Source organism: Alligator sinensis, unplaced genomic scaffold (genome assembly GCF_000455745.1).
Source record: "Alligator sinensis unplaced genomic scaffold, ASM45574v1 scaffold689_1, whole genome shotgun sequence".
In the NCBI taxonomy this organism is placed as follows: Eukaryota; Metazoa; Chordata; order Crocodylia; family Alligatoridae; genus Alligator; species Alligator sinensis.
This window is the reverse complement of record NW_005842816.1, coordinates 485,586-557,674: the sequence shown is the minus strand read 5'-3', so window position 1 is coordinate 557,674 and position 72,089 is coordinate 485,586. Positions and strand designations below refer to the sequence as shown.

Sequence of the window (72,089 nt, the reverse complement as noted above, 5' to 3'; positions counted from 1 at the left end):
AGAAGGCTACCTTTAGCTGTTATTGGTAAGTTACTTGGGACAAAAGGCCAAAAGACATGAACATTCATATAGAAAGACCATCTTCTGCCTGGATTTGATAATCATAATAAGTGAGATAGCCAAGACATGTCCTCATTTATGTTTAAGACAGCCATCCTATTAGCCTCTGTGATTCCAACAGCACCATGATGAGTAATTCCTTTACTGTTAATCAAGTTACGTTTATGTGAGACTAGTGTGAGCAAGCTGGGAATCTTGCCTTGTATGTAGATAATGAAAGAGAAAATAGAAGACCCAATCAATTCAAATCTGTTAGGACAAGGAGGTTTAGAAGATACTACCCCATGGATAAGATCAGGCCTTTCTGTTCTGTCTAGAGGTACTTCTTGATTAAAACCCATAATAGCTATGCTGTTGGTAGGGCAGTCAGGTCTCCTGCCATTTCCTAGAGCTTGGGAAAAGCTGGAAACAATAGGAAATAAATGAGTGGGTGGGCACCTATGTGCCTTGCTAAGAAGGCCCCAGGCTTGTTTGGTTATATTTGATAACAAGAGGGATCCAAATGTCGAAGGTCAGCACTTTAGATCAATATTAATTGAACCTCAGGGCAACGCTTCAGCAGCAAAACGTTGCCATGTGTTAAAAAGTTTGTCCTGACCTATCATTGTCACCAGTGTGAATTTATCTTTCTGGGCCCTTATCCATTCCACCCTCCCTCTCCCTCCCCAAACCCATGACAGCTGCAACCCTCCTATATCAGCAAGCAGGCTTAGACTATGACATGATTGTCTGGCTTTACCCCTACTCTCCACACATACACAGGCACAGCAGCCTTCCCCTTGTTCTCAGAGCATTTTGGCAGCCCACACACTGTGTGGCAGGACTCTAGCTGCTGCAAGGCTATCTCTAGCTGAGTGATGAACAGATGTCAGGAGAAAACAGAACCTTGGCCAAAAACCCCTAATAGGGGAAAATCTCAAAAATGTTCCCATGTGATGGCCTCCAACTTACCAAAGGCATTGGAAAAATGCAGGAGGGACTTTCCTGAGGGTGGGGAGAATGAGTGGGACGTAAAGTGACTACTGATTTCAGTGCTTCTGGTTAGTCTGCCCTTGGAAAATAGTTTTTCTGTGCAAATATGCATGGTAAGTACTAAGTAGCTCTTTCTGCCCAAAAGTGGGCTGAGTGAACATCTGAAATATAAGGAGTGTGGTCACCCTTGGATATGTGTGTCTTTGTTTGCCCAACTATACCAACACACAGCATTGCCTCCAGCCCAAGAAAGATTTTGAAATATTGGTTAATCTTTTTGAAACACAATCATTACTATTGGAGTTTGTCCCGTTTATAAAAGTGATGCAAACAAGATAATAACTCCTTTTGATATTTTAATAAGAATTGGCATCCTAAGGGCCAGTGTCACTTCTTAAAATAGGATTTAGACTTCAAAGTCACTTGGGTGCTTTGGAGAATGTTGCCCACAATGTATTTGTCCTGGAATATGTTCCTATTCAAGCATACAAAATGAGTGATTTGTAGACATTTTGATCAGCTTCGGGTTCCTTTTGAGCTCAGCACCTCTGAAAATACAGAGTAATTATTATAGTGCCTGACTTGATACGCTTGCATTTGCACGTGTTGGCTTTTGCTCTTACTAGCATTCAAGATTGGGGAGGCTGATAAAGGGAGTAAATAAGTACAATGAAGCACATTGCAGCTGAGGATTAAAGCTTAGGGAAATGCCCTATGTCAGGTCTACTTTTTTTATTGTCAGTCTTCTTTATAAGGAATTACACTAAGAAAACTCCAGCCGGACCTTCCCACATGCCAGTGTTTTGTAATAGTTGGTAACATACCACTTGTGAAAAAGCAGGTTAAAGGTTTTTGTGGCTGAGTGTCACCTGACTTCTAAAGCCTGCATCCAGACCGGGTGGAAATGAGTCATTTAGAAAGTGAAGAGCGCCCTCTTCCACTCTATCCCCAACTGTTGGTACATGTATACACTGCAAACATCATTTCTGAGCTGGAAATTGTGTGCCTGGCAGCAGTTTCTTACCTCTAACTTCTTTAAGGTTGTAAAATAGGCTGCTTTGAACTTTCCAGGCTTGAATGGTCTGCTTGCTTGGATCTCTTACATTTACAAGGAGTCAGACCTGGTTAGTACTTGGATGGGAGACCTCCAAGGAAAACACAGATGCTAGCCTGCAGAAGGTGGTGTTGGTGATTCAGTTAGTGGCTCACTTCCTTCAGAGTCAGGGCTGAACCAGTAAGCCATAGTGGTGCCAGGGAGTGCTGTATTGGCAGAAATGCCATCTTTCAAAGGGGAGGGTAGGATGAAAAGCCTGGGCCTATTTAAAAGGACAAGGATCTAGGCATTTGAGACAGGAAAGAAAAGCTACATTTGATGATGATAAAAGACCATTAGCTTTTCTAAAACTAAAGAACAAGTCATGGAAAAAAAATCAGACCAATTGTATTCTACCTTTGCATTTCTTTTCACTTTCTGTCTGAAAGTGTTTTGCAGTGTTAGACCATTTATCATAGCTCTGATTCTGGAAAGCATCTTTATTCAGGACAGTGCCTCAGTATGCTGTATGTCCATTGTGTGGTATTTTCAAGTACTGAGCATTGACCTGGTAAGTCAATCAATGACTTAGTGGTGACTAAAATGGGAGCAAAGTCAAACCAGTGCTGAGCCCGCTTGAAAACCCACCATTAAAGTCAATGGGATTTAGATACATGCTTAAAGTTGAGCACTTGCTTAAGTGCTGTTCCCAAATAGTTCATATGCTTACATATATTCTTAAGTCCTTAATTGGAGCCTACTACATGACTTAGTGGAATTGCATTACTGATTCAGCCAACTGAGTGCAAATTCATAATTATTGATCATTCATGGGTGTTACTTTTAATTAGGATCTATTTTGGGTCAATGCAGCTAGATCAGAGCTCCTTTTGATAAGTTCTATACATATGGCTTTCCCCTTGTAACCAGATCTTGTTTCTTGATTTTTGGGGGGAAAACTATAATTTGTATAATTTTGTGGGATTTTTTTTGGCATTTCCATCAGAGTTTTCTGAGTTTACGTGTAATATGAACTTCTTGGCATTTCACCCTTTTGAAGTCATCAAAACCAATTTCAGATTTATAAATAAAAATGCCCTAATGAATCTAATATTCAGCAGGCCTCTGTCTTCTGCCTAGATTTTTAATGTTTACACCAGGTGTCTCCTGCTATCAAGGAACCAAACCATGAATAAATTTAACAGATTTTTTTCATAATTAGCCCCCAAAGAGCTAGCAATGAAAAATGCTATCAGAAACATTTTATGAGTTTATAAAATATTAGACTTTTGCACAAAGCCACTACACAGCCTTATAGAACAGCAATAAAATCATCACCTACGTGCAAAAGTAGATGGTTTACATAGGAATCCTGTACTGGCCGTGGCATTTATTAGTCTTAGCCTCTGATTCTACAAACCCTTGCACACAAACATGTGAGTGGTGCCATTGAAATTTGTAGGGCTAGTATAGTGTTTAACATGAAGCTCATGTATAAATGTTTGCAGAACTGGGGCATTAAATTGTATGTATCTGTAAGAGTTTGAAATCTTCTGGGAGAATGGAATAAAATTCATATTCAGAACAAGGGTAATGAGTGTAGTGCATGCTGCACTGGCAAACTGAGTTCTCTAAATGTTTGCAGCCTCAAAATCCTTCATGGGCTAGCTGTTTCTTATTTCTGATTTATGGTATTTTTCTGTCCCCTTTGCTTTCCTTCTGCATCCAGGGCTGCCGTAAGTGGTTTTGCTCTCCAACAGCATAACAACACGACAATAAAGATGCATTTATATAACAGAAATTTTGAAGTGCTTTGCAGACAAATTAATTTACCACTTTTTATTTATAGATCTCAAAGCAGTTTAAACATGCAAATGCATTATTGTCCACATTTTACAGAGGGAGGAATTGACTCTATGAGATGAAGTGACTTTTCTGCACAGAAGGTCTGAAATTGAAACTCTTTCTCTTGTCTCTCGGTCCCATATATTATTTGCTATTCACAGCTGCTTCCATTACAAATTTAAAACTACCCACCAAAGTCAGTCAATAATGACCCCTGCCATGTCACAAGGATATTCATGTAGTTGTCCAAATCCAAGACAATTTCGAATTTAAGACAACCACCAATAATTTGATTCTATATATGGAAAATGTATAAATTTGGTATAACTTTCCAGGTATGTAATCTAATTATTAGAGGGCCATCTTAAATTAGCCCTCCCCCCCAACTGTTATAGTGGGAAAGCAGCAGCAGGGGGCAGGCAGCTATGTGGGGCAGGCAGCCCCCTTGCCCTTTGTCCACACCCATTCCTCTGCCCTCCCACCTTCCCCTGCAGCCTCTGCCCTCTCACTGTTCCCTATAGCCTCTTCTTTGTATACCTTTATATCATATTATGCTTGCCTTTTGTTACAGCTATTACAGACGAAATAAGTCATAGCCACTTATTTCTTGTTCCTTGTATCTTGTTTTCATGTCTTGATATATATATATCTATATATATATACACACACACACACATACACATACTATTTGGTGTTGCTTGGATTTAGGAAACACAGTTTCCCTGGCCCTGAAAATGTCCAGTGTTCTTTACAAAATCCACTTTTCATCATAACCTTGCTTCAGGCCACTTATCAGTTACAGCACAAATAGCTCTGTCCAACTGGCGACTGTTGGTTGAGACATAGCTTTATGTAGGTCTGTAATATAATGGTCAATACCTCACCTAGCAGCCCTGTTTTCCCAGTGACGTTCTTGCATGGAGTTAAATGTTCTTGAAATTTCCCAGTGACTTTGTCCCGCATTGTGAGGTTCCTTTTAGATCTGAAATGTTTCCTCTTTATTGCAAATAGGACTGTCACATGAAGCAGCTTAAAAGGCTTTGCTTTTTTCTGTTTCTCTTCTAGACCTCTTGTTTCTAGAAAAGTTTGTGCGCGCCTCAGATACATACTCCAGTTTTTTTCCAGTTAGTCTTTCAGGCTGAGGAACTTGTGTCCTTTGACCTGTTTTTGCCAAAATAATTTTGACTCCACCTAATAAATGAGGGACACACAATTACCTGCTTCATAATCCTGGGCAGGAAATAGCATGTTTTTTCCATGCAAATGTTTGAATTTTTTTTTTAATGCAGAATTAGAATAATACTGGAACAGCAGGTAAAATATCAAATATTTTGACAAACAGAAAATCTGAGAATATTTCAGAGTGGCTCAATCAAAATGATTGATTTGGAAAATGTTGAACATTTCATTTCAGTTTGAAACTTTACATTTTCCATAAGTGACTTGAAATTGCAAAATCAAGAGGTGCTCTAAACACAAAAGGGATCTTTTCACTGTGAATATCTTGAAACAGGGCATTTTGATTGTTTCTGAACTATTTTTCAGGACTTATCTGGAACAGAAAAATGAAAACCTAATGGGTTCAGTTTTGACGAATCAGAATTTCCCTGTGAAAATACTTTGTTAATGTTTTGTTAAGAATAGCTGACTAGCTCTACTGGAACATACTGGTCTTTATTTCTGGATCCTACTCACCTAACACAACCCAAGGTTACAGAAGGTTAATAACCCTATTAAAGGACAGCAGTCGGTTTCCAATGGCTGCTTTTCCAAATGCCCATACCTCCTCCCCGTCCCTCCCCGCCTGAAAAAAACAAAGCAAAAACCCACCAATAATTACTGACATCTCACAAAACTCCTGGGAGATATATCATTTGTACCATGTTTCTAATAATATTTTATCTAACTGTACAACCTACTGTACAACTGGTGAAGTGACAAATGACACTGGTAGACTTGGGAAGAAAATCAAAGAATTCCGACTCTAAGTCTCTTTGCTGTAGACTTTCAACCACACTAAATATTTTGTTACAGTAACATAATATGCCTAGTATTGCCAGAAGTACCTCCAAAAATGGCAACCAAAAATTGTTAGTAAAGGCTGTTACCAACCAAAAATTAATACAGGAGCATGTGAGATGGAGATAAATATCGAAGGCTTTAAAATCTTTCTCATGCAGAAGTTTTAATAGAAAGAAGGGAAAAAGTCTAATTGCTTCTTTACACTTGGAATCTCTCTGTTGTTTTTAGCAGTGTGGGTGCTCTAATGACAAACTCCCTGCACACTCTGGGGTATGTTCTCATCCTAATCCAAGGGGAGTCATGTCTGTAATACTCATTAATGTCAATGAGAGTTAGGAGGAGCATAAATCTTTGCTCACTAGGATTGGAATCTTATACCCTGATGTACATCGAACCACATCAGCTGCTGACTGAGGAGAAAAAGGAATTCCAGCACCTAGAAAGTGTACTGGAGAGTTCCTAGACTAAACAAGCAATGCAGCCAAAAAAATCAGGGATGAAATTTCTACTCCAGACTCAGGTTCAGAAACACCAGCTGTGATACAGAGAGATGCGAACCCTTTGGGCAGCTTTCTGTTCACACAGGAAGTCCATAAAATCTCTGAGTTGACACCTCTAATTCTACCAGAAATTCTAATGAAGAGATAAACGATGCACATTTTAGTAATTTTGCACCGCAGTACTGCTATGGGAAAAGCCTCACACTTTGCATATACATAAAGAGATATTCAAAAGCCAAGGAATGGCAACAGCTCTATAACAGAGTCCTGATGTGTGATTTCTTTGGCATCGAGCCTAACAAAAAATCACTGTGATTTCCAACTACAAATATTTTTGGAACCACCAGACTTGCTCCTATGTGTACATTAAGTGATGTGAATGCTCAAAACCGGCATAAAATCCCAGAGGGAAACCTCAGATCTGAATATTAACATTAATCTTAGGAAGTCACTAGGAACCATTCAAATCACCATCATAAATTGCAGCAAGAAGGAATATAAGAGTTTTTCTATCTCTCTGGTGAGCAGGTGTTGCAGAGACTCTAATCTATACTATTCAGCGTATAGGTAAAATGGTTACCCTTAAATTTTCCAGTTGCCTTAGGTAAATAAATGACATTACCTCAGTATGGGCAGTAATCTCTCCTATACTAATTACAGCGTAGTTTAGTTCAGCGTATAGGTAAAATGGTTACCCTTAAATTTTCCAGTTGCCTTAGGTAAATAAATGACATTACCTCGTATGGGCAGTAATCTCTCCTATACTAATTTCAGAGTAGTTTAGGGAATATTGCAAATACTGAGAAAGTGCTATCCAGACAAAGCTGGAAAGGAATCAAAGGCAATCATTCTACTAATAATCTTGTATGCAGAATATTGGCAAAAGATGGGATGGCATTGGCTACATTTAAACATCTATTTAGATATCTAATTAATGTTGACTTGATTTTTAAAACTGTTGACTACCTGACAGCTCTCTTTGAAATGAACAGAAGTTATGATTGCCCAACACTTCTGAAAAATCAGGCTGTTGTTTATCCAAACATGGATTTAGATGCTTGTTTTTAAGCACCTTAAGTGAAAATGTTGGCTGTGATACAAAATATTGAAATACTATAATAAGTCCCCTGCAATGTTTTTGTCTATGATTTATAAGAAAGGGTGGGCCATCTGGCTCAGATAAATTATACGCTCATGTAGACCATTGCTTAAAACTTGAGTAGAATCAAACCTGAACGTTTAAAAAAAACCCCCACTTTTCCCATCGTTTCTTGGTTTGGATATGGAAAGTTAAAATGCCACAAAGAAAACTTGTTTTGTGATATAGCAACAGCCTATAGACAGACTTCTTGTAAGTGATAGAAAAACTGTTCAAAGGTCACCTTTCTAAGTCCATAGGATCTTTGCCATCATCATCATGGGTGCTAGATGAGGCTTAAATGGGGCATATTTCCAGAACCATTGTGACTATTGGCATTATTGACTTTCCAGGGATGACTACTGTATTTCTGACACTATTTTTGAATTGGAAAGCACTGGATCTCCCACAGGAGGGTCTGTTCTGATGGGATTTCTAGCCTAATAGCTAGAACAAGCATTTGGAAATTCATGCAGACTGAATTGAATCAATGAAACTTTTGAGATTCAGTCCCTACAGGTTAAAAGGGAGTTCCATGTCCTGAGTGACTGAAATAAAGACATTGAGATAACTTGGGGAAGTATAAAACTGTGGCAGGGAACCCTCGCCCTGTTACTGGGGTAGGGCTATGAAACCAACAGAACTGAGAAGAGCCCTTTAAGAGAAGGGGTTTGTGGTCTGGGCAAAGGCAACTGGCAGGGCTGGGACTGAGCAACACTTGTGTTCAGGCCAGCTAATAGGCTGGACTGGCTGGAAGGGGTAGGGCTCAAGGCTTAAATAGGCGTGGCCTCAGGCTGGATGGCCAGTCCAGCCCAGACTGGGGAAGGGGCAGGATCCCCTAGGAGGGCTGCAGCAAGGCCTGGAAGCAAAAAGGGGAGCCCTGGTCAGAAAGGCCTGAGAGGGGGCGGGTTTTGTGGCTTTTTCCATTTTCCTGGGATAGGTGCCAAAAGGGATAAAGGATGGCTGCTCAGGACAAGCTTCTTTGTGAGTGCCTGGAGAGGCAGTAATTTTTGGTTGAAGGCAGTTGCTTGCATTTTTGTTTCAGTTTGTCCAGGGGATAAGCAATGATTGTGAGGGGAAGTGGAGGTCACTTTGCAACTCCTTAAAGTGCCCTGTGTGTTTTCACCCTTTGTGGGCAAGGGGTCATACACTTAGAAAAAGTTGGCGGGGGGAGGAGTGGGGAATTTAACTCCTTTTAGGATGGGAAACCTGGAATGCCTAGAGCCCTGTTGTGGAGCTTAATTCCTATCTGTGACACTGCTACCAAAGAGCCAAGGCTGGATTAAGCAGGCCCAGGACTAAAGGGAGTAGCTAGAGCATATTAGGTCCTGACCAAGAGGGTCAGAGCCTGGACAAATGTGAAAGGGGGAAGCCCTTAAGGGGCCCATAAGAAGTACAGCGGACCCCCCCCCCCCCCTTAAAGGCTCAGGATTCCTCCCACATAATTGATTCCATCAAGACGTGGCAGGAGAAATAGAGGGAGGCAGCTGAGAGGAGCTAGAGAAGGGAAGGGGGCAGGCTAGTTGGCCACTGGGGCATATGACCCACTCTGCAGGGCTAGGCCTGCCAAGGAACAAGGAACCTTTCCTGTCACTTGAACAAAACATTTCTCAAAGAATGGTGCAGCCGTGTTGTGATTTCAATGTAAACCTTGGGATGAGTTCTTGGGGCACAGCCTTTAGGAAGATAGAAATTAGTATTCCAGCTACGAACTGTGCTTCCTCTTGTCAGCTGAATTGTCTAAGGCAATGGCCAGATGCTACTGATGACTTTGAAAAGAGTTCTCCAGTGACCATGGGCTCTCTTCTGATCTGAAGCAGATCCTTCACTGTAACTGGACCAACGCTATAGACGCAACAAATGAAAAAAAATGGTTATGGTGTGAGAGCAGGTTTTTTTTGGAAAACAAACATATGGATTGTCCCATCTGCTCATCTCTCTCTCAGCAGGCACACATACTCCAGTATACTAGGCTCAGTGCAGGCTACTGAGGATTTTTTTTCCAGGAGCTCTGGGCTGAGATATTAGGAATGCAGCTTCAGTCTGAACAACATACTTGGTCAGTTCTGAAGAGCTACCTTGGTAACATCTCATTGCTTAGTGGGGTGGCAACTTTGTTCAATGGAAAGCTCTCCTGAGGAGACAACAAGAGGGAGGTATTACTGCTTTTCCTTCATCCTACATATAAGAAGCTGCTTGATCCTTTCTTCACAGATCTCCTTTTATCTCAGGAGTATTCTTTTCAACACTTCTGTGCTGGTGAATGCTGACGGGGGAAGTTCTTGAGCTGTTCTGAGCACTTACACCAAGCAAAGACTCACTTCACCATTTCAGCCACTGAACGGGCCATATTATGAATTTACCTGTAGGTATTTACTTGGTGGCATGACCTGGTAGCCTTATATTTTCCCTCTTCAATCCAGCATGATAACCTTTACTTGGAAGATGCTGCATTTCTGCTTTGATCATATAGAATGTATCATATAGTCTCAGGTAACACAAAGTTGCTTAATATAGATGAAATAACTACAAGACCTCTTAGAAGTAGGGCTTAAAAAGGGACACCAATGAAATTGGAGCTCTCTAACTGGACAGCAGTCTGATAGGAGAACAAGGGCTGGTTTGGTATTTGGCAGCCAGACAGTCTCTATTGTTATTAGATGAAACAAAGCCTGTGATCTTTAGTCCTTGACCTTAACTGCAGCCACACACTCTTAATCAGACCTTAATTTAACACCTAACATGGTCACAGAAGGGATCAGACATGGGCTGCCTGTTTGATTACATAGGGCTGATATCATCCAAACTAATTTAATCCTCTTTCTGTGTGTTGGGCAGTAGGTGAGAGTTGCCTTATGGATCACAGAGCAAAACAGCCTCCAATATAACAAAATAGCAACATGCCATTTAAGGTTTGTTGCCTTCATATAAAAAAAATCAGTTCTTTTTCTGGCTACACTGGCTGCTGTAATGGTACAGCTTTTTCAGAGAGACATGGAACTTTTTGGCTTTCTAAAACCTATCCACCCACCTCTATTCTGCTCCTGTACTTTGAATGTTTTTAACTTCTCAGCAAAAGGACTCTGAATTCCCTTCTCTATACATGGAGTCTAGTGCTATACTACAGCACCCCATGGCAAAGCTATGCAAATACTTTCCTGTTTTTTATTCTCAGAGGTAGAGCTGTATAAAATGTCCTAGATTTTGTTCAAAAGGCTTTTCATGATGAAGTTTTTGCATTTTGTTTCTGGCAATTTTTGTGCTTAGTTTTTCCTAAAGTTTTCCAAATTTCCCTCCCCACCGAGATGCAGCATTCACATGCTTGCAATGTTCACTATAAAGTTTTGTCTTTTGAACTGGCCTGTGAAATTTTGAGATTTTTTTCACTCAGGAATAGCATTATTTGATGGAACAGATTTTTACTTTCAAGATAATGTGTTTTTGAGCATAACAAGTGCCACCTCCTGGCAACGGAATAACCAAGGCAAACAAAAACCTGTTATATCCTGCACTTTTAAAATGAAATTACAACTTTTTCATGAAACAAGTTTAATTCGGAACTACACACGTTTTCTTGAAGTATTTTGCACACAATTCTAATATTATAAAAGCCTAAGTCTGTCTGTCTGTCTGTCTGTCCGTAATGCTTTGTTTGCACTCTGATTGTCTGGTGGAAATGGCCAATCAGAGTGCTCCAAGTGTGGGGGAGCGCTGCCATGATTCCAAAGCTGCGCCGAGGATAGGACACAGAGCGGGGAAGCCGAAACGCTTCCCCACTCCCTGCAAGAGGCAGAACAGTGGCAGCATGGGGTGTTAGGTGATGGCACTCCATCCCAGCCTCCTCCTCCCTCTCTGCCCCCCACATCATTCTTGACAGGCAATTGGCTACTTACAAGTAGCTTTCAGGTTTCTAGCCACATCGATAGTAATGAGGTTCAAACTGTGGCCAAGTGATGAGCCAAGAAATTTAACACATGGTTTTTAAATTTTTTATTATATAATACAACTACCAGCAAAATGGGAGGCAGTGTCATTTTGGGGAGAGACTCCTTCACTGGCACTAAGTAGTGAAAGACTCAGTTCCCAGTTCTGTCACTTGTGTGTTGGGACAGCTTGGGCAAGACATCCCAACTCTGCTTCTCAGTTTCCCTTCTGCAAAAATGGGATAATCCCACTGACCTCCTGTAAAGTGCTTAGATATCACGACAACAGGGGATATGTAAGCGTATTACATACATTCCTTACCAGCTAAACTGAACTAATATACTCTCTCAAGTAGACTTATCCAGTTTACATGCCATGTTTGACTGCATGTTTGAACTCCACTTGTATAGCTGAAGTGGTAAAACTTCCCTTGTATTGGTGCAGTTCTGCTAATAAAATAAACTATACAGGCACTCAGACCTGCATAATTTGGGGGATTTGTCTTTGTTTTTTCTATACAGGAAGGAAAATAACCTATAGCAGGGCCGTCTTACTTCTGGGTGGTGGGCTCCCCATCTTGTGGGGTGCACATCTCTTAGGCCACGTGTTGCATGAACCACTAGTTGTACATCCCTGAACTATACCAATAAAATATACTGGTATAATTCCATCTCTGTTAGGGTCATACTGGTAGAATTATAGTGGTACAAAGCAGGGTTCGGATTACACAGGATTCAGCACAAATTACTGTTTGCCAGCAACTGCCCCAAATCGTGGGCGGTGTGACTGAACTCTTGGAAATGTTGGGCATCATGGCTTTTCTAAAGGGCTTCAGAAATCTTGATAGACTAGCAGACCTCCTGCCTATGTCTGAAGTGAAAGCACCGACCTTGTAGTACAGTGAGATTTTTACAAACTCCCAGGACAGCTCTGTTTTGTTTGGTTTGGGGTTTTCTTATGACTGAAAATCTTGCACAGCTCTGGTGGTGACCTCATGCTAGTGCAAACATTGTGTTGATTTGAAGGAATGTAGATAGGTCTGCAGAAATGTCAGGGGTTGCCATTAAGACGTCTCTTACACCTCAGCAGGAGCACTCAGCATTACAGGGAGCACTGTTACTGAGATGACATGCAGTAAGTAATACATCACTGGAGCACAATTGCTCTGATGTATTCCAGTAACATGGTGTTAATGTGCCGTTGCTTTTCTTTATTTCACCACCAAGGCATCATTTCTCAGTAGTGTAACGACACAGACAAATGGGCTTCTGCTTCAAGAAAACGCAACAGCCTAGCTCCCATGGGGGTATAAAACCCAGGCAGTTGGCTAAAACCACCCCATATCCATTTTGCCTTCTGTCTTAATCTAGGATTTGAATTCAGGTCTTTGGATGTGAAAACTTGGGGCCCTGGTCTTGCAAGATTTATTCACATTTCCCTTTGTGCTTCATAGGCCTAATTCAAAGTGCATTGCAGCCAGTGGGGCTCTTTCCATTGACTTCAGCCAGCTTTGAATTAGACTGAGTCAGCAATCCTGTTATTTCTTGTTAATATTCAGCCACGGTGTCTAAAGTTAAGCACATGACTCCCTTTGCAGGATCCAAACCTAGTGCTCTGACTGACCACCAACCCCATTGACTTAAAGTTGTCCATCTGTCTTTCTGGCCATTACCATCTTTTGCTTTAAAGGGCAGATTTCCAAGTGCCCAGCATTCAGAATAGGGGATAGTTTATTGACTGACTTTTTTCTACCATGGTCAGCTCTCCTCAGCCCCATTTTGACACTTAGAGGCAGATTTACATGGGAATTCAGCCTGTTGGGTGCTGACCTGTGAGCTGAGCTGTTTTCAAAACCCAGGGTTGCCAGTTCTCTAAGTTTTATGGTGGGTCTCAGAGTATTTAATGTTTTTCTTAAAGCCACAGCTCCCGGATTTAGTGGATTTTATGAGCATCTCAGGTTTCATGAAACAAAAAATAGTAATCATTTCTACCCCTACTGGTTTCCAAAGAAAAGCCTAAAAATGTTAACTCACTGTACACAAGAGGCATACATTTTAGAATAAATCCAGAATTACAGATGGTCAAAATGTTTTAAAGGGAAAATTTTAATAAAAGGAAACAAAAAAGGACTTTATTTGGCCTTCCACAGTAAATGTTGACTTTTAATAAAAACTGTTTTTTGGAGTCTGTCCAAAAACCAAAAAAGTTTGTTTTTTTCAGGTTTGATTTCCATCCCATGCTCCCCCTCCCGCCCTCCCCCTTCTAATTTTTCCAGGAAAAGAGACACTTTGGTGCAAATTTGTTTTTATTGAGAACTCAGTTTTCCATACAAAAGAGTTTTTTGATAGAGAATGTTATCCAATGTATGTGTGTACACACACACGCACCTCATGGTTTTAAAATTTAATATCAGGCCTTTTTTCAAGTCTGACTCATGATTTCTGAATCCTTGACATAGGCAATACTGAACATCTGGCCCTAAATTTGGGTGCTAAGCTTTTTTGAAATTTTGCTCTAAGTTTTAAATTTCAGACATTAAAAAGAATCAAACTCAAACAACCTAGACCAGACTAGTCACTTGCCAAATGTTAGGCTATAAATTACAGCCATTTCTTTTTATTATACTCATAATGCTAAAAAAAAAAGAAAAACACCAAAACCCACAAATCTAATTATTACAAATGTGTTCTTCGTCCGAAGCGGGGATGGTATGCTTAGTTTCAACCAGAGCCAACTGCTGTAAACCTCTTGAAAGAATGGGTCCAGAAACACTGACATAGCTATAACTCTTATATTGGTCCTCCAGGGGAACATCTAAATAATAAAGTTAATTAAATACTATTTATACTCATTGCACTGTGAATGTGTTATGTTAAAAAGACTAAGCAGGCCAAGTGCTCAACTGGTGTAAAGTGATTTAGCTCGTGTCTTCACTGAGCCTACATTGTATGACACTCTCTGCCAGTCTGGTCCATTATTTACAAATGACTATGGCACTTACACATCAGAGACAAATTTGGGAAAAAGGCACCTTTATTAACTACTGCATTTGTTCTCAGTCTTTTCCCCCCTGGGACCCTACTCCTCTATCTAGGGCCTATATCTCATACGTGAGAGTCTGATACCTACTTGCAACCAACTTGAGATTAGAAACCCTTAACTAAGAAACCACAAAATAGTATTCTAATGAGCTTTATGGCTCCTTGGTAGGGCTGTACTCATGGTATAAGTGGTACAATACTCATTCAATACTCAATACTCATTCAATACTCATTCAATACTCAATACTCATTCCCTTCAAGAATGCATAGTTAGATGTGAATAGATATCATCAGCAACGACCCAGTAATCTGGCTTCCAATATGGTGAGTGGAGGTTTGCCTGCAAATTTTGTGTGTGAGAATATGATTAGGTAGGGATTTTTTAGGGTGATATCTTTTACTGGACTAACTATGTATTTGGGATGAAGTGAGACAAGCTTTCAAATGCAAAACATTCTTCTTCATTTGTGGAAGATTGTATTTCCATATTGGGAAAGTACCCTTGGCAATTCGCTCCTACCCAAGTGTGCATTTCATTTCTATTATCTGGATAGTTCACGCCAGCTCTGGAAGGGGAAAATTGATATCTAGATAGAGGGCTGAGGCAAGGCCTGCGTATCCTGTTAGATGCTATTGGAGGTAAAGATGTATCAGCCTTATGCTGGCTTTAAAGTCACGAGGGAACATAATGCTAATTGTACATGGAAATCCAGTTCCTTTTTGTACCTGCATTTTTGCTTTTCACCCTCAAGTCTCTCTGCCTTTTGGAAAAATTCAGCCCTGGATGACATGCTTCAAGATAATACTGAAAGCGGTTTTTTTCTAGTAGTCAATTTACATCTCCCCTATGAACCTTGTAGGGAGCAATTTGGGAGATGACTAGCTTATGGCAATTTATAGGGCTTTTTAATAGCTTTAGCCAATAGCAACATCTCACATATATTGATTCTGATGGCCGGCAACTGGGAAAATGGCTAACTTTAGATAGAGAGAAGCACCTCCGCATTAATTACTGGTTCAGAGAGTGAAAATTGTAACCGATTGCATCAGAGTTCTGCTGCTAACACATCTGAAAACTTCTCCTCCCCAGATGAACCACGTGAGGGTTTAAAAAGTGAATACAATCCCTAATTCAGAGCAGCATTTTATTACTTGCTTTTAAGAGGCACAAGATGCCTGTAACCCTCAATATGAAATTTCCGTTGGCTAGAAATAAATTCAGCTCAGTGTTTTGTTTTTATTCCCCTTGTGACAACCTTATGAGAGAGATAACATGTAGCCTGCAAACTTTCACTCCCTCACTCAGGGCTGAGGACAGAAGTGGCTAGGAGCTGTGGTTTTTATAAGCACTCCACTGGCTTCCTCACATCTGGAGGTGAAAGCAAACATACCACTGGCTACATCCTCAGAGATGATGAGCAACTATAACTCTCAGTGGGCACTGCAGATGCTCTGCACCTCACTGAATTTGACCTTTACCACATTACAGGGAACCATCCTGCTATCAGCTGTTACGATTTATTTATATTCCAATAGCACCAAGGGCTTTGGTCATGAATATGGGCCCCATTTGTGCAGACCTACACAAATACAGAACAGAAAGATTATCCCTGCCCCAAATAACTACTAGGTAAATGAGAGTGGAGCATCACAGCAAGTCAACTGCTCTGGATAAATTGCCTGTACACATGCATTTAACATGTAGTTGATTCATTTTGTCCAAATAAAGTTCCTAGTGATGGATCGGGCCCTGCTGTGCTGTAAACGTATATAAAAAGAAGACAGGTTGTGCCCCTAAGTATTTACAGTCAAAGTAAAAATAGAAGAACTAATAATAAAAATAAATTTTCAAAGACTATTAAGAAACATTTTGACCAGATTAGGCTAGGATACTTCAGAGCAAGTAGCAAATAGTTATCACATGCTCTGCACCTCTCAGAATGTAGCTCAGTTTATTCTTTTCTTGCTGCAGACACCAGGAAGGTATCGATTGCAGGGCTTGGAAGGAGAACATCCACCACAAAGTCTGCTCTTTCAGTGAATGGAGACATTCATTCCACTACTCCCAGAGAGCCAGGTCAGATTAATTTATAGGATATAGTAATAGCTATGCTGACAGGGAAATGTGCCCTCACTCTCATTAGAAACCACTTCTCTCTTTATTGAGCTGTATCCTCTTACCTTCATTTGCTTTCAGTTTTGTTGTCTAACATTATTTGCCACAATTGGGTCAACTTTCTATCTAGGCTTCCTTACATGAAGATGGCTAAAAAGGAAGAAACAGGCCTGGCCATTTGGTGACCCTTTCCTAAAGCAAATCAGTAAATTAACCATGTTTTACAGGTGACAAACAATGTGTGTAGACCTCTTTTTTTTTTTTGGTCCCTTGATATTGTTGGCATTTCATTGGGCACCCCAAACCCCATTTTAAAAAAAGGGGTACCTATGTCTTGGCACCTAAATAAGTGGGTTGATTTAAAAAAAACCCTGAATATCAGCAGCATCCAGTGATGTCATTTCTGGACTGTCAATTGTCATACAAGCCAGCTACCTATAATTTCCCTATTTCTATGGAAACATTAAAGTTTAGGAGATCTATAATACAGGCTATCTGCCAATGCTTCTACCTTAACAGTTGGTTATTAATATTCTTTCCACATGTGACACAAATAGGGTTGATTCTGTGTCTTCCCTTACAAATATGTTTGTTGGCTTTTTGGGTTGCAAATGTCTAGTGGGTGTGGGAAGGCGCAGTGTGCATGTCTAGTCAAGTGATGCAGCTGGCCAGAGGCCAGTTCCACCTGAGCACTAGGGTGAAATTGCACTGCAAGAGATGTTCATTAGTGGTGAGGCCCTCCATTGCAGAACCAAAGGATTATTCTTCTGGCTATTCTCCTTTTTTATGTAGCCGAAGCAGCTCCCAAAATACAAACCCACAATGTGCTTGTATTTTTTTTTTTTTAATCTTATGTGATTTCAACAGATTCATGCATCTGTGAGAAAGCAGTAAGGAGAGCTAACTTATGAGTTTTGAATGCCAGGAACTGGCCATGCTGGAGTTTACATGAGTGTTATTAAGTGTTGCATTTGAATATCCACTTGTTTGACTGCCTGTACTCACAACTGTCAGGTTTACCATGGGATTTTGCATTGTGCTTCTGAATACATTTGGATTAGCTAAATAGGTATATAACTCATTTCTTTGTTTTCATGTTTCAGGAATGCAGAACAGGTTAGCTGAGTGACTTGATGGTACAGCGAGTTGAGGCATGTCACAGTTAAATGATTCATCCAACAGAATGAGGCTAGAATAGGGGTTCTAAATTAAAGGATCTGGGTTAGTCTCAACCTATCCCAAAGACCACCATAGTCTGGCAAAGACGGGTAATGTCCAAGTAGACATCATCCATAGCAACAAAGGGCCCGGGTCCACAAACATGTTTAGGTGCTCCACTCCCATTGGTTGATTTTAGTTGCAGTGAGGTGACTAAATAGGAGTAAGACACCAAAGCATTGCTGTGTCAGACTCTGAATGCTTTCAAGAGGTTGGGAGAAGAACGTGCTTATCACATGTCAGAGTAGCTCAACATCTTACAGAGCTGGGCTGTCTGTCATGTCTCATCCTGGAGGGAAAAGATGTCTCCTGTTTCTGAGCTTGTACAATGCAATTCCTCTACTGCACGCGCTCAATGGAAAGCTCCATTGAGAACACTGTCAGCTCTAGAAAGGGAAAATAATATATTAGGCCATATCCTCCCCTCAGCCACACTGTGATGCAGCCTGAAAAGCCCCTCTAACTCAATTGAGGTTACTCTGGATTTACACTTCAGTGACTGAAGTTAGAATTTGGCCCATTGGTTCTGAGTAACAATCCCTTTGCTTTTCCTGCATTTTAAAACCAAGGTGGGAAGTGTGGTTGCCTCTGTGGCGGGTCAGTAGGGCAACTCACTCCTGTGCTGAGTCATTCGGCATCAAATGACTGCACCCCACCAAAAACCAAGCTTTGAGTGCCTCCCCTGCGGTGCCTCACATCTGGCCAACCCCCTTTCTGGAGCATACGCGCAAGCTTGGGGTACCGCTGCCACCACCTGGATTCAGGTCTTTGTCTAGGCCCTATGCCGCCCGGGATACATGGACCCTGTAGACCGTGGGATTTTGGGGTGCTTCTATTAGCCTGAAGCATTCACCGGCAGCCTCCCTTGTAGGAAGAAAATAAAATAGCCAAGCCCATCTTAGCAGGTCCCTTCCCTCTTAAGCACACACAGCAAGGCATGCTAAAACAGATACATTTATTGAACAAAGAGGGATAGGGTGGGGAAGGAATACCAATAGTAAAATGTCGCAAGAAAACCAACCTTGAGCAAATCTGCATGTCTTATCAGCCTTTTGATACATGACTAGAGTACATTAAACTAACTTTCTAGTTAGGTTTCTGGTAACTTACTCACTACCACATCCAGAGAATGGGAGCGCTGCAGAGGTCCACACTTTTATGTGTGTGTTTTAAAATGTCTGTCTGTCTTCTTCCTGGAGGGAGCTTCTTAAATAGCCCTCCTGACCTCACCACCTGGACCCAGTCAGGGACAGGTGTCATTTGATGTCAGCTAATCAATTTGAAAAACATCACAGTTACCTAGGGGAGTGACATGGGCTTAAGCCCCTGCCCCTATGTCGTGAGGTCAGAGCTCAAAACAATAGAGAGGTTAAATCCACACCCTCTTACCTGAGGCCAGTCACATAGGCAGTGGCAGCGAGTTGGCTGCCTAAAAATCAGATTGATAGACACATGAGAGTGAGAGGGGAACAGACAGCCCCAAAGGGAGAGGAGGCTGAGAGGGAGTTCTTTCACAGCTTCTTCTGTCCAAAACAGGAGGATTTGCTTGTGTGCCGTACCACGTTGCTCCCATAATGATGGCTGCGAAGAGTGCCAAAGATTTGAATTAGGGAGTGGTGACATTTCCAAAGGAACTGCTAAATGTCTGTGGGATTCCCAGTCCTTTTCAGCTCTTGTGCTTGTACAATTCTTGCTCTGTTCCTATAGTCTACATGATATCTGGAAAGCATTCTCAGGTCACTACATCTGTGGGCTCTAACAATGAAGACCAGTACATCTGGCTTCTGTTTATGTTAGTGGATTATCTCACCATTGTCAGTCCCTCTTACAAACATCATCCTGGTTGTGCATCCCAAAATCTGTGCTGGACTATGGTGTGTTACTGCTGCCTGCCCTCCATTCAGATGTAAGCTGTAACCCACAATGGAACAGAAGCTGCTTCAAACCTCAGCCTTGGGTGATCCAACACATTCTGGGATCCTTTTGCCATTAAGCCACAAAATGCTTGGCATTAATCTACTTATGGGGTATGGGGTTCATATATTGTTTTTTTGGTAAACAAAATACCCTTGTGAGCTCAAATTTTACAGCCTTGGATTTCTGTCAGAGGAGGTGTAATTTCAGATGTAAGCCCTGGCTGATACAACTTAGGTCCTGGGATGGCTTCTCACAAAAAATAGAAGATGTTGTATTGCATGTGTGCATGTATATATTATTAAATAGATCATATGAACCTGGAAAAATAGATTTTAATCTATCGGACCTAGAAAAATCCACTAGTAAAGCTAGTGTAGCCCCAGAAACTAACACAAGAAGCAAGGGGCAGTTCCCATTTTGATATAGAAAATCATAGGGGTTAGAATCATAGAAAATTAGGGCTGGAATTAGCAGGATCATCCCCAACTACATCACTCCAGCCAGGGCTTTATTGAGCCATGCCTTAAAAACCTCCAAGGGTGGCGATTCTACCACCTCTCTAGGTAAACTGCTCCAGTGCTTCACCACCCTCCTAGTGAGAGTTTTTCCTAATATCCGACCTAAACTTCCCTTGCTGCAACTTGAGACCATTTCTCCTTGTTCTGTCATCTGTCACCAGTGAGAACAGTCTAGCTCCATCCTCTTCCAGTAGTTAAAGGCTGCTGTGTATTTACCTCTCAGTTGTCTTCTGCAGACTGTTAGGGTCACAAACCAACAGGCCAAAAGGAGAGAACAGGTAAAAGGTAAAGAAACATCTGCACTGTAATACACTCAGCACCTTCATTTTGCCCCCCCCGCCCATGCAACACTTCTGGAGGTGTCCCCAAACAAGCCTTGAGTTAGGGTTACCATATGTCTTGGTTTTCCTGGACGTGTCCTTTTTTGGGTACTCCAATCTCCATTTGGGTGGTTTTTTGAAATCTGAACAAATGTCCAGGATTTTGCTCTGCTGTGCTGGCAGGAGTAGGGGGGGGGCGATTGGAGGCAGGGGGCCTCACATGTAAACACGTGCACACACACGTGGCTAGCATGCAGCAAGGCAGGGTGGTGGGAGCAGCCTTGGAAGTTGGATGCAGGTAAGTCTATGGGGAGTGGGGGTTGGAGGGCCAGGGCTTGGGGATTGTCAGGGGGTAGAGAGGATGGGTTTGTGAGGGTAGGGCAGGTGTGTGCTGGCACTGGGAAATCGTGTCTAAACAGAGGGCTGTGGCAGGGCACAGGGACAGGGGGGAGGCACCTGCCCCTACAGTGGAGGAAGGGGGTGGAGGGGTCCTTTGGGGGCAGTGGGACCGGGGGCCGGTGCCCATCCTTTGGGGGCAGTGGGGAGCTGCACGGATGGGCTAGTGGCACCAGGGGCTGGTGCAGATGCTCAAAAGAGCTGGGCACCCAGGAAATGTTGCCTGGGGGGTGGGGTGTAGCCAGGCCACCTGGTGCCCAGCCTGGGCTGGGGGTGCTAAAAGTGTCCCCTCCTCCTCCCTCCAGCCTGCACTGGGGTTGGATTCGCTCCATTGCCACCCACATAAGCGAGAGCTGCCACAGTCGCTGTATTCCAGCCTGGTCAGGACCGGGGAAGCTGGATACCCCCTCCGACAGGGCTGTGGGGAGCAGAGAGGCTGCAGGCTAGGAGCGTGGGGCACTGGCAGCGCCAGGGGGATGCAGGTTGGAAGTGAGGGGCACCAGCATGGCCTGGGGGACTGTGGATTAGGAGTAAGGGGCACCGGCAGGGCCACAGGTCTGCAGATCAGGAATGAGGGGCAGCACCAGGGACGGAGGGCTGCAGGTTGGGAGTAAGGGACATTGGCAGTGCCAGGGGGCTGTGGGTTGGGAATGAGGTCTCCCTGGCAAGTGCCCTCTTCTTTGGAACTGGTAATATGGTAACCCTACTTTAGTCCCTATAGCACTCAACCAGCAGCCTGCAGCTGCCCCCAAGTCTGAGTCCAGCTCCTTCAGCCCACAGTCCTGGCTGACTGAGCTAGTGAGATCTCCAGCTCCACTTTGCAGTCCTCCGCGTAGGGCTGCCCCGGTTTCACTTGAACACTGCTCTGTCTTTGCCTTACTCCAGCCTCAAGCTTTCTCTTTCTTTTTCCCTTGCCCCTCTCTCCTGGGGGTTTCTGGGAGTTGTAGTCTAAATTAATAGTTAGCACAGCTCTGCAGACTGTCCCCTGATTCTTCCTGCTGTTACACACATTACATTCACATTACACTAGATGTGTTTAGGCAAGAAATAAGGTACCAACTTTTTAACAGCACAAGCAGTTAACCACTGGTTTCACTTGCCAACTCAAGGGGTGGAGTCTCCATTCCAGGAATTCTTCAGACCAAAGTAGGATGTCTTTCTAAAAATATAGTCCAGGGCCATCTCAAAATGTGGTCTTGCTGCAGTAGTTACAGTGAGAAGTTCTGTAGATGAGGATGTATATTGATACTTTCCAGTTCAATGCCAATAGGAATCTAAAAGACCTTGTGGACATTTCAGTAGGCTTTATTATAAACAAACCAATGAATCTCTTGGGTTTTACTGGTCTCAGCTTCGGCTGGGAAACTCCTCAGCTGAAGAAGTAAAAACCGGTGGATTTGTTGTTCATTTCCAAACATAGTTGTTGGCTTGAACTCATTAAAATGATCTGAAAAATTTCAACTAGGAATTTCTACAAGGATAGATTTTTACACAACCTGAACGCTCATTTTGGTACCATCCTTAAACACAGGACCATATACCGTTCTGTTTTGTTTTTTCTATACCCCAGGATTCATTCTTTGGTTCCCTTGTATGGAGAATCAGCTAGGTTTTTGCAGTAAGCAGCCTGGTGTCTAACATTGCAGCTGTTAGATGAGATGTTGTGTATGAAGCTGGCATCTGCTTCATTCATCGGGGAGGTTGGATGGCGTGTTGAGTAGACAATGGCCTTCAGAACAGTTTTATGGTTACACAATGCGTGGAGAACCCAGGTGATCTGAATTCTTTTCCTGCCTCTGATCCAGACTTCCTGTGTGACCTTCAGCGAAACCCTTTTTTCTGTGCTTCGGTTCCCTATCTGCAGCGTGGAAGCAGTGATGTTCCTCAGTCTCACAGGTGTGTGTGAAGACAGACTTGTTATTGTTTACGAGCTACCCAGATGCCACGGTGATTTGTGGCATACTAAAACCTATAGCAGTAAAAAAAAAAATCCTTACTTAGGCAAGGTTCGGCTGGAGGGCAGTAAATGAGACAAGCAGCCACATAGTAGATGATGAAGATAAAAGAGGAAGAATGACCAGCCCCTTTATCTGCTGAGCACGGTCCATTCTGTGCATTGAATGACATTGGATCCTATAGAAAGAATGGCATGCGAAATTCATTTATAATTAAATGAATTTTTAGGACCTGATTCTCCCTGCTGTAAATCAGGAATCAGCCCAGGTTCATACATGGAGTTATGCCAGTATAAAAGTGGTGTGCACAAGATGAGATGTAGACTCAGCCTCTGAACCCCTTTTCCCCCACCCTTTATTCTACAGCAAATGCCCCGTGCTGGAATAGCAACTAGGTATCAAATGAAAACACAAAACAATGACAACAGTGCATTCTTCTGAGGCCACATCATATTATGTCAGTCTTGTCATGTTGAGTTACATTAGCGTGCTTTTCATTATGTTGTGTTATGCCATTTGACACAGTGCAACATGCTGTAAGTAACATAAAGTGACCTCCAAGTATAAAAGAGAACACAGTTTTTGTCAGATTAGATAGTGGCTATAAATTCTCAGCGAGAGAGAGAGAGGTTTGGATTCATTGTCCTGAACAACAGATGCTCAGAACTTAAATTAAAACCGCAGAAACCCAGCTGCCCTGACTGTTTCCAAATAGGTCTGTGTGTCTCTGCTCAACAAAGAGAAGAGGATTCTCAAGAGGGCTTTCAGTTGTTTAACTTATTTAAGAGCCAGTAGAGGCACCTGTAATAGCTCTTTCTTTGCTTTTCTTCTGTTGGCAGTCGGTCACACTGCATGGTGCACTAGTGTCACTGAGACTTTCCAACTTCATTGCTACTTTGTCAAAATATAGTAATTTGACCAGCATTTTACCAATGTACTTTCTGAGCAGCAGTGTAAAACATATCCTCTTTAACCAGATTTAATCAGCTGCTAAGAATGGAAAAGGGGGTATTTGTGTCTCTGAAAGGAAGGGGAGCCCCTCATTAATTTAGGCTAATTAAGCAAGAACAGATGGCTCAGGTTAAGGTAGTTCTAGTTTACAGTCCCACTTTACTTGGAGCAGTGTTAGACGTCCTTGGATCAGTGAATTAACCCAGAGTTCCCAAGCTTGGTTCCTTCTTGAACAGTGAGTAAAGACTGGTTCATTTAAGATGGCTTGGATGCTAGCATGGAACTTAGGTGACATAGGTTCAGTTGTGTCTTTTGTCACAGGCTTCTTGTTTTGGACCGTGGTTGTGTTCTCACCTGTAAAACAGGGATAGTAGCAGCACTGCATCTCAAAATGGCATTCTAAGGAGTTTAGATGCCATCAGGATGGAAGTCACATCCTCCCTAAAGATAACAGATTATAGAGCCTGAGAACAGCAGTAATTGGCAATCTTACAGGGTGCCGTTCACCCCTCTGCAAGAGGGCAGAATGGGGTCCAAGTGGCCTTGTCCTCTGCACAAGGTTAGATTTCAGCCATAAAAGCCAAGAACTGACTAATGCGTGGAGATTGAAATCCTCTGTCACTAACGGTGTTCAGAGCTAAGGTACATTACAAGGACAATTCACTGTGGTGAAGCCAGCCTCACTTGTGAATGTGCTGTTTCAAGGCGGAAGTCAGAGGACTTCAGTATCCAGATTTTTTAATCTCGCATAACTCCTTTTACAGGAAAGCAATGTACTTTACACATAAATGTGTGTGTGTGTATTTATTTGTGTGTAAACTTATATTATATTGTTATGTGTGTATATATGTATATTTAAGAATATGTCTCTGTCTTAAATGCGTGATGCAATACTGTTGTACAAAGGTGGTATCAGCATTTTTGAGATACACAGTGAGTACACTTTTTTATCTGGGTATTTCTGATATATTGCCTACACCTTTAGTGTTATTTCTCCTTACTGGGAGGAGCTAAGGAACTGGGAAAGAGTGCTGGATTCCATTGTGCTTTCCACGTCATGGGAAGAATGCCTGAGGTCTCTTTACTGCATCTTTGCCAGCAGGGATGGCATCAAGAATGGAAAGGATACGACTTGGTCATCAAATTCCAGGGCTGAGTTTGCAAAGTTAACAGAGTTGCCTTGTCCACTGACAGTTGCAATAGGATCTTATGAAGGGGTAATAAATATGGAAACTCTTCTCAAAACTCATTTTCCAAAATGTAGCCATGCTTCAGGAGAGAGAATGGTTTTGCAGGAGGAAGGAACATAGACCATGGATTTGGCGCAGCCTTTGAACTTCATTGACACAGCATATGACTTAGAGTCACCTGACTTATTTTTTAATCAATTGGCTTACTTGTAAATCAAGTATAAATGAACATCCTTTCCTCCAGGACAGTCTTCCCTTAAAGGCCTGTCTGAAATGCTATCATAATTTATTATGCTATTAAATGCTACAGTACAGAACAGTTACAGTTTTTGAGCTATGCCCATTAAACATCTAAGACTCCCATCCTGAATCAGATCTATGCTGTCAGATCCTTATGCCATTGACATCGGTGCTGCTCCATCTGAGTGCTAAGGTCTACCTGCATGGATCACCTTGCAGCATCCAAAACTTGTATAATTAGATATGAGACATTTCTGGCAAGAACTTTTAAGGTTATAGAGAAAATCATTACATTTGGTAGCACATCAGACCAGACCTTAGGGCCAATGGGATGTGGAGACTCCTCAGTGAAACAGCTCATTGAGGGTTTCCAGGCAGCCTGGATCTGGGAGACTTCCTGTTGTTATTTTCTTTTCTAATTAATCATTGTATTGTCCCTCTTCATAGCACAGGGTTTTCAAGTAAACCCAGCCTGGTGACAATCTGAATCTCTAAAGGACTGTCCTGTTCTGTTGAGTTTTGTGATGCGGAAAAATACAAAGCACCAGAAAGGCAGATCAAAAAGGGACAATGCAAAGGACCCTGAAGGCAGACTTAAGTTTGGTATTTAATATTTCAGGTAAAATACTCATTTAGCATCAATTATCCTTGTTGTGTGTTTTTTCCAAAGGAAATTGCCTTCTGAATCAGCCAGCTCTCTAATTACCAGATTGAATGATTGAAATTTTTAGGGCAATTAAATTCAAGCTTTTCTTTTTCAGATCTCATGTTATCCCCCTTCTCTCCCTCCTCTCTGCAGTCTGGAGCCTTTTTCTAATTTGGAGACAGTTACAAGAGGCAAGCAAACCTTTAAAGCCAAGATGCATGTCTCCCCGAATTCCTCTGTGGGTTTGTTTTATAGACTGAGCAGAGAGGGATCTGGTGAGTTTTGTTCTCTCAATATATGCACATTATTAACATGCAGTAGGGCGGGTTTTATTGTAACATGTTTTGTCATAAAAAAACAGCTTGGAAGGTTTTATTAAATATAGAAAGTCTCGTGAAAAAAAACAACCATTGGAAATAGTTTTCAGTGTTGCTTATATCTGCAGATCAGCATACCAATTGATAATGGTGACAATAATAATACTATGCCAGAAGAGAAACTCAGAATCACAAGAATTGAGAGGAATATACAATAATTCTCTTAATACAGGTGCAAAGAGAAGTACACACAACAGTCAGATATAATGATAAAACAAGAGACATAGGGCACATCCAAACGAGTGCGCATGTGAAGTTTGCAGCGTCTCAGAGCTGTTTGAAGTGCCGCAAACCACATGTGGTGCATATGCAACCATTTTCTGTGCTGCTAATTTACACCGTGGTGCCAGAATTGGACGCTGGGAGATCCCAGTGTCAAAAAAAGTGGTGTGGCACACATGGAAGCAGCATGGCCACCAGAAACAGAGCCTAGCCATCCAGAGCCATGCTTTGGCTGCCGACCAGGCGCTGTACAGTTGGATAGGTGCCACTGCTGCCCTGAGAAGCCCCCAGGACCCCAGGTCAGGTTGCTGGGGCCAGCATAGATGCTAGCCTCAGCCTCTCCTACCCCAGCAAAGACTATATGGCATGCTCCAGAGTGCATGTGCAGGGGCGTGACCTGGGGCATAAAGCAGCCGTACAAATATGGTTATACCAGCTGAGACTCAGACCCACTATTGCAGTACCGCAAATAATTTATGAGTTGTGAGAGCTGAGAATCTGCACCTGCACACTCATGAACTGAGAAGCGTGGTTTGTCCTAGTTTCTCTGCTGTCTTACAGTGAATCATGAGGTTAGAAGGGACCTCAAAGACATGTAGTCCAAACCTCTGCAAAGATGCAGAATTCGTAAGTCCTAAACTGCCACAGGTAGATACATTTCCAGCCTCTTGAAAACCTCCAGTGAAGGACTTCCCTAGGCAGCTTATTCCATTGTTCCACAGTTTCTCTTAATATCATGATGACAGCAGGCTTTGGTAATTTGCAGTTACATGTGCCACCTCTGGGAGCAAGGCTGGAAGAAGTCAGGGGTCACAAAAATACTTACGGAGATGCCATAGAAACCCCCCTGGATTTTTCTAAACAGACACTTCTCTATAAATCTAGATACATGTGTCTAAATATCATCTGCACAAGTAAGTTCTTTGTGACAGGAGAACTGCCTTCAGTCTGTATTTGTATAGTGACAACCACAAAAGAGTCCTGGTCTATTATTAAAGCTGTTAAGTGCAATATCAATACAGCTACAACACCCGTGATAATAATACAGGAAATAGGTTATTTGGGCCGTGGTTCTGGTTATGCAAAAAGTAATGCAGCTTCTAGGAAATACCGAGATACATACTCCAAAAATGGAGATTGCAGTTAGTGGATGGGATGCTGATTTCAGTTACATTAGTGTTAATCCAGAAAACTCCACTGAAATCCTTTCAGTTATGCTGGCTTTACACGGGTATAAGAAAAAGAAGGATTTTGTCCTATTTGCTACATTTTTTACTCAACTTGGTTTTATTGGCACTATCCCTAACCAAAGGTATATTTTCCTCTTTTTTTATTTATATTGTAGCGACCTAAGATGCATCCAGTAAGGAACTAGGACCCATTGTGCTAGATGCAGACTATAGACACACACACTAATTTTACACCTTTAGGTGCAGACAAAAGTGACTATTTTCACCCAATCTTGCTACTGAAAACAGTTTATAGTGGTGGCCAAACACAAGTGCATGGCTGCAGACAGCTTAAAAATGGCTGATTAGCTGAAAATCTGACTTTGAATGAGGGGTCAGATGAAGACTTTCAAAATGTAGCATCTTCTGTAACTTGTGTCTGCAGAGCTCCCAGCCTGTCGCTGTTTTCAGAATGGGAGGGGGGAAAGGGAGCGGAGGGAGTTCAGTCTGGGTTTTTTTCACCCCCCTGAAGGGTGAGGCGGGTGTATTGGAGCCCCTCGCCCCAAGGTGGGGGGCTCCGTTTCACCTATCCCACCTTTCAGCACTGCCCGGAGAGCCCCAAGAACGAGCTCCCTCTGAAATCTTTCCCCCCTCCCATTTGGAAAACAGCGAGCACTGGCAGAGAGCTGTGGCGGTTGCTATGAGAACTTGGCTGCAAGCTCCCAGCCCCCAGCTAGATTCCCCTTTCGGCTGGAGCCAACAGTGCACTTCTGTTTGGTCTGGGGTACGGTTGTAACACAGAGCGCTTTGCAGAAAATGTTCCAAGTTACAGCTGGGAGCTGCACTTCTGTCTGCGCCCTTTGTTTCCTATTTTCTAACAGTTTGTGTTTCCACTAAGCAAAACAGTGAGTCCACACCAAAGCCCTGGCATAAACCAGGGAACTGGTGAAACCACTCTGTATTCAGAGTCTCTCTTTTCATGCTTCAAAGGCCGTATGCTCATACTGGATGAGACCCAGACACTTCTGCAGAATTACTCCTTTAGTTTCACTGGTGGAAGGGGCAAGGAAATCAGACCTGGTCTTCCCAATGCTGTCACAGTGCTGCGTTAATGCTCTTTGCATGTAAACCCCAATTACGATGGCACCTTCATGAACCCTCCTGTACTTCTCTTCATGAACCCTCCTGTACTTCTCTAAAGCTTTGGGCAGGTGCTGGCCACATCTGGCAAGATCAGGGCTTCAGTTTAAAACAATATAACCTCAAAATAATGAATTGTTGTAATTAATAATGAAATATAAATATGTAGGATTTTCCACGTTGTGTAAAGTGCATTTCCTACAAACGGAGCCTCTCTGCACAATCTAATGGGCGCTGCGGAACTGGATAACTGGCACAGTGATCTCCAGACAGAAGTCATGGTTTGGCAGTAGGTGATCTGTTTCTGCATGTAGGTGTCACAGGACAGGGTCAATGGATCAATTTCCGTATCTTGAATTTAGCACTGTTGATGGTCCTGAATTACTGCTCGTTTCTGTTGCACTTTCTCAAGGAGTATCTGTATTTCTCTCTCACTGGCTTTCCAGGAGGCCTTGACCATTTAAAATCCTTTTGAGTGTGTGCCCTGTATTCACTCTTTAGAAGCACATGGGAAAGCTCCTTCAGCTCTGACTCATTGTGAGGACTGTACAATTGCATCCCAACTGCCTACTCTACTTATCTACTGCATTATTTCTGTGAAAGCAAAAGCCCTGCGTGGAACAGATGCTTGGAATGGTATTGGGATCCAATTACTGCACTTTTCCAATCTTACATCTATTGTCTAAACTTGGAGCAGGCATATTTTTACTCCTCGGTGACACTATATAAAGAGACAATTGGCATTGTGTTGCTGGCTGGCTAGTTGGCACAGGAGGGGCAGAAGGATCAGCAGCACCATGGTAGGATTTACTTTTTCCCATGCCTGTCTTGCTTTCTCTCTTTCTTTTTCTTGTCCTTTCTTCTTTCCTTTCTGTAACTTTAGCCCCTTTCCTTTCTTTTCAACTTGATCATTCTAGCAGGAGCAAGGATAATAGTGCCAGACCCTCACCAAATCCCAAACTGAAACAGAATCACATTCAGATGGAGGAGACAGGCAGGGCCAGGGATGAGCTGTGAACCCCAGAGCACTATTTTGTACAGATTAATAAATGCACTCGATGTGGATGTAGTCTGGACACAATCCTGCCAAGGTGGCATGGATTTGCTAAGTGGGGGAAGAGTTCACCAGGAGTCTGTTTCCCAGCCTAGTTCCATAGTGGGGACTAGGGCAGCAATTAATGTTATTGCTGGTGCTGATTAGCCCCAAGGTATATGGTCTGCTGCAAGGAGAGTGCCCTGTGAATACATTGCCATTGACATATGGAGGGGAGAGGTAAGGATAACTACAGAAATTGTTGTGTCCCTACTCCACCTCACACTGTCATAGCCTCACTTAAGGCATCTTGCTTTGTACTAGCATGTTGACCCTAGGACCTTTTACAGGGGAACCTCTGCATGACTGGCTCAGCCCATGTGGTTTCAAAGATCAAGGGCAGAGTTTTAATCTAAGATACAGTCTGAGTATCTGGCTCTGGATTCCCGCGGGCAATTTCATGGGAGTTGTTACAGTATTATTAAAAAAGAGCTGGAGGTCTTGGCTCTGCTTCTTTCTGTTCACCCTTTTCCTGCATTCTTTCAGACTCTATCTGTGTAGTATTTCCCAACGGTGTCCTAAGGTTGTGAATTATTTGGATGTGGAGAACACCAGAGAGGGAACTCTGCTTGAAATCCCTTTGTAAACCATTGTTCAAATTCTGGCTCTCTTTAAGCCGGTGATAAGTGTGGCGCAGTCCATGTTCTGAACAGGATCAAACGATACTTGAAACAACTTCTAAAAATCATGCTGAAAACCAGGTTGTAGTCTCAGCTTGTTCAGGGCTAATATAAAAATTTGGGCTCTGCAATTACACACCTCACCAGCAACTAAACCATGGTCACCAGTGGTCTAGAGGAGATCATATCTGTCCTGCGTTTTCCTTCTTGGGCCTTGGGTATATAAACTGTACTTTGACTTTGCTAGAACCTAAGCCAGCTATTCATCCAGTGACTTGTGTTGGGTCTTGGGGTTTTTCTTTTTTGCCTCTCTGGGTTATTTTTCTCTCTCCATTATTTGGTGAAATGACTCCTTTCCCACAATCCCCTGCAACTCTGGAATAATTAGGGCAAGTCTTTCTGTAGCCAAATTGCGCAATGCAGTATATCTCCGAACGTAGTAAAATATTCTACTCTGTCTCCAAAATCCCAGCTCTACCGTCGGTGGTAGTTCTTTTCACTGTGTCTTTTGTTTTGGGAAAGCATCTTCTGAGGTACCTTATAGTGCAGGGAAACATGAAACAGATTTAAAATGGAAAGAAAAAAATAGCCTTAATGAAAGAAAGCTGAGAATATCTTTACATAAGGAAGTGATCATTTTTTATTAATCAGAGGGAAATGTATATGTAATTATGCTAGATGAACTCTGTGGGGAAGGTTTTTTTTCCTCTTTATGATGTCTTAAGGGATTTATAAATATTACAGAGGTTTTATAGCATCATAATATTTCAGATGTTCAGTAAAGCTACTTTCAAAGGATTAGTGCAGACAAAGCAGCATAGTAAAAAATAATTACAAGTCAGCCAGTGCTACTAGGATCTGACATACAAGGCTGAAGAGAATGAGAATGGCAGGGTTCAGCGAGATAATTTTTCTAACAAGAGGCAGACCACACAAGTGCTGCAGGATGGAGCGCTGAGAACGGTGTGTCTGTGGCTCTCAGTTAATTCCCGGGAATTTCAGGAAAGTTGGGTCTGCGATGTCTCTACATGCATGGTGCTGATGGAGAGAGAGAGAAGGGGAGGGGGAGGCCTTTTTCATATTCCAACAACATTCCTGCGTTTATTCAGTTCAGTGACACCTTGTAGCAGATTCGGTATGCTGAAGGGAATCGTGGACCCAAAAATAGATTGCATTCTGATCAAATGTGTTTTGCAGCCTGCCAGACTGTCTGGAATGTACCACCTGTACTAAAATATACTGACCTCGATAGAGCATTGCTGATTTACACTGCCAGCTGGGGAATCTAGCCCGTTGCGTTACTATGGAAATGTGTATGCACGTGTGTGTTTGTATGTAGGGCATTTTGCACGGGTCCATTAGTATATGTTTAAGAGGAGGTCATGTATGTGCCCGAGAGTGTCCTGTGTGGCTATGTTAGGGAATGAGACTGTGCAGAGCATTTTGGAGCTATAGAGTTTGAACAGACTGTGGTAGGGTGAATACTGTGGGTTTATAAGTATGTGGAAATGCTGGAAACCAGTGCACTCTTGGGGGGCATGAGAGAGAGACAAATTATTGCAGTTTAAGGGACTTTGTGTGGGGACAAGAGAGAGTGTATTAGAGGATGGAGTTTAAGGGGCTTTAGGATATAGAAGGGATAAAGGATATGGAGGGAGGCTGGGACTGTGCGTAAAATGGTGATTGAGGATGAGAAGGGAAGGATTTTCTTCTGAGTACAAAGAGGGTAATAAAAAAAATCTGTGTTTCTCTGTTGTGATAGTGTAGGTTTTTAATTGTATTGTTGGAGGCTGCTGCCTGTTTGGAATGCAGATTGTGCGCTTCGAGCAGTTGGTGCTGCTTAGTCCTCTGGATTGGTCACTGCAAGGCAGGCACTTTGATGGGTCATAAGCTCCTCACTTGCCTTTGAAAGGATCCAGACTGTGCTAAGAGAAAAGTGACTTGCCCATTCCTCGGCTTCTTGGTACACTTGCAAAATAAATGATCTAAGCAAAGCAGAGCAACCTCAGCACTGTACCTCCCCAGCCCTGTAGACCATACATCTCAGTTTAGCCAGGACAGTCCTGGATTTTGTAGGTTGGTGCTGGCCGGTTAGTGAAAGGTTCTGGAAACAGAGGCAGAGGTAGGTGAGCAGGGCTGTGCGGCGCAATCCAAAGGGGAGGCAGAGCAGCATGGTGTGTCAGGCAGGTGCGTGTGCAAGTACCGGTGCTGCTGTGTGGGAGCAAGGTGGGCGGACTGGAGCAGTGCCCAACCCATCCTGCTCCCTGCCTGCAAGCACAGCTCAGGAGAAGCTGGGTCAGGCATGCACCATGCAGCCCTGCCCCCCAGCCAGACTGTGCCCCCTGCCCACCTGCCTCTGCCTGCAGCAGCACCATTGATATGGGGGGGGGGGGGGGGGCAGTGTCCCAGATTTCCTTAAAAGTAATATGGTCACCCTATGTAGAAACCCTGTGGATGAGCATGGCATTCTATTCAAAAGTTGGATTCAAAGTTTACCAGAAGTTTGCGGGGCTGAGAGGGTCAAGTCTATGAGCCCAGTTCAGGCAAATAGCACATAGAAAATGCTAACCATCCTGCAAGAGCTGAAGGGGCAGCTCTTACCTTGAGGTGGCTTCATAAAGTGGAGGCCTAAGCAGAAGTACGGTGGCAGAACAATTAATGTGTCTCATATTCAAGCTTCTGGCACAATAAGAGTCCCACTTTCAACTTGTGTTGATAGCTTCCCTCAGTCAACCCAGCTGCACATGGATTCCCAGTCATTCGGACAGTGCGGATTCAAAGGTGGCCAGTTGTGATGCTAGCCACATTGCTCCCTTGTGGGCTGCAGACACAGGTGTGCCTTACCTACATGAGCCTGATGGGCTGCTAGGTATGGGAGGACCTTTGACTCTGATGGGCCTGAGCTTCCAAGGCAACAGGGAGTCAGGCTTTCATGTCACACATCCCGTAGGCTAAATTCTTCTACTATTTGCTTTTTGAAGCCACTGCATAAGTGATGTTCCAAAGGTGGGGAGAAGGAAGGGGGTATCCTTTCTTTAACCAGTAAAAGACCTAGGAAATTGGATTATTTTTTTTCCTCATCAGCATTTATCTTACATTATCAAGAACATCAATATTTGTGGTCCCTGTATTAGCTGAAATACCCCCTTGGAAAACCAAGAGTAGTGGATCTAGAACTTTAAAGGGGTTGGAGTACTTCCTGTTCAATCCTTAACAGAAATAGCAATTTTAACCCTAGTGTTAGGTTGATTAGAACTTAATGAAAACAGGGAGCTTTAAACAAGCTGAATTAAGGTCTTCTCAAATAATCCAGTGACACTTCCTTGGTATCTCTGATATCATAAACCTATTATGGCTCCAGTGTGCTGTAAAGTTTATCAGGGTAGACATGGTGTGACTATCTTAAAGTTAAAAACCTGATACTGCAAACCCCATCCCGCAACCCATGTAGATGCAAACTCGGTCCTTACTCCCTTTTTTTGTAGGTCACCTTTAAAGCAGACAAAATTCTCGCACAGCTCCCCCTCCCCTCCACACACATGCACATGCTGAATGCATCTCTGTTCTTACCTTGCACCCACAGAGGCAGAGGCGACTCTGACTCATTGTTTCTGTCTCTCTGTGTCAGCATACTAGCCTTGTTCTCTCAGACTCCCTGACCCTACCAGACAGGAGAAATGTAAGGAATCCTAGTGAAGGAAACACAACTCACAGCAAGCCCTTGGCTAAGCTGAGCTGTCTCTAGGCCAGGTTTTGTTATGTTCCGGTTTTATTTAAAAACTTCTAAGAAAAATAAGAAAAAGGCCCTTAGAAACTCAAGCCAACTAAGAGAGCACTAGTACTTGTGATATAATCACGTGATGTGTGGATTCGCTTTCAAAGGGTACTGTTGTGTTCTTCACATTGGGATGATTAATATACCCAGGCTGGAAAATTAATAGACCTGTTCAGTCACTGCAACATTCCTCCACATATTTTGCTGTCAGAGGCCTTGGTATCTTAGCAGAGCGGTGCCACAGATGCCCAAAGCTCTTCAGATTCTTATCTATCATTTTTCATCTTTTGATCTCAAAGCACTTAACAAAGGTAGGTTGACAGTGTTACCAACTTTTGCAGGTGGGGAAACTGAGGCAGAGAGAGGGGGAAGGGACTGGGAGAGGGATGTGGAGAGCCCAGGAAGCTGATGAGAATCCTTTGAACAGTAGATCCAACAGACTGAATTTAGAACTAATGATGGAAAGTCATTCCCGTATGACAGCTGCTCGGGGCCTGAGTGAAATATTTTGGTGGGCTCCATCCAATTCCACAAGTGACCACATCATAAAAGGTTTTGGAACCCATGCCTCGAGTATCATCAGAAGAGCTAAAGATAGAATGGGCCACATTGCTGGAGGTCAGGCTTGAAGCCTATTGAGAGTTTGCTGAGACAGGGTGACATGGCCCAGGTGCAGGCAAATAGGCTTTATTTTAACAGTACTGCTACACTCACTCACCTCATTTAAAGAAGCCATGTGCTGATCTTCTTCTGTCTGTCCATCATATCTCTTGGCTTTTCCAGATTATCTCATTCAACTGCATCTCCTGGTTCAACACCCTCCTGTGCTCATGCTCTGGGACCTCTGTAGAGGGACCCCACCAGAATTTGCCATGGAAAGCCTAATACACACTTTACTCAGGGCTTTGAGCATTAGGATGCTGGTGTGGTAATTCTAGCCCCTCCTTTTTATTGTAGTGCTAACCTTTGAGACATAAATTAGTTGCAAGAGAGAAGCATGAATCAGATTAAATAAAAAAGTCATAAATGAACTAAACATCTGGCCTTCTCTATATGGAGCAGAGATGGCTAATGGTGGTCTATAAATGGGATCACTATTAGTCATCTCTGCTAAGCCTCAAAGTCCAAACAGAGCCATCTAATAGCGCTGCCAAAAATTCAGAGAGCAACCATAACTATACCCCTCACACTACAATCATTTCCTTCTAGATAGATGGTCAGTACTTTCCAATGATACTTTGCAGATTGGATATATTGTTAAGAAGCGGGGTTGTCCCTAGCATTTCCATTCTATCTGGAAATGCCAAAGTCCACCAGGCATCTCATACTGTATGGAAATGCTGCCTATTTCAGCTCAAAATAACACTTATTTCATGTGTAGGAGGAGGAAACAGTTTGTTTTCCAAAATCAATATTTCTACATTCATTAAACATTCCATTTGTTCACATCTCTTTCTGTGCTTTGGGTGGCAATTTATCCTTATTTTTCCCCAGACCTTTCCATCTCTCTTTCCATAGTTCTGCAGTGAAGCTTTCTCCATTAGTTGATCAGGGTTTTGGAGGCAAGTTTAGAATGTGTGCATGTGGGGGAAGGTATGCCACAGCCCTAATTTTTGAACCCAGCAGAATGGCTGAATGCCAAAATCTGCAGTGGCAAGTTAAGCTGATTGAACAGTTCATATTTCCAGTAGAAATGGATGGAAAAATGTTCTTGCCCAGATACAATTCCCCGGTTGTCTGACCTGAATTGAATTTGAACCTAGTTTGGGTGAGAGGTGAAAAGTGAGGAGTTGCCTGCTGTGTCACACTGAATGGCCCAAACAGATCAGAATTTCTCTTCAGTTACCATTATGTAAAATGCAAACAGAAGAGTAGTGATGAGCAAATTTAAAACTAAGGGTAGCCCGATAGTTAGGGCTCTAGTCTGGTATACAGGATCCCTGGATTCAGCTCCTCTGTGACATTCTGCATGACTTTGGCCAAGTTACATAGGCCCAGATTTTAAAGGCATCTAACTCCCATGGATTTCTATAGAAGTTCAGACTCCTAAATAGGACCTATGTGCCTAAATGCCTTTGCGGGTGTCTTTCTGTTTGTTTAGCTATTAAACAGAACAGTTGGAACTTTTCCTTTGGCATCTCTAAACCAACGACGTTGGGTGCCAGGCCGGGTATGACAGGGAATAGATCACTCTAGATCACTGGTGCCTAACTGTCTGGCCCTGCAGGATCCCACACAGGGTTGGCACATGGGGTTGGACCTTAATATCCAGATCCACCCACAGGCCAGCCCTATACCAACCCAGTCTTGGCATGCATTAGCCTGATTCTGTGCACCCCAATCCAGCCCTGCACCAGTCTGATGTGGCCCTGTACCAGCCCAGTCCTGCCATATGCCAGCCCAACCCTGCGCACCCAGATCCAGCTGCACACTGACCCATTGTGACTCCATGCTGGCCTCCTTTGGCTGCATGCAGCCCCCACACCAGCCTGATCCAGCCTGGCCCAATTCTGTCCACCTGGAAAATCGATTCACTCAGTGATGGTCCATACAGGTCAGGCATCTAGTCTTCTCTGAGAAAGTAGGAAAGGGCTTGTTTTCCTTTCATAGTTCCATATTAAAATCCTCACACATGGCTTAATTTGGAGCCTGACTACCTGCCCATGCAGGGCAATAAGGTAGAATAAGGAGCTCCCTCACTGGCTGCTTGCATTATCTGAACAATTCATTGGGGCAAGAAAACCTCCTTGGTAGAAATTCATCCTATGCTTCATAACTGTAGCATCATTTTTCTGCACTTGTATGCTTGTTATACAACTGCCTTGATAAGAAAACCAAGGGAGAAAATAAAACCTGATACAATCCTCTTGTGCTGCTATTGCCTGTTGTAAAAGAAGCATTCAGTGACTTACCTGGATGTTCAGCACGTGAGTTATTATATATGTGATCTTTCCATTTGTTTTATAGGCTCCAAAAAAGGCAAAGAAGAAGACAGAAGGAGGTGGCTCCAATGTATTCTCCATGTTTGATCAAACACAGATTCAGGAGTTTAAAGAGGTATGTTCCGCTATGCAGCCTGCTATCACTGTTAATTAACAACATAGGTTTAGTTTGTAATCATTAGTCTATTCTCCATCTGCTCTGATAAAAGACAGTTATTTTCTGACTTATACCAATGGTTTTGGCTGGTAAATTAGTTGGCGTGTGAGGTTTTATAAATTCTCTCTTTCTTCCCTTCTTTCTCTTGTATCAAGCTCTACATGTTCTACATTATTTACAAACCTCCAAAGCTCAATACAAAATAAAACAAATTACCATCTAATTCACTGGATACTTATTCAGGAAAGCACTTGTATACATGCTTACGCCTAGTCCTATTCCAGAGATCATTTGTGCATGTGCTCAACTTCACAGATGTGTTTTAGTGTTGTCTGGAATAGGGGTGTTTTCTTGAACTGGGGCCTTAATTAACAGACTGTTCCATAATAGCAATCGAAAATGCCTCTCTGTGTCCTTATACCACAAACCAGAAACCAAAACTCCCTGAAACCCTGAACTTACTTCTTTCTTAATACCTACAAAAGAATACAATTTAACCAGAGGGCTCTGTCAAAATAAGTTGTGTATTAATCAGATATTGCCGATTCCTTTGTCATTTACCTGTGTAGAATTTAAATCAACGGGCATAAGAAATGAATGAATAAAATGTTGGTCAGTTTATTCTTTTTCTGCTCATTCATGAGTGTGTCGCCATTTCCTCAGATATATTTGTCAGTATAATTATTCTTTTTTGTTAACTCTGTTTTTGCCCTTTGAGCTGTCTTTGCTAATTGTGGTTGGTTCGCTAAGCTACACTACATTGTTTCTTTAAACACTCAGGGCTGTTAATATATGCAGTTTAGTTTTTTGCATGATGTTTTAAAATTCACTTTCTTTGAGGAGTCACACTACTAGAACTCAAAACATGAATAACTCTTAAAAACCTACCATGAAGTTTGTGAATGTGACCAAAGAAAATTCATGGACATTGTTGACTTCTTAATGGGAAGTTCCTAGCAGTTCTTCTAGCTCTCTTTGGCACCACAACAAACTTCCAGTTTTCTTTTCTCTGAGGGTGACTGCTAGGGCCATGACCCCATAAACAAAAGCTGGTAAAAATGCCACTTTCATGAACTATCTTAAGTAAAAATCAAATCTTGATGAGACTTAGTCATCCACTAGAAGTAAGCCCATGAACAGGAGTGAAAACAGTGTGGAGGGGTTAGATTTAACTTTAGGGGTAAGTGGGAGCACAATTCAAATATTAAGAAATTTGCAAATAATCACATGGACAAACTGCAGCTTGGGCATATTGAAATATCATACAAAACTGAACTCTGATTGTATAAACCTGTGATGTTAAAACCAGATCATGTAAGGGGTTGTACCCCACAGAGCAGGAGAGCACAAATCATGCAAGTTATAGGAAGTGAACATAGTACCTTTCATTATAATCCATGTGTGGCATTAAGCAAGATGACGTCTGGTGATGGCAAAGATACACTGTTATGATGGGCATGATAGATAGGTGTGTATATATATCGATATATATATCTCTATATATAGATATATAGAGTAATCTCTCTCTCTCTCTCTCTATATATATATATATAGATCTATATATAGAGAGAGAGAGTGAGATTACTGGTTCTATTAATATTCCACATAGTAATTCCCAGGAAGTACTTTGCAAATTGGAAGAAACTTTTAAACTGTGACCATTGTAGGTAGGTAGGTAGGTAGGTGGGTGGGTAGATAAAGAGGGCAGGGGTTAGAGTTCAGAAATAGCGTATTGGCTGAAAACTACAAAACAACAAATGTATTTTCCACACAGTGTCGAGTCTTGCCTGACGGGAGGTATTTTAAGGTCAACCCTCTGAGGTCGCACAGAGAACAATTAGACCACAGCCTGAAGGACACTGCATGTTGGAAAGGGCAACAAACCTTGGTTAAATAAATAGCACAATGGAATCTAGATTTCTGGATTTTCTTACTCGACTGTCATGTCTTTCTTCTCCTCCCCCATATGAAGTTTCATTCTAAGGCCCTGCAAAACTTGATCTTTCCTCACAGTAATTAATTCCTCAACACTGTTATAGCTGAAAAGTGCAATGAGATATAGACAGGGACACAAATCCCACAGTGGGGACTGTGGCTCGAGCCTCCATTATCCAAGCTTTCATGGGTTAAGGCTCGAATGGTAGCTGACAGCATTGGCCTCAGCCCAACTACACGCTGTGCTGAGTGTTAATTTAGTAAGGAGAAGTTTGGGTGAGTTTAATTAAGCCTCTTGCCAAGATACATCAATGTGTTGAAAGTAAGTAATGCACAATATTGCTGTATGGTGTGTATTAAAAAGGGAAAGTTAAATATTCCCCATCAAAGTGTGACTAGAATGTCACATCGTTGGATTTCTGGGATTGCCTCGCTGTTGGACAATAGTAACATAATGCCCTTGTTTCCCTTCAATAGGCTTTTACCATCATGGATCAGAACAGAGATGGCTTTATTGACAAAGCAGACCTGAGAGATACGTTTGCAGCACTAGGTAAAATAAATAAGTAACCAAAAGGCATCTAAATGCAATTTCAAGCAAATAGGGGAGGATTATATTAAAATTAGAGCTGGGTGAATCGTAAGATATGCATGAAGCTAAGAGAGCCAAAGGGAAAACCTGCCAAACCTGCTCATTTTGATCCTCCTTCTCCATGGCTGCTAGCTGCTCTCTTGGCTATTTCCCTCCAGCTTGGAAGCACTGAGCAGCCTCCATTGAGAAGCAAGAGAGGGCCGTTGTGGGGATTCATTGGTGGGTGTTATGGAGTGGCTCAGCTAGCATCCTCTCCAAAGGGACTGATCTTTCCCTTCAGCCCACCCAAGTAGAGGTCTGTGCCAGGCGTGTCTGATTCGTATTTGTCTCTGCGTTTCCCAAGCAGCACCTTTTTCATCTAGGAGTCATGTCATATCTACCAATTAATGTTCCTGTCATGGACCATCTGCCAGCCCTCCCACACCAAAGTGGGAGCTTCATGCGAGGGTTCATGCCTCCATGCTCTGAGCCAGGCTGGAATGTGCATGTCATGAGGTTAAGAAAGGCCCCTTCCATGCTGTAAGTAACAGCACGTCAGAAGCCCTACAGCATTGGGCAGCAGAAATATGATTTTCCCAGGCAATGAAAGGGCAGAACGCTCAGACCTGTAGCCGCTTCTCAGTTGAAGTGTTGGAGACTTCAGCAGAAGTATAGGTGCTTGGGCTTTGGCCATTGGCATCTCCTAAAGAGGAGTGTGATAACAATGTTTAGTATTCCTTGAGGTGGAATCAGACTGCAGAAGGGTCTGAACAAAGAGCAGCAACTCCCCAGATCTTCGTAATGACAATGAGGTTTGGAAAGTTTGACCTTTGCCTATTGTTAGCCTGAAATATTTATTTCTTAAGGTCAAATTCTGATCTCCTTATTGATGCAGAAAGAACCTCCCCGTCTCCCCCAAAATCATTGAGAATGGGCATATAGGAAGGTGCTCCTCAGGCTCGGGTCCTTAGAATCCGACCACTAGTCAATAGCTTGCAGAACGGAGAGGAACAGCCAGGGTTATCATGGGGATTTTGCCATTCTTGGTGTAAAATGAAAACCATCTCAGTCTGGGTAATATTGCAAAAGGCTCAAGGGTGAAATCCTGGCCCCGCTGCAATTAATTGGAGTTGGGGCATTTGATTTAAATGGGGCCAGTGTTTCATCTGAGTTGAAAATGTGTCTGCTGAAATGACCCCCTGTTTTGGCCACCAGTGGCCTTTTATTTTTCCCTCCAATTCCTTCTTCCACCCTTTAATCCTGTACCCAACTCTCTCTCTGGTTTAGGAACCTCACCCTGTCTTTTCAAGTTGTGTCTTGCCATGTTATTCACAATGTTGCACTGAACCCTGAGGACCACTGTGGGAGGACCTGAGTGGGAATGACATTTTGAAAGAAATGTGTTATGACAATCTCTGCTACTGCAGGTCGCTTGAATGTCAAGAATGAAGAGCTAGAAGATATGGTGAAGGAGGCACCAGGCCCCATTAACTTCACTGTCTTCCTTACCATGTTTGGTGAAAAACTGAAAGGTGAGTTCTTTGGGGTGTTTGGAAGATATCTAACAATAAATCTCATGACTGCAATATCTCATCAGCTTGCAATCATTAATTAACCAATCTTTAGAACACCCCTATGAGATAGGGAGGAATTTTCTCCGTCTGCAGACCTGGAACTGAGCCACAGAGATGTTAAAGACAAGTCTGCACTAGGGGTAGGCAACCCCCTGGCATGCATGCCAGAGTGTGGCATGCAAAGGCATTTTGCTTGGCATGCATACCTCAGGGCAGACAGCAGGGGAGCCACGCAGGGGCTGCTTCTTGTTGTGGCAGTGCAGCCCCAGCTCCTTCCCTGCTGTGCTCCTTGAGCTGTGTGTACACCTGCTGCTGGCGATGTGCTGGGTTGGAGCTCCATGGTGTGCCCCAGTGTAGCCGCTTGCAGCCTCCCTGATGCCTGCTATGAGCAGCCTGGGCTCCATGGCAGATGGCAGAGGCCTGCCCAGAGCCTGGGCCGTCTGTGGCAGGCAGCCAGGAGAATGTAAGTGGCTACACCAGGGTCCACAGAGACCCAGCCCAGCTTGTTGCTGGCAGTGGGCACACATGCACCTCAGGGCAGACAGCAGGGAAGGGGCCAGGGCTGCACTTCCACAACAAGAATCAGGCCCCTCATGGCTCCCTCACCATCCGCCCCTGGCACTCCAACATCTTACAAGTCGAGGTTGGCAGTCTGCCCAAAAACGTTGCTGATCCTTGGTCTACACTGTAATATTGGTGTACCTATTATTGCTTTAAATTCGCTAGCTTGACACCTGATACCAGTGGGTCCACGGCAGCAAGGAACTCAGTGTAGCCTGGGTATTTCTTCAGGGTCCGGGGCAGGTTTTGCAGCCCATGCTAACCTCCAGCTAGCGGGTTTAAAGCAACCTGAGGCATGCCTACATGAAGTACAATTATACCTCTGGATTGCAGGGTAGACAAAGGCTATGCAACTTATCTTATGTGACACAGTGAATCAGTGGTAGAGCTAAAAACTGAATGCCAGAATATCTTAGCTATGTGACCGTGCTTCATTTTCTCTGTGGCTTAATGACCAGTAACCAAGCCTAAGGCTGACAGACATCAATGGAAGGTTTGCCACTGACTTCATCAGAACAAAGACTTGGCTCAGCCATAGGTTTCTAATTGGAAGTCAGAAATGTAGTTTTGTCTCTTACATTGTATTGCATGCAGAAGAGAGCCTATGGCAAAGATGGTGTCTCCCCAAGAGAAAGTATTGCCCTTTAGATCCAAATAATTCTGTTTGTTCTCTCCTTCCTGTTCCACTATCCAAGCACCTTCTAGAAAAGATTGTGACTCGATGCACACTTATTCATTCTCTGTCTCCATCTTTTCCTGTGCACAGAAAAATTATATGGGGATTTTTAAAAAGTCAGATTTTATGTTTATTTTAAAACTGCTGTATTAATGAGTTTTTATTAGTGAAGAAAATCTCAAAGAAGGGCTTCTTGTACTTGGAATGCAAAGTGGTGAAGTCTAAGACTGGCAGTTAGGAAAACTAGTAATATCTGTTAAGATAGTATCTATCTATCTATCTATCTATCTATCTGCAAACAGTCTCAAAAACATGTCATGCTTGAAAAGTTGGTAAGTATTACTTGGAGGGAAAAAAGGATGGATGAGGCAGTAGAGTAGGAGTCAGGGGACATCTGTCTGCCTATTGTATCTGTCAAAGTGGTACCTTTGTATTTGCCACTCTTGGTGCCATTTTGCACTCTCCTGTGTTGGCAAGACCTTAGAAGGTAAAACTCAGCCTCGTTCATAGTGGTTTTTCTGGGGCACACTGGGTATTTTGATTCATCCTTCTGGAGTGCACTAGTGTAGCCGGGGCTGCCCATTCATGATGTCTGTGATCACACAGAGCATGGCAAAACGCCCCTCTTCCTATTTCCTTTTCTCCCCTCTGCTTCACACAATCGCTGATGCCTGGTGGGATTTGAGTCCTGCCAACTGTGTGGCATGAAAATGGAGCCAGCACAGGAAGGTAAATGGGTGAAGCATGCCCCTCTTGTCTGCAGGTTTACTGTTGGCTATTAGCAGGAGAGCTTTTTTTTTTCCATTTGTGGAAGGGAAAATCACAGCTGTGCTTGTCATGCCCTTCTGGTTGGGTTTGTCATGCAAAATAAGCAGAGCCAAAAGACTGCACATTCCCAATCAAAACTAATTGGGATGAAGAGTCTTTGTAGTGCAATTATAAAGGGAGAAAGGGCTGGAGGAAGTGGATATGGCAATTTTGCAACACTTTTTATTAGCTAAGTACCACTCAGAGAGTTTGGTGAAAGGTGCTTTCTAAGTAAAATTTGTTGTGCTATAATTGATTTCTGTCATAAAGGGGAAGCTGGGATTTTTGAGACAAGCTTTAGCTTTGTATATTGATATTATGATGCCAGATGAACAGCTAACAAAACTCAGTTTATGTTAATGCCAACCACATGGAGCTGTTTCTACAGGGAGTCAGAATAATACAATTTGTACAGAAAACAGAGATGCCGCACATCAAAGAAACCACTTTATTTACCAGCTAATCAATAAAGAATGCCTGCTGCATTGCTTCTCTTCAAAGCCAAAGTCCAAGGATACGACAGAGTAGAAAATGTAGAACAAAAAAAAAAAAATCCCCCACACAGTGGTGACTGCTTAAGATGCAACCCCCTCCTTGGAGCTGTGAGAAGTTTTGCCACATGGGACAATCAAAACACTCATTATCTTGAGCACGTAATCACTATTGTTTGAAATGAACATCCAGAAATTGGTAGAAGAATACGCATGTCCAGTGGTGGAAAGGCTTAGGAAAAGACCCACTGGTCCTTAGATCATTAAACACTCTAGTTGTTCTGATGCTGCACCTCCATGTATTAAAAGTTCTTTTGAAATTTTTGAAGAAAACAAACCTCTCTGGGGGTGGTCTAGAGGCATGATTAATACATAGAACAAGCAGCCGAGAAACAGAATCCCTAGGTTCTAATCCTGCTTCTGTCTCTGTCATGTTGTGTGACAGTGACAGTGACATTGCTACTCACAGAAACTATTATCAGCTACAGACAGAAGAGCAGCTCCCCATTGTAACTCATGGTGCTTTGCAGGAAGCACTGTGAGTTACAATGATCTCTGGGACCCAAGAGAAGTTTGTTGTTGGGTCCTGGGGTTGGGGAATCCACCTTCTGTTTAAAGCAGCTGCAAGCCTGCAGCTACTCTCCCCTAGCAATGCCCCTCCCCTCCTTGCAGCCCTGGCACTGCTTTCAGAATGGGAGGGGGAAAGGGAGGGAAGGGATCTTGTTCTGGGAGTTCCCCAGCTGGTGCTGGAGGGCGGGGTGGGTGGATTGGAGGCCCCCTGCCCCCACTCCCCCATGTCCAGCACTAGCTGAAAACCCCTAGTTCATTCTGTAGCATCTTCATCTGAACCCTCAGGCGATGAGGGTTCAAATTTTTTTAGGATCAGGACCTGTTAGGTATTCTTCAGCCGTGCACTTCTGTTTGGTCATGGCTATAAAACACTTTCAGGGGCTAGATTGGGCAAAAATTGTCACTTCTGTCTGTGCCTTCAGTTATACTTTGAAGACTCAAAGCCTTTGTGATTCAGTTCGGTTGTTTGTAAAACAGATTCCTTATTATTACTATTTAGAATGACTTGTACTGTGGTGTCACTCAGGGTCTCAACCAGGGAGCAGGGCCCATTGTGCTCAGTGCTATGCATACACGCAGTGAAAAAGAATTCCTGACCCAAAATGCTTTCAGTCTCAGTAGATGAGACAGAACAACAGTGTGGGAGGGTAAGGGATATTATTTCTATTTCACAGATGGGGACTGAGGGGCTGAGAGACTAAGGGCATGCCTACACTGCTTCTGGAGAAGTTGAGGAACACCACGTTCTACCCTTTTGCCCCTATTCAGCTCATGCCAGACCCTAGAAATGCAGCAGTGGCTCAGTGCATCCCTAAGCTTTACCCAGAACCTCTCCAGCTCTCTGTCTTTTAAGTGTTGCTTGGCTTGTTCTCTGGCCAAGTAAACTGTGCTAAGGCAGCTGCACTGTCTAATTTCTGGCTCTGGTGCATGCTAAGAGGGAGCGAGTAGGCGGGAGGAGGGGGAGGTGGGGCAGAGTGCTTCCATTTGGTGCTCTTGGATTCACCTTGGGGACAATGTGGACAGACCATAAATGACTTGTTCAAGGTCAAGCAGAAAGTCTTTCGCTGATCTTAGAACCAAGACCAAATCTCCTAGATCCTGGTCTTGTGCCTTGATGCTCCTCCTCCTGTAAGTCATGCATATCTACTCCTCAGCCATGTAGGTGTGAGATGTAGGGTGCTTTGAGATCCTCCAAGGGAAGCACTCTACAGAACGTAAGTGCAAATCACTATTATACATTGATCATCTTGTTTCCATTGTATTACATTGACATTTTGGTTTTGTGACTAGCTCCATTTCCTTTTGTGAGGGAAATAACCTCTTCCCTATATAGTGAGGAATAAGAAACATCAAAAAGTGTTTTTACAAGAAACGTACAGTACAAGATTAAAGGAACCCAGTCGGGGAAACAGTTTGTTATATTTTCATTTCTGAAAGCCACTAATCCTCTGGGTACTGATATTGGAGACCAGTTCCTGGAAGTTTTCTCTCCTGCAGACACAGAATAGATATGAGCTATTATTTTTAAGCTTCTGAACATTGAACTATTCACCTTCATTGTTTATCTGACATGACAAATGCTGCCGACTCAAGAAACCTTTGTCTTCCAGCCTACAACTGCAGAGTTCTCCATTTTTTCCTGTGTTTTTAAATTAATGCAATTATTTAACAAATTTTAGGTAGCTACACAAACACACACATGGACGACTAAATTATATTTAATTTATTTTTAGGCACAGACCCAGAAGAGACCATTCTGAATGCTTTTAAGATTTTTGACCCAGAAGGAAAAGGCCACATAAAGGCAGACTAGTAAGTTTATTTCAAATCCTTTTTTTTTAATAATTGCACTGCTTAAAGGAAAGTTTAAAGGCATGTGAAGTACTATATTTTGTAGCATCTGAAGAGGCAAAGAAGCTGGCAGGCAGAAAAGTGTGTAGCTTTGTAAGGCAGAGTCAAAAGACTAAACTATTGTATACTTGTACTTGCAGCCCCCCCAAAAAGAGATGTTATTGTCTTTGGACATCTCAGAAGGGAACGGAAATATAATCACATGCAGGCCATTAGATAGCCTTTTTTCAAGGTCTGGATATAAATCAACACATGACTCTTTGTAGATTAACTCCACATGTAAAATTAAAATGAATGTCTGGTGCCTAACTCCCAGAAAGGTCTTGACTTGAAGGGGGAGGCTAGTTCTCTTTTAAAAATAGAGGGATCAGTCTAATTAATAAAGGGAGATGGCTGTAGAGAAAGGAAGTTTCCTTGTTAAATGTTTACCATTCGAACCCTCGGCTCCTAAATGATGATTTGCTCTAGCTTTCCTGGTCCCCAGTGGATACAGTGGAAGCCTAATCAAATATTATTACTATTAGTATTTTTATTATTAGAAACACAGCTTCCAAAACTGAGCTTTATATATAAAGATGTAGGGTCCGATTCTCATTTGCACTGTGGCTGCTTTACACCAATGTAAGAGCTTTCAAGTAGCTGTTAATTATACACACTTAATAGCCCATTTATGCAGCGAGAATGATAAAAAGGAGCATTAGGGTAAATGAGAATCAGATTCAAGAAGTGACTGATTTTGTATGAGAGGAAATAGTTAAGGAGCTCTGACCTGGGACTTCAATTGGGGCACATGCAGGAAGAAGTTAGGCATATGCTTACCTATCTTGATGAATCAGGACCTAGATATTCACTTTACAGCAGACAGTTCAAATACCTTTTACAACACCCACCTTATAAAAAGTACTTACTGCTCAAGAACCCATGTGCTATAAAGTTATATGTGCATCAAGGCTGAAGTTGGTTCTGGGGCAGAGGGAGCAGTACAGTTACCTGGGACACAAGCTGGTCAGCTGCCCCTGTTGCTTTGCAGTATGCAATGCTGCTGGTGGCAGGTCAAATCAAGCACCCCAAACTAAACTAAAAGGTAACTCTGCTACTGCATCAAGGGATTCTTTAAATTCTGTCATAATATGAGTGATCTGCAAGTAGTTTATGACATTACCAGACTCTGTGCTGTCTGTGTTTAGTCTGTAACAGGTTTCTGAATTATAATTGGTATCATTGATGGAGTGTAGAAGAAAGTTTAAAAAATTAAGTTAATATAGAAAGTCTCCTTCCATTACTATGACATATTGCTATCATACTGGAACTTGGGGCATCAAAGCCTTGTACTAAGTCAGTGGTCCTCAACTTTTTTAGGCTCAAGGCAAGTCTCTGTGACCTTTGCAAATTAAGCGGCACACTTTTTCAAAAACTAATTCATTTATTATGATGCTTACCTCTTTGCAGAGGGGCTGGACAGTGGGAGCAGGGGAGTATCAAGAAAGGGAGACCCTTATCTACTTATCTCCTCATACTCCCTGGGGCAGGCTTCAAAGGATCTCACAGCACCCCAGGGTGCCCCAGCATCCTGATTGAGAATCACTGTACTAAGTAATGTAAAAATAAAGTAAGAGACAATCCTCTCCACAGTCAGAAGAAAAACAGGAGTTAACAGCCCTCATGCTTGTTTCTAGGCTAATATTACCCAGACAACTTTGGAACAGCTCTCTGCTGGGCTATAAGAGAGAGCTATCAGAAGTGACTAAAAATCAGAGTATAATTTATCCTGTTGCCGATAGGCTGGATCACCCAGTAGTGAAATCATAACCATGAAACGCAACTTTCATATGACACCAGGACCATGTAATGTTCCATTTCCCTCCGCTGTCTCTAACAATGCATTGAATACAGAATCTGCATTTCACCAACTGGTGCCCAGTCCCACGTTGTTTGGCTGTGGCAAGGTCTCAGTGAAGCCCGTTGGAGGCTGAGCTGAATTAGAATCGCATTCCAAGATGTAGAAGAGAGCACAAAATGTTTGGTTTTCTCCATTGATGCAAAAGGTCAACCTTCCCTCCCCCCCAACTGCATGGCTAGCATCAGACAGTTGTTTTAGTTCATCACCACAGCAGAGCATTATATTTACTTATTAGACCCGAGGGTAATGTTGATCATTACAGAACAAACCATTAAATCAATTCTGTGAATGTCTTTGAGGTTTAACTTCTATTCATATGCTTCCAAGTTTTAGACATTAGAAGATTTCGCAATATTTTTTACAGTGGCTCATCCAGCCATAGTCAATATGAGATTTAATGTTAATAAATAATCTCTCTCCATATAAAACATACTAGAATGGATCCCCCCCCAAACCAGCCACGTTAACCTTATAATCAGAATTTATTTTTATGCTCATAGCGGCTAAATCCATCTGGGGATTTTTATGTCCTTTCCTCCTGCGTGTTTTCACCTCTTGTCTGGAAATGACTCACTTCATCCATCCAACAGCAATTGGGATGGAGTCTTCTAACCTTTCCAAAAGCTCCAGGAGTTTGCAACTGACTTCCAAATTCTATGACCAATTTTGTTTCTCCACATCTTTATACCACACACACACACACACTCCCTCCTATACAATGATGTCAAAGAAAGAAAATACTTGGGGGGCCAGATCATCAGTTGGAGTAAACTGGCACAGCTTTTGGAAAAGTCAGATGACTCAGTCTCAAATGCCATTCATTGGATAAGTGAGTCAGGCCAATATCAACTGCCTCCAATACTGAAGTCAAGAAATCTTTGTTGATTTGCACCAACTGAAGATCTGGCCCTAGGTCAAATTTATTTTGGCCCTTTAGCAATTCAGTTGGCTAAACTGGTGATGTTCCCACAACCGTGATACAGAGCAGCACTCACATAAACTGTTTTTCCCCAGACTTCATTGTGTGAGGGGCAATCTCTGTTAAGAATCAAATTGCCCTATGGATTTCCAAGGTAGTTTTCTGAAATTATTTGAAAATCAAAGCAGCAACCAAAATATTTTTAATACTAGAAGCAGTTGATATTGGCCGGGACAAATACCATCTCATGTCCCACATCAAGGCAAATGGGGACTGGTTTCTGTAAAGTTGCCAGAAGGCTTTGATTTTTATTTTATTTTATTTCAGAAATAAATAGTATGCAAAGCAAAAAAGAAAGAAAAAAAAAAGAAAGAAAAAGAAAAGAAAAAAAACGAAAAAAACCGAAAAAAAAACTGCATGGCTTCTAGTTTTGGAAATTGTGAGTGCTCATTTCCCTATAAAATAAATAACGGAAAATGTGGATAGGTCCTTAACTCAGTCCGTCTTCCTTGTGAGTGTGCCACAGCTTGCCGGGCGATGCATCAAAAGATTATAATTAGACATTTGATCTTTTTTTCTTTCCAAAAACACTTTAACTGTGTGAAAAGAAGACACACAGCACCTAGATCTACTAATTCAAGCCTGTGCAAAATGAAGTTTCTTTGTGATTCTTGACACAAGTATTTTAAGCGCTTCTTTCCATTCATCAAGCTCTTTGGTTTCCTATTTACATTTCGCTAATGCTATTTGTTCTAGACCATATATATCTGATAATCAATTTATTTATATGAGAACTATTTTGCTAGTTCATGCAACAGCAGATCATTTGTAAATTCCACTTCAAAACTATGACAACTTAACAAATGATCTGGTTAAGACAAAAACAGCAATGTGATTACTAGTAATGAAGAAAGTTTTCATCTGCCTTTGCTAAATAAAGGGCATGGGAAAAGAACCGGAAATATATTGTAATGTAACTAAAGCTGTATCTAAGAGTGGAAAATATTTCTAGAACAATCTTGTGTGAACATTTTCACTATTTTGTTCCCTTGTTAGGTCCCAGCTGTTATCCAGAAACTTCATTTCTCACTTATGTTTCCATATGTGGGGACTTAACACCAAGGACATACATACTCAGAAGTGTACATCCTTCTTATTCAAAATGGGCTATGCCTAGACAGCAGATTTCTACAGGCATACTGATATTAGCCCGAGGTATGAGGAGGTTAGCTGTGGTCTAGCTTGTTTCACTCATGGCAGGGTTGTTTTACCATAGAAGGATCAGAGGTGATCGTTTTACTATACTGGTGCAAAGTGCAGGTTTGCTGGTAGTGCAGGTTCCAGACTTAAGATGCTTGGCCAGTTTTTGTATGTCAGTAAAGCAGTTCTCATGCAGATAGATTTCTACAGTAAAGACATTCTGATTTGTTTTAAAAAGATTTTACTTTTAAACTAATGACACTAATGACACTAATTTTGCTTTTAAACTAGTGACACTAATGACACTTTAAAGAGCCCCACCTGCCCCCAACCAGAGGGTGACCATATGTCCTGGCTTGCCTGGGACAGTCCCAGATTTCATAGGGTGTCCCAATATCCTGGCTGGTTGGTGAAAATGGAAACAAAAATCCTGGATTGGTGCTAACCCACCCAAACTGTCCACCCTGCTCCTCTTGAGCAGTGGCTGGAGGTGGGGGGCGGGCTAGCCTGGGTACCACTTATCTTGCCTGGGGCAGGGATCGGCCAGGGCAGGGCAGAGGGAGAGCGCTGCTGTGAGGGTGGGCTGCGCGCGCGTGTGTGTGTGTGTGTGTGTGTGTGTGTGTGTGTGTGTGTGTGTGTGTGTGTGTGGTGTCCTGGGCAAACTTGTATTTTGGTGCCCTTTGGTGCTCTCCTGAGCAGTGTCTGAGGTGGGGTGGGCTGGGCTGGGCATCACTCCTCCTGCCTGGGGCAGGGATCAGCAGGGGAGTAATGTCCCAGATTTCCTTAAAAATAACATGGTCACCCTACCCAACCACCAAACTGTCCATTTTCAAAAAATACAAAGCGGAACGGAAATCTTTTTATAATAGGTGTTTCAAAAAGTTTACATATATCTGATCGTAACCCACACCTATTAGCTTGTAATCTATTTTATATAGATTTAGTATTTTCTAACAGGGCATAATTATTTTTGGTAAGAACAACAAAAAGACCCACCTTAAATTACTACTCTCCTACTTTAAAAAATGTGGGAAAAGATTAAATGTGGAAACAATCTGTCCATGTCAACACACCAAAAAATGGGACTATTTTCACTAAACCAGAATAGTTGAAGTGGCAAATCCACCATAGTGTAGAAGCCGTCCCTGGCATGCCACCATCTTACAAGTTGAGGTTGCCAGTGTTTTTGGCACTCTGTCCAAAAACGTTGCCCACCCCTGCACTAAGGTGTAGCCACTCTAAGCTATGCTTTAGTGTAAACACCCCACCTGGCCCCCCTCTCCCAGTGATCTGGATCAGGCCCATTGCCTCTCCCCCTCCACCCTCCCCAGCACCCCTGATGCCTGCTCTTTGCCCCCCCCTACCCCTTGCACTGTCTGTCCTGGGGGAGCAGGCAGAGAAGGGTTAACCTGCCCACCTTGCCACAGTCTGGAGCAGAGCAGCAGCCCAGCAGCTTTCCTGCCTGCTCCCCCCAGGACAGACACTGTGTAGCCACAAGGGAGGTGGGGAGGGGGAGCCCCAGGGGTGGGAGGAACTGGGGGAGCCTGGAGGGGAAGGGGGAAGCCAGAAATGGGAGTGGGGAGGTTTCTTACCTTTCAGTCCTCAGGGCCACTGCTGGCTGGAAGTGTGACTGCTCCAAGCTTGAGCTGACACTAACACTGATCAACATTTTGTGGCTCAGTGTAAGCTATAACAAGACCCTTTGATATGAAAGATTTCATCGTAGATACTGGTTCCTTTTGGTTTTCAATTCTCCAAATCTAGGAGTTTCAATAAATCGTGTGCCTACCTAACAAAGTTATCCCAACAGAAGAGCTGTAGGTATGGATAACAGCTGAGGTTCTGGACCAAAGAATGGTCTCTTTGACATTACTGTGTAGGAAGCACTCTGTACATGAGGTAAAAGTCTGTTAAATTTCAATAGCTCCACATCACATGAGTTTATTGCGAAATACAGCAGGACTTGTGCCTTTCACAATCTCCTCTCAGGAGGACTACCTGCAAATAAAAGGCTAGTGTGATGATGATTTTGAGTAGCCATTGGAGTTCTCTCTGATGTCCATTTTCTTATTTCATGCTCTCTTCCATCTTCAGACTTCACAGAAAATACTCTCTTTTTTGTTGTTTCTAAGTTATACATGCTTTTAAACACAAAGTACAACCTCATACTTTTACATTAAGATAGGCATGCAAAACTGAGTATTACAAATCTAGTGATAACCTTAAATCATTTCAAACCTTTACAAAATGCTACATGACATGGTAGAACCACTTGGTGACATTGATGGGGGCCCATTGTGAATCTCTTATAATATATATATGAGGACTAAACACCCTAATTTATGCAGCCACATGAGTTTTCTCCAATGCAGCTTCAGGAACAATTTTGGAGTCTGAATGTTCATGTGCTGTTATCACCAGTTAATCAGGTTATTTTATTTTATTTGAACAGCATCAAAGAAATGCTTATGACACAAGCAGACCGTTTCAGTAAAGAAGAGGTAAGTATGAATGAGAATTTCAATTTATCTCTAACTGCTGTTCAGTAAGAGACTTTTTGCCCCTTCTTGCATGTAAGAATATAGTTTGAATCTAACCTGATTGGATCAACTGTGGCAATTAGGAGCAATATAAATTGCTGCATCTGAAGAGCTTCTAAATCAGAATCAAGTACATTCCCTAGGTTTTCATGTGGGTGTCAGACCAGCCTGTATCCAGATGTTTTGGCCTGCTAGGAGCTTAGAAATAATTTATTGGGGTTCTGTTGGGCGTGGCGTTAGGTTATTTCTATGAGAGTTGCTTTGGTTGGAATTGGGAGTAATTTCTGAACTGATCTGCTTGGTTGTAGGGCAGTGATCTAGCTGATGTCATACTTTGCATGGGGTTGAGCCTGGGTTACGTGAACTGGTCTGCATTTAGACAGGAGTTTGTTAATTGAAAGGCAACGGTGGAATAGACTTCTCCGTGGATTTGCATTAGAGTTCTTTTGGTTCAGGGGGCTCCAATAGCAATGGGTTAACTAACAATGCCGTGACTCCTGCTTCAAGACTTAGTCAATGGAAAAACTTCCACAGTGGGCAATGGATGAAGCTGCAGAGCAGCTGAATTGGGTTAGAATTCATATGGAGATCAGTACAAGTTCCTGTCCTACAGGCCTGCATTTGCAATGCTTATTTCCTGTTTGTTTTGCAGGTCGGCCAGATGTTTGCTGCTTTTCCCCCAGATGTCTCTGGTAATCTTGATTATAAGAACCTCTGTTATGTTATCACCCATGGTGAGGAGAAGGACTAAAGGAGATGAGCCTCTCCTATGAAGAGACCTAACAGCTAACTTAGTTTGTGGCGCTTTTGTATGGAAGACAAAGGGCTAAACATTCAACATGTGAAGCCATGTGGGCATCAGAAGAGAACCAATAAAACAACTGAAATTAGATTAAAGTTATTTAATGCTCCTGTTTTTATAACAGCTGAAAATACTAATTTTGTGAGTTTTTTTTCCCCATCCTTTTTTTCCCTGTCCGTGGTTTGAAATGGAATTTTCTTGATGAACTGGTGCTTTCATGATTTATTGACAGTTCTAATGTTCACCAGATGGTCCATTGGGCACTGTGGTATTGCTTAACCTCTTGTCTTTTATATATTTGCTCCCTGAGCTAATTGAGAAATGCTCTAGCTTCCAGCATCAGAAAAAACATTTTGTAAATAGAATTCTGTTCCATTTCACAGCTCCTAACATCAAGTGTGTAAATAAAAAAAAAAACCATTTTCGTGAAAATGCAACATGCCTTCTTTGTCTTGGGGACTTGGTCAATCTTCTAAGTAATTGACCTATTTGCATTAGTAAAATAGAATAATGTCGTAACTTATTTTTCTTATTTTTAAATAGATGCAATTGGAAACAATCACAAGATGAATTGCTGCTTTCAGAGACACCTTTATTGTGTGAGGGAAAGTTCTTATGTAGCACTTTTCATCAATAGATCTCAAAGTACTTTACAAAGGAAACAGCTTTGTTACCCCATTTTAAAGATGAGGAAAGGGAGGGACAGAAAGGTCACTCAGTAGGTTAGTAGCAGAGCTGGGAACAGAAGCCACATCTTATGAGTTTCACTGAAATTCTGTGTTTCTAAGCCACACTCCCTTCTCATCATCATAACCCAAGTATAGTACATTTTATAAAACAGGTCACCATTTCTTATATTTAGATTTGTCAGAGCTGAATGTGTTCAATGCACACTGCAGTACTAAGCAAGCTTTTCTCTGCTGAGAAGTAGGAAGGATAGGACTACCAAAGAAAACCTGTGCTTGCAATCTTAAAGCAAATGAAAGTGGATTCTCTTTCCACCATATGTTGTTTTTTGGTGTGTTCATACCAGCAGTGAGTATAGATAACTATCCATCCGTTTCTATTTCTATCACAGTCTGTAAGAGTAAGGTTCAGGGGAGGGTCAGGTTCTGTTCCCACTTAAGGGACAGAACCTGTGCTTAATATTTCCTGGCATAGCTAAGTTAGCACGGGTGTGATATTTTTTTCTCACCCATAACTGACATATATATAGGCAACAGTTGATCCTCTGGATCATGATGTAGGCGTAAGAGGTCTAGTCAGGTGCCTGATGGATCCGCTTGTGACTAACAAACCCAATTCAATAACAACACAGCTTGCTACAAGTTTCATGGATCCATGTGGGGTTAGAGTTTGAGTCCAAGTTTACAGCACGATGCTTTCTTCTTTCTCGCTTTGCTTCCATCTCCTGAATCAAAGTCACTTCATCTGCACCCAGTGCCAGACGTTTCCTCCAGATTGGATGAGATTCTGTGCATTCCTCCAAGTTTTCTACGCTGATGTTGAATTACTTTAAACCTTTTTTGTACAAGTTGTGGTACCACCATAGAGGGTGGCCCTGCTTTCTAGAGCCATCTCATATCTTGCTATAAAAAATATTCTTGGGGATATGGTCTCCTCCCATTCTCCTGACGTAGCCGAGCCATCACAACCTCCTCTTCTTGATAGTAGTTTCTAAGTGCGTCATTGCTGCTTGCTCCATCACTTCTGAGTTTGGCATTTTGTCTTCCCACTTTATTTTTAGAATCTTGCACAGACATCTCACATGGAAGCTGTTCAGTCTCCTGATGTGCCTAGTATACATAGTCCATGTTTCTTAACCATAAAGCAGGGATGAGAGCGCTCAAGTCTCGGAGATTCGCATCTTCACCTTAGCTGATAGTTTGCCGTTATTCCATGCATGTTTCTGTAATAGCCGGAAATGCTTAGCAGCTTTTCCAGTTCTGTTAGTCAGTTCAGTCTGAAGGTCAGGATTCCTGCTCATTGTAGAACCCAAGTAGCAAAAGCTGTCAGCAACGCCGAGAGATTTACAATGCCAAGAGATAACTGACGTAACGCGTTCCAGCAAAAGTCCTAGTGCAGACAGTTATATCAACAGAACAATCTTTTTGCCATTATAATTTATTTTATGTGGGAAGTAGTTTAAGGTCAACTAAAATGAGACTTAAACTGCATCTTTATTAGAAAGTTGCCAGTGTCTAGTACTACTAGTGTCAGTGTATTGGCAAATTTTTGTCAGTATAGACCAGCCCCCATGTATTCAATAGGATTGTCTTGGTATAAGAAAAGTCACATATTTCCAGTAGGAGTGTTTTACAAGCAGAGTATAGATGTAGTAGTAGCAAAGCTGTGCTGTGCACTGGTGGAGCAAAGCTAGTTCCATAAAGCTATGCCTGAAGAAGCATAATTTTGCCACTCTTAAGGAGTCTACACGAGGGGATTTTACCAACATATAAGCAAGTATCAACCACATAGAAGTTATGTTGATCAGGGATCACACTCCTTCGTATTAGGCCTGTGCAAAGCGGCTAGTATTCACTTCGGATTTGGCCGATTCAGGGGACAGTGATTCGATTCGGTGATTCGAATCACTGTCCCAATTCAATTTGGCCGAATCGGATTTGGAGATTTGGCAGCAGTCGAATCTCTGATCCTCCAAATCAGCAGGCCCACCCCCCACCCCTCTCCCAGCCTGGCAATGGCTGCCCCAGCTCCGGGGGGAGTGGGGGTTCAGGGGGGCTGGCAGGGGTATGCCCATGGTCCCCTCCCCCAGTCCTCCTTCCCCCACCCCTAGTACTCACCTGCTCGGAGTCGGCTGCAGCTCTCTGCTGCAGCCACTGGGGACTGCCCGAATCATCAAAACCCTCTGAATCTTTTCCGAAGATTCAGAGGGCTTTGAATTGATTCAGACCTTTAAATTGGTCCCAATTCAATTCGGATTCAGAGATTTGGCCACCGAATTGGGCTGAATCTCCTCGGAATCAAATCAGCACCCGAAGCTTCACACAGCCCTACTTTGCAACCCTTACTGATGTAGCTATACCAGGTAAGTCTATAGTACAGGTATAGCAAAATATGAGAGCAAAATCTGGCCCATTATTAAACAGCACAAATCTTCTGTGCTGTCTAACTTGCCTGAGAACTGGGGAACTCTAAGGAGGAAGAAAGTAGGTAAAATTCCTTTGTCAAGGTCAGAGGAATGGTAAGCCACTCCTCCTTTGGTGAGGTTCAGTGCCTCCCTTGGATCCATATCAGTGGTCTCCTTTGAGCCCAAACCCTGACCCCACAGAGTATAACCCATCTACCTGGTGTATCAAATCCTTTCTCCAACTTGCACAGTAATTCATCCCTACCAGCAGAATGCCCCTTTTGATTTGCAAGGATGGAGCCCTTCTTCAATACAGGAATTTCTGTCTGCACCGATTGGAGCACTGCTCATGGGATGAGGACAGACTGCGTGGCAGACATGTGGAAAGGGGATTTGCAGTGTGGAGCAGGGACACAGAGTAAAAATGACTTTAAGATTCTCATACTGGTAAAAACAGATGACATTGCTTCTTAGCAAGAGAGAGATCCTGCTAGCAGAGGGCTCTGAAATGGCTTATTTGGAACCTTATTTGGAAGCAATTCACGATTGACATATGGCCAGGAATGCTTTCCACAGCCTCATCCTCTCTGTGATATACACTCTCACTGCACTGTATCCTGTCAGCTTCAGTCAGCCCGGAGTCCTAGGAAGTCACTTCCAAGATCTGAACACCTGCAGGGTAATGAAAGTGGTGTGTGGTCCTTGCTTCTAAACTTGCTCTCTTAATCTAGCCCCCATCTCCAGGCTATTTCACCAACATAAATACACTGATCCTAACAGCATGTCTGAGACATGCAAATGGGAATCTGGAGCTTGGGAACATTATGGCCAGGATTTTCACATTAGTTTGGTGTTCCTACTTGGGGCTGAGTTTTCAAAAGAGATTGATGTTCAGCAAGGCATCATAATAAGTTTCTACATTTTCCAGCAGGCTCTGCAGCCAACATACTGTGATCTTGTGAAAAACCTGGCCCTCAGTGTTCCCACAGGAGCCACTGGGAGCTAAGTGCTTCTGAAAACTTGTCTTAATTCTGGGTGCTGGACCCCCATTCTTGAAGATTTGACCTCATGCAACACATCCACTGTCACTCACTGGAAATCAATGTTTTGGTATACTGAGGTCCTTTCTACTTCTATGATGCGGGACAAGGTCCTTTCAGTGTGCATTTTCTGTGGCCCTGGGAAGAAAGGACAGATCTGCTTATTACAAGGAAGTTACATGAACAGGTAACATCAGTGTGCTTTGAATTACCCAAGTTATTAGCCAAGATGAGAAGTATCAATATGATTAAGTCCTAACAAACTTTAATAACGACAATGATGGCATTAGAAACCTGATCTAGGCAAGCAGAAGCAGGTCTCCTATAAATATCGGTACTCTTTTTATTTTATCATTGCAAAAGGGCCACTTACATCAGGGGTTGGCAACGTTATTGGGCAGTGTGCCAAAAACACATACAATCTCGCCTTGTAAGATGTTGGTGTGCAAGGGGTGGATGGCAGGGGGTGCCACAAGGGCCCCATCCTTGTTGTGGCAGTGCAGCCACAGCCTCTTCCCCACTGTCCACCCTGAGCTGCATATATGCCAAGCAACATGTCTTCACGTGCTACACTCTGGCACCTGTGCCAGGGGCAGGAGGTTGCCTGCCCCTGACTTACGCCATTTTTTGCTTTGTTTGGGGGATTTCTAAATTCTAGCTTTATGCCATTCTATGCCCACAGCACCAGTCATATTTCCTAGTCATGCAAGGCATGGGAGTGGAGACTATGTCCAAGTCTCTGTGCCATAGAAGTTAGTTCTGGATACCTTCTTCCCATCACATACACACTGAACAAGCAGACGCTACCAAATAGCATTGACCTTGTCAGTGAGCTTTGTACTTTGATACCCTGAGAAGTAGGAGAAAGGTGGTACCTCATTGGCTGGTCTGTTACTGGAATGAAAGAGTTACTAAAATGTTCAGTAGCCAGGTCAACTAACATCTACCCTCCATACCTGCTGTTTGCTTGGTCGTTTTTTGGCTTTGGCCTTGCTGATTCTTGCCCTTTCCCTGGGCTCTTCACAATGTCCAGATCTCTACCCAGCCCTCCTTTTGAAGCTGAGTCACTGCACCTTGCATTTAATAGGTATTAGATAAAAAGAAGTGGGAACACTTCGGTCCCAATTGGAGCAGCAGCCCAGACTAGAATCTAGTCTGGAAGTCTGGAAGTTGCACTACCAGCAAACCTGCACTTTGCACCAGTATAGTAAAACCATCACCTCTGATCCTTCTATGGTAAAACACCTCTTATTTATGGGATTGGCACCCCCCCCGGCATGTGTGCCAGAGCATGGCACATGAGGCCATTTTCCTTGGCACGCCACAGCCCACCCCTACTCTGGACAGTAAGCCTGTGCAAAGTGGCTAGTATTAACTTTGGATTAGGCCAATTCAGGATACAGTGATTTGATTCGGTGATTTGAATCACTGTCCTGAATCGATTCAGCTGAAATCTGATTCAGAGATTCGGCCGCCGCTGAATCTCTGAATCAGTCTCATCCCCCGCCTGCTCTCCCAGCCCCCTCAATGGCTGCCTCACCTGACCACAGCTCCTGGCTCTTTGAAAAAAAAGCCCGGCACTCACCGGCTGCTTCCAGGCAGGGGAGTGATCCCTGCTGTCCCCCACTGCCCCGCACTGCATGGGGGGCTCTGCCAGGAGCCCTGATCCTCCACCTGCTCTCCTGGCCCTAGCTCCTGGCTCTTCCAAAAAAAAAATAAAAGCTTCTACACATGCTGTCAGGCTGGGGGGCGGGACACAATCCCTGCTGCCCCCCCGCTGTCCCAAGCCATGTGGGGGGGATCTGTCATCAGCCCCCCGATGCATGCCCACTCTCCAAGCCCCCCCATGGATGCCCTGCCCAGTCCCAGCACCCGGTTCTTTAAAAAAAAGCTCCCCCTTACCGGCTGCTTGTTGAGCCTGTGGTTTTTGGTTGTATTTTTCTTTAAAGGGCAGAGAGCTGGGGCGGGGGGGGCAGCCATGGGGGGGCTGGGAGAGTGGGCAGGGGTCAGGTAGTCCTCAGGGGGGTTGGGGGAGCAGGCAGGAGCTGGGGCCTGGTGGGGGCCCCCCATGGTCCCCTCCCTCCTCCTCCATCCCCCTCCTCCTCCTTCCCCTATTTACCAGCATGAAGTCCAGGTCCAGCTCCCTGTGGCAGTGAGTGAGGACTGCCCGAATCTCCGAAGCTCTCCGAATCTTTCCTGAATCAATTCAGAGAGCTTTGAATCGACTTGGACCTTTTAATTGGTCTCTTGATTTGATTTGGATTTAGAGATTCGGCCGCCGAATTGGGCTGAATCTCCTCCGAATCAAATCAGCACCCGAAGCTTTGCACAGCCCTACTGGACAGCTTCTGCCAGCAGCTCAGGAGGCTGCAAACAGCTGCATGGGGCTCCACAGCCCCAGCACCAGGTCTGTGGCTGCAGCAGCTGTGCACATACCTCTGGGTGCATGGCCAGGAAGGGATCTGGGATAGTGCAGTCCTGGCATCCTCCCCCACCATCTGCCCAGAGGCACGTGCAGCTGCTGCTGTTGCCACCGAGCCGGCACTGGGGCTGCAGAACCCAGCACAGCTGTTTGCAGCCTTTCAGCTGCCTGCTACAGCTACCCAAAGGCTTGGCCAGCTGTGGAAGGCAGCCAGGAGGCTGCAAACATCTGTGCTGGGCTCTTGAGACCTGGCACCAGCTCTGTGGCAGCAGTGTGTGCACGTGCGGCTTGCAGTGTGTGGCGGAGAAGGGGCTGAGGCAGCACAGCCCTGTCCCCTTCTCCACTGTCCACCCACAGGAAGATGTGCAGCCATTGCCAGCAATGAGGATTGGGCCCTTGTGGCACCCCCATCTCTGATACTCCAAGTCAAAGCATGGGTGCAGGTTGGGGTGATTTTGATACTCCAGCCAAAAATGTTGCCAAACCCTCATCTAGGGGTCCCCTCATCCTCTCTTCCAGGCCAGCATGTGTCTTACTGAGCCACACACCCTCTGGGTTATATGCTTCTTTATCGTCCAACTTATCGACCTCTCTTGGCTACCTAGTGATCCAGCTTGCAGAGGAAGGCTGGAGAGCTGTTTGGGTGGTGCCTAGCTCATGGACTAGGAAGCAGAAGATGCTGGTTTAAACTCTCTCCCTGTCTGAAGGGACCTAGAACTTGGGTCTCATGCTCCATAGGCAAGTGCCCTAACTACTAAGCTATTGGGCTAAAATGTGGGAGGGCCACTTTCCTCCCTTTGCCTCCCAGCAGGGATGGTTGGTTGTTGTATTTCAACGCAGGGGGAAACAATCCCAAACAGTGAGTAAATGCCCCGAACTGCAGTTATATGGCTGCAGACATATCACTTAGGCACATAAAATGAACTATGATTTAGCCTTAAGTATTTTTTTTAATCTGAATAAAGCAGTCTCCACATAAGTGATGTCTTTGTTCCCTCACCAGGGCAAGAGGTCTCACAGTTAACTGCTACCTCCTTTTGGCCCTCCTCACACCATCCCAGATCAAAGGGAAGGGTGCTTTAAGAAAATGTAAGGCACTGACTTCAGTCAGGGATGCTGTGAAAATTTGGGACAAGGCTTGATACCCAGGAAGTTGATGGAGCCTTTTAGCCCTATCCTGGGGAGCAGAGTGTGGAATAGGTGCTGTCTGGGCATTAGCACAGGCCTATGCTTAAGGTTCAGGGCTAAATAGGGAGAAACAGCAAACAGTGGCAAGTGTCACGTGGATAGAACAGATTTTTCTTGAAGTGAATATTTTCCAGAGGAAAAAGGCACCACAGTTACCGTAAAACTTCATTTGATATAAAATTTGTTGTGCTTTAATGGACTGGGAGGAAATTTAATTCACCCAGAAGCAAATAGTTTGCCATGGCTGCTGCTCTAATTCCCCTTTTCTCTGGCTCCCATGTGGGAGGTGGGAAGGCCGATGCTTTGAAGAGGCGACAGCTGACATCCTTCTATGGCATGGCAAGTGAGAGAGCGCTGGCCTGTTTGGTTTCATAGACTGAAGAACCCAGTTTCTTTAGCCAGGTACCATTAGACTTGAACATCCAGTACAGCAGCACCACTGTGTCTCAGATCCAAATCCCTGAAGCCATGATTATAGCTTACAATCCAGCTAGCCATTCTGCAACTTGGTCTCCCTATTTGTACCACATGCAGGCTGTTGGACCTTATGCAAATGTTAAGAAGAAGCGAGCATGTTTCTTTTCAAGGCTTCTCTTATGGGTATGCCTTTTTCTGCAGGAAACAGCTCAGTTGGAAAACAAAGCCAACAGACTTTCTCCTTGATTTTTGTGGAAGTTGTGTTGTTGCCATATGGTGTTTGAGGCACCATACATTCCAGAATGGGTTTTGATTTGTTTGCAAACCATGGCATTGTTCCATGATCCATTATAACTCCCAGATTATTTTTTTTTTGGCAATGCTTTGTGCTCAGCCAGTTATTATGCATGTTATATTTGTGCAATTGATTGGTCTTTCATAAGTGTAGTACTTTGCCCTGGTATTTATTTAATTTTTTGTTTCTTTTTTATTTTTTCTCCAGTTTTTCAAGATCATTTGGAATTCTAATCTTGCCCTCTAAAGACTCCAAGCCTGGTGTCCTCCAGAGATTATACATTATGACCATATGGACAAGGTGAAATCCAGGACACTGTCCACCCCAGGCTGCAGGGAGTCCATGGTCCATTAATGATGCATTGTTTTTTACTTCACAGGTGTTAACAACCATTAACAAGTGTTAATGGTCATGCCACTAATCAAGCTAACCTATTTTAGTGCAATTTTGCTGTCTGCTAGGGCTTTCTATTTCACAGATCCTGACACTCTACCTCTGCACCCCATGCCTGGGATGCTCATTCTAGTTTTCACTGGCCAGCCAGGACCGGCCTCCAAAATTCAGGATTGTCCAGGCCTAACGAGGACATGTGGTCACCCTAATTATACTTCCTCTTGTATCATTCAAGTCACTAAGTAGATGATGGTCCAAGATAAACCCTGGTGAAACCTCACTTGAAATGTGGCCTGCTGTACTGGGATAGAAGGAAAGGGCTCAGAAGCAGTGCTGTTCCATGTTGTGAGTGGTACTCAAAAGCAGGACTGTCTGAAATTGTTCCAGGGGAAAATGCCAAATGATTCGATTGCAGGGGTTCAGGTTGTAGCTGTGTTGGTCTAAGGACATAGGCAGATGATTCTATTTCCACTTGTTGTCTTTTTAAACCTGGGACTTTTCTATTGAGCCACAGCACAGATGTGAGGAGTCGGAAGTAATTTGGCTGCAGGGGTGTAAGCTATGTGTTACATGTCTATAGTGGTCCTCTGGATTTGCTGGTTCTGAGTCTTCCTTTTACTTAGAATTTCATTGTTATGCTCATTTGTAAAGGTGATGAAAAAGCTCGTGTCCCAATAAGAGAGATATTTGTAAACATAAATGTTGCTTTGTTTCTTGAGACTAAGCCATATTCAGGTTTATACATATCCCTGTAACTGGGACCTAAGCTAACGCAAAACCTGTAATATGGTCCTAAAGTAAGAAACTATGGTTGGATGCAATGCTTTGAAAAATAGATATTGCAGATCCTAAACAATACAAGCCATGGTATTTTTGTTTAGAATTAAAATCAAGCAGCAGTTTTAGACTAAACCTTAAGGAAATGTGATTCTGGAAACTGTTGTCAGTCATGCAATAGTAACTCAAGATAACTGTGAAATATTTTGTGTTTTGTTTAATAGATTGAGACATTGTGGGCGCATCCACATGAGTGCGTACATGCCTCTTGCCCCGCCTCAAACCCCTTTGATATCCAGGGGTCTAAAAAAATTGAAGTTTAAAAAAGAAAAGCAAGGCATGGTCCTGGACTGTGCCCTGAGGCAACCAGAGGCTGGGTCCTCCATGGAGATGCTCTGGCTGGCAGAGCATCTCTATCGTTGGCCACTCGCCCTGGTGCTGAAACACGCGGCCGGCCAGACCCATGTTTCAGCACCAGGGGTGGTGAGTAAGGGGTTGGGGGGCTGGAGGAGGGGGGAGGGGACCAGGGTGCTTGCGTGTGTGGACGCACCCTGTGGGATTTAATCCAAACCAGGGTAAAATGTTAGAGCTTTGTTTTTTCAAGCTGCTTTCTCTTTAAACCTGGGACTCAGCACCAGCCTGTATCCGCAACTGAGAGCACCACTGTGAGGAGAGGAGCAAGAGGTGCTATATTGGGGCATCAAGATGGTGAGATGTAGTTCTTCCTCCCATACTTTCATCATGAGTGCAGTCTCCTTTCCTTTCCTTTGTGGTTGTAGTCATTAAATACACACAGCTCCATGACTACTATAACATTCACAGAGCATCTGAAAGGGCAGCAGGGTTGTACTCTGCCACACCCCTCTGATAGGCCTGGCTCCTTGCTACAAAAAAGGCCAGGACCTGCACTTGCTAGGAGCTTCAGAAGGCTTTCAGGGAACTTCTGCTTTAGAGCAGAACAATTCTGTGGCACCCTCAAATAGGTCTGTGCCTGCAAGGCATAACTGATCTCTTAGCCTGCATGTAAACTTTCATGTCTGTCATGAAGGAGTTACACTGGGTGCATCTACACAAGATGCTTTACTCCAGATTAGAGCTAATTACTGCACAGTAAGAGTCGCTGTCTACACGTGCAGACGCTTACTGCACAGTACTTTGCTCTAATTGTGAGTAAATTTGCTACCTGTAAATACAAGTAGCAAATTTACTCTTAATTACTTACTGTGCAGTACAGCATGTGTAGGCGGCCGACTGGGAGTAAATGTGCTCCCAGTCAGCCAGGCTGCAGGGGCATTAGCAAATGTGCTCCCTCCCCCCGGGAGCTGCCAGGGCAGGCTCCACCACTGGAGCCTGGGCAGGGAAAATGTCCCCCTGCCCCGGTAGCAGGGAGCTCTCAACCCCTGATCCCGACTGCACTTGGGGAATAGGGGCTGAGAGACTCTTATTTTCCAGCACCAGCCCCACAGTTGTGGGGCCAGCACTAGGATATTCTTATCTCCCCGTGCCAGCTCCATAGTCATGGGGCTGGTGCTGGGAGACAAGAATCTCTGCCCCTGCTTCCTGATTGCGATTGGGAGGTGGGGGTTGGGAGCTCCCTGCTGCTGTGGCAAGAGGACATTGTCCCGGCTTGGGCTCCAGTGGTGCAGCCTGGCCTGGCAGCGGGCAGCTCTGGGAGGCAGGGATCAAGATCGCAGGTGTCTCCTGGCCCCATGCTTCCTGTCAGCCAGCCTGGCCTGGCAGCGGGCAGCTCTGGGAGGAAGGGATCAAGATCGCAGGTGTCTCCTGGTCCCATGCTTCCTGTCAATTTTTGGGCTAGCAGTCTAGAGCTCCCCATGGCTGCTGCAGAGTCCCAGTGCAGGGCTGCAGGGAGCAGGAGCAGTCTGCTGCCAGGAGCAGCAAATCTCCTGCATCCCTGCATGTGTAGATGCATGCCCAGGACAGTTTACTTTAGAGTAGTTTACTCTGGAGTAAACTGATCCTGCATTATTTGCAAGTGTAGATGTGCCCACTGAATATTAAATAAATTGACCATATTTACTCAAATATATGATCATACTTTTTTCCCCAGTCAGCATAAGAAACACAGTTCTTCATTTTATATTTGCATATAAGGAAACTTCATTAGATACACTGTGGCTATTTCTACAAGAAATACATTAAGTATTTCTACATTAGAAACAGCTGTGGCTGTTTCTACACGAGACGCTGACTGCACGGTTGTTACTGCGTAGTAAGTTGTGCAGGTGCAGCCCACATAATACATTGAGAGCTGCAAGCACGGCCTATTTCCTCTCCTGGTCTGGTGGTCTATAGCAGACACCAACCACAACGTCATCCTTGTTGATCTCCTCTCTGACTCTTACCCAGAGACTTCCATGTGCTCAGGGAGAGCAGGGTATGACTGTAAGGGAGGAAGGAGGAAGGAGTTGTGGGGTAGATGGCAACCCCCTGCCCTTGATTCATTTTTCTGGCTGTAGCAGGGGGGTGGGAACAATTCAAGGCAAACCTCTAATAGTTAGATTCTATATCTGGAAAATTATAACAGCTATAAATTTTCCATGTGTAGAATCTAATTATTGGGGGGGTCATCTTATATTTATGTAAATACAGTTTGCCATAAAGCTTTACTCCTCTAAGTCCTACCTGGGTAGACTGTCCATTGCTTCGGACTATATCCAAAGCTATATGTTGCCATCTGTCATGGTCTGAATTCTGCTTAGTGAAAGCCTTGGGGCTGGGTCATTATTGTAGCATATGGGGTATCCCTGTTGTTATAGAGCATGTGAGTGGGGACGTTTTGTACCTTGCTTGCCGCTGGTCTCCTTCAGAACCAGTGACAGCTGGAACAAAAGACAGTAACTCAAACATTGCTCTTACTTATGTCAAGGATTGAATGGGCTGATCTGGGGAAGCACAGATGTGGTGTGCATCCACCATTTTCCCTCCTTCAGGTCCTGTACGGAGCTCAGATGGCCTCAAAGGTTAGGGGCTGTTTCTTTTCTTAGGAGCATGTTAATTAGTATATTCGCCTCTTTGTATTAACCTGAGATTTGTATCTAGTGAACTGTTTCTTTTCTTCACTTTTTATTTTAACCATGAATAACTTTGAATGCCCTGTTTTGTCAGCTGTATCTTATTATAAAAGTAACCTTTGACTTTTCATATAACATGTAATGCTTGTCACCTTCTTCCAGCTACTACCCCTCAGTACACTCATGTGCGTAGCCATCAATCATAAAAAACAAACAAACATTTTCATTATTTAAAATCTGTGTTTCAGAAATTCACATTGCTATCAGCTGTGCATCACCGAGACCAGAGGCAAGGCAACATGGGCAAGGGACTGACTGGGCAGGTTTTACAGACAATACCTAATGGCACTGCCATAGCAACATGTTTTGCTAATGTATCCAATTTTAATCACGTCTTTTCCAGATGGCCCCTCTAGTTAGATTCAAGGGGGCAGGTAAAATGATAAGTAATTTAAGAGTGTGTATTTTGGGAGGGGAGAATAGGTGAGAAGAGGCAGCTGAAATCTATAAACTGGATTTCTGCCATTTCCAGAAAGAGTAGAATAACTGATTTGGACAATACCAAATATGGTTTCAAAACCCTTTTCTAATCTTTCTTATTTATGGTGCTTCACAGGTGTTGGTGTGGATTTTTGTTGTTCCAGTTTAGGAATGAAATTCAGTGCAGGTATGAAGGAAAGACCAGTCCAGAAAGATAGATGTGAGGTTTCTAGCCATTAAGCTTCAGTCACCCTTGCCACCTGGGGTGGAACAGCTGCAAATTGGCCTTGTCCACCACACCGCCAAAGCGCAGGGTCCCACGCCAGGCTCTCAGATGCACCTGGGGCACCTGGGGCACCCTGGCAATCAGCAGCAGCAGGGTATAGTGGGTTGGGCACCCCTTCACTCTGCACAAACAGCTCCTCGTGGTGCACCCAGGACACTTTCATTAGGGGCACGCTCAGGCCACAGGCCACATGTCAGGGGGAAGGAAGGGGGTTGCCCCAGGGTGCCTCTCCAGAGAGGTCCCTGGGGGGAGGGCAGGGGCACTACCAGCTCTGTGGCCCAGTCAGCCAGGAGCCCCTCACCCCACAAGCCTGGGCACCATGAGCCTGGTGGAAACAGAGGACGCAGCCTAGCCTGCAGGAGAAGTGGGAGGGAGTAAGTCTGGAGGTGCAGCAGTAGGTACTGGCAGGAGCCAGGCCTGTCTTGGCCTGTGAAGCAGGTGGAAAAGGCAGGCTGCCTGTGGCAAGCATCCAGAAACTCACCTGCCCCTGCAGAGCAAGTAGAAATGGGGGGCTTGGCCAGTGGCCACCTGTGCCCGGGCCTGCCCAGCCAACTTGCCATGGTCCCTCAGCACCTGTGCATGCACAACCCCTGATCTGAGGCTGGGCAGCACACAACCCCCTTGTATAGTGCCTGTTATCTCAAAAATGTTGTCATCTTTCACAAACAGCCTCTTTCTCCTGGCTCTGTCGTCAAGATATATGAGATCAATCTCTTCTCCTTTGTCTAAGTGATAGGTCACCTGGTCATCGAAGGAAATGAGATTGGTTAAGCAAGACCTACCCGCAACAAACCCATGCTGGCTATCCCTCAGGATGTTGGCGTCGGCCAGTCCATTAAGGATGGCCTCTTTGATAATCTTTTCCAAGACCTTCCCCGGGATAGAGGTCAGGCTGATGGGCCTATAGTTTGCTGGATGCACTTTCCTCCCTTTCTTGAAGATAGGCACCACATTGGCCTTCTTCCAGTCTTCGGGCACTTCACCAGAGCGCCAGGAGCTCTCAAAGATCCGTGCTAGGGGCTGGGCTATGATGCTCGCCAGCTCCTTGAGCACCCTGGGGTGCAGACTGTCAGAGCCAGATTACTTGAAGGTGTCCAGCCTCTCAAGCTGTTCCTTCACAAGGTCTGCATTGATGGAGGGCAGGGAATCTCCCTCACCCAGGAATCCCTGTCCTCTAATGGGCAAGGGCGTCCCATGGGACTGATGAAAAACTGACGCAAAGTACCCATTTAGCAGGTTGGCTTTTCCCTGGGCATCAGTTGTCAGTTGCCCCAGGTGAGCATTTTTGGCATCCCTGCCAGGGTTTGGGCAATAGCATAGGGTCCAGGCCATAGCAGCATGGTGGCAGTGGGCCTCAGACGCTGTGGTGAGGCTGGCCACATGGCCATGCTGCACAGGGGGGGCAGCCTGGGCCAAGACTGACCTGAGCCAGGTCGTGATTGCTACAGCAGCAAAGCGCGACAAACAGGGTGGCAAGCAGGAGCCTGGGGCATGGGTTTTTGCTCCCAGGGTCTGGGGGTAGAGCAGCCATCACGTGGTGGGCACAGGCTTCAGTGCCCGTCGCAGAGGGCTGTGCTGGCACTCTGCAACCTGCTTCAGTCCAGAAACACAGGTGGCCAGGGAGCATCACGCAGGGCTGCCTTTTAAGGAGGGCCCCTGGCCACAGGCAGCTGTGGCTGGAGCCTCCAGCTTCCCCTGCCTGCTTGGGTACTTAGTGAAAGCTGAAGTGCTGTACAGGTATTGGAGCTATCCCAGTCAGGGGAGAGACCGTCACCCTCCAACCCTGATTGTGCCAACACCTATATATGTGCTTAGTGCTTTGTCAGCCTAGTTTCAGTGATTTCAATAGGACAAATTACAGGTTTCTCCCGCTTTATGCAGGTTCTGTATGTGCAAATTCGCTCTTGACCCTTTTTATACCAAAAATTTGTTATATGCAAGGTAAATTCACTTATGCGATTGGTGTGGTAGGAGCTGCTTTGTGCAGTGCGTTGTGGGAGAGACACACACAAAATATAGTCTCCTGTGTGGATCTGTGCTCTTTGCTTGTTGTCTGTGATATGTGCTTCTGTAGTTGCCCTCCCCATTATGATAGTGCCCTGTGCTTGTGCGTACTGCCTGCGGTTGGTGAGTACCAAACGTGTCTTGTAAAAGTGGTAGAAATGGGTCTGGGGGTCAGTACAGTTGAGGTCTTGGAACGTATCCCTATTTGTTACCTTGTAAAATGGGTTCCCTTTATGCGAATTCGAGTTATGCGCCGTTTCCCAGGAACACCTGTACAGTATAAAGCGAGGGAAACTTGTGTAGTACTAATGTTAAGCATTAAGTATTGTATAGTACTAATGTTAAGCATGCAAATAAGTTTTAGCAGGGCAAGGCAAAGGTGATTCTTACAGCCTCCTGTTTAACTTCTAAAGAAAGAAAGCCCCTTTTTCTGGTCTTTTATTTCTGGTTTTGTCTAGAGTGCATTGCCTTTTATGTATGTGAAGTGTATGTGTGCACATATTGACATTCCTGAATCGGTCTCATGTTAAATACACAGCTCAGTTTAACTAGCTCAGAAGGAAACAAAAAGGCTTGGGCTTTTCTTTTCTTTTTTTAAATATAAAAGTTTCCTTCTACTCTTTTATGAGCATTCCATTATCCAGTGATGAGAGGTGAAAAAACACAAGTGGAAAGTGCAATCCCAAGATCTTCTTTCTGAGGGATGTTAATTACTACAAATGTAACCAATATAATTTGCTAATAACGGTTCAGCCAAAGAGATGGGGGACCATTTTCTTCTTTTATCTGAGGGTCAATGGAGCTTTCTTATTATGCTCCAATCCCTTTAAGAAAGGGATCAAGATATTAAAGAGTAAGTCATGCTAAGCATTTCCTTTGTGGCCTCTTTATTAATTTTTGCCTACTGCTTTTTTTGTTGTTGACATCCTTAAAGGTGTTGTTTAGTCTGTTTTGAATTACTTTAAAACAAATGAGTGTTTAAAAACAGCTCTTTAAGGTCCAGGAAATATTTACTAAATCCTTTTGATGAGGGGCAAGGTTTTTCTGAAGAAAGACATTTTGTAATGAATGCAAAGATGAGGCTTTACATTTTGCAGCAAGGGAATCTTCACTTAGGAAAGCACAGTTTGCAGGAGTTGGGGAGCATATACCATTTTCCACAACTTTTCCTACATAGTAACTAGGAACTCATTTTGCAGGAGGAGAATTACTTAACTAAAGTTTAGTCCCCCTTTCCATGAACCAGAGAACAGGAGAATAGATCACTTTACCCCCCCCTCCCGGAGCTATGAAAAGATAAAGAATTATTGGATGGGCTGGAAAAAAGTAAACCCCTTTAAGGCTAATGAGTCTGTCGCCTTTAGGTTAATCTCAGCCCCACCTCCCTCTTTTGTAAATGCTTTCCCCATTCTCCTCCCTCTGTCTCACTGCCTCTTAAACTCATTAATGCCATTTGCTTTGATGGTTTTAAGAAGTTGGCAACTTATTCCAGATGTTTACTACTCTGAGTGGAATAGATTTCTCAGAATTTCCTGTATTTTTTAAAGTCTGGCAATTAATAGTAAAAATGTTTTTGAACCTCTTACCAACCTGAACATATTAGTTCATTATTATTTTTCTTGCCTCCCCCTACCAGTAGCATCTTTGGAATGTTTTTCTCTGATTTCCAGTCATTTTTTCTTGAAAATAATCTTAACTTTTACCATGTCTTGTCCCAAACAGAAACGGTTGAAAAATACATGTCCCCTTTTCATTGAAAAAGACTTCACGTTATTTTTTAATCAGCTCCACTACCAAACACTCTTCAAACCTAGATTTGTTTTTTGTTCTATGCTGTATTCTCTACTTATTGGATTGATAGTATCCAAGGGCCTCAGTGGGCTGAGCTCAGGTATTAGGTTTGTCTTCCCAACAAATTGCCTTTCATTGCAGGGCCTTTGTTCCCTCCTAACCTCTTCTTGTTTTTCAAACCTTATGTTTTGGGGGAGTTTTGTACTAAAAATGCTCAGTTGTCATTGGATATTTAGGAGAGGCTTTGAACCTGTGGAGTAAGCAGCCTGGAGTAAGTGCCCCTAAAGGTCCACAAAGGCTAAACATGGGTACTTATGGTTGCAAGAGACCAGGATTGACCCAAGCAATTTCTTCCAGTCCTATGTTCAAAAGCTTTGGATTACAGTGTAGACATGGTTATAGCAGTATAACTATTGGGAAATAGCTACACTATGGGTGTCAAACTTGCTTTGTGCCCTAGGCTGGATCTGGGCTGTGGGGCTCCTTGCAGGCTGGATCCAGCTTTGGGAATGAGGTGGTTCCAGTTCTGGAGGTGGCTCTGGCCCAATGCATGTGGTGATGACAGCTCTGGCTCCTGCCACATGTCTCAGACTGGAGCATGAGCTGCTGTTGCTGTCACGTACCTTGTCCCATGGTGGCAGCTCCAGCTTCAGCTCCGGCACAGGTACAGGGCATGTTGTGGCAACAGCACTGGCTCTGGCTTGGGGACAATGGTGGGAGTACTAGCCAGCAGCAACAGCAATGCTGGCAGCTGAGGAGGTAGGGCTGCAGCATGGCAATAGGCAAAGTGGTCAAGGGTGACTAGGGCTGTATCAGCCCTCAGTTGCTCTCCAGCCACCAATCACCACGTCACCTGAGACCCCAGGGCTCTCGATTCAGTGGCAGGCTGCTCTCCTTGGCCACATCCCCAACTTCTAGTTGTCTGCAGTTGCATGGTGAACTGGATAGAGTGGCCCCATGGCTGAATCTGGCCTGTGGG

General features: G+C 43.7%; 1 protein-coding gene across 1 annotated transcript; it reads left to right on the top strand.

Moving 5' to 3' along the window:
- The first annotated feature begins 29,556 nt into the window (after positions 1 to 29,556).
- LOC102386379 (myosin regulatory light chain 2B, cardiac muscle isoform) lies at positions 29,557 to 54,328 on the top strand. The gene is made up of 7 exons (XM_006035284.3): positions 29,557 to 29,710; positions 37,366 to 37,455; positions 39,910 to 39,985; positions 41,431 to 41,535; positions 46,416 to 46,494; positions 53,005 to 53,053; positions 53,745 to 54,328. Exons 1-7 carry the CDS (start codon positions 29,708 to 29,710, stop codon positions 53,841 to 53,843), a joined length of 501 nt encoding a protein of 166 aa, XP_006035346.1. The 5' UTR covers positions 29,557 to 29,707; the 3' UTR covers positions 53,844 to 54,328.
- Positions 54,329 to 72,089: the final 17,761 nt, after the last annotated feature.

Excerpts from the sequence above, each read along its gene's own strand:
- LOC102386379 (XM_006035284.3), top strand. Across the intron at positions 46,495-53,004 it reads GGCCACATAAAGGCAGACTA|CATCAAAGAAATGCTTATGA; the intron begins GTAAGTTTATTT and ends TTATTTGAACAG. Across the intron at positions 53,054-53,744 it reads ACCGTTTCAGTAAAGAAGAG|GTCGGCCAGATGTTTGCTGC; the intron begins GTAAGTATGAAT and ends TTTGTTTTGCAG.